Below are 72,089 nucleotides of genomic sequence, written 5' to 3'. Positions count from 1 at the left end.
ACTATCTTGGTATTGAGTCAGAAACTGCAGAAGTACTCTGTATTTGATAGTATATCTTAGTCCTACTTCTAATTGCCCATTGGTATTAAACAATATAATAATGTTTGTGTTGATATATTAATATATTTATGAATTATTACTTTATCATCTTTTGCCCTGACTACACTAACCTAATGTGTTTCAGAGCTTTCTTGGGCATGCTGTTTTAAACTTTCTTGCCATCAGATAAAGCCAGCTTCACTTTTTCCTTTTACTTATTTTCCTAGTTTACATTCCTAGACTACTTTATACTCACCAATGTAACTGTCCACAGAAATCAAGGCAGGAGTTCCCCTGTCTCATTCTTCACCTTACGGGTAGAGCACCGAGACTCCCACTGTTGGGATACTATCCCAGGAGATTGTGTGGATACCTTTCGTCAAGGTAACGGCATTTCTGTTCATTCCCATTCCATAAAAAGACAAAAGTCATGTTGTCTGAGGGTGAACTCAGTGGTAGGGAAACTGAGTAGAATAGATGGGTTTTGGGTTCACCTAGTTTGTCATCTGGGCTAGTTTGGGACAGTGGCTAAGAGAAACAAAGAAGACTCCGTAGAGGTGGTTACAGCTCCTCATGTGGAATATAATCAGGTCACAGAAGTCTCACCAATAAGATAACAGGACTGAAACCCAGAAGATGCAGAGAAGGTGGAAGAAGAAAAATCACATTAAAAATGTCCTCTGCACCAAAATGTGGAGAGATGAGATGACATTTTCACTGACTTGGGAAATAAGGTCAGCACCATTCACATCAAATTCCAGATATCACCTATGCATTGCAGAAAAACCAATGGGCAGTGAAATATGAATATTAAACCACAGAAAAAGTAGTCAGAATAAAAAAAAAATGTGACCTAAGTTTCAATCACATGAAGAAAGCACATGAGAGATACCTGTCCCTACATGTAGCACACAGCTGTGCATCCCTAAGAATTTGCTGCCATCAAGGTGGGTAAGAAGCCCTTCACAACACAGCACTCCGTGCTAGCAGGAGGACTCCTACTCCATCCAGCCTTCTTCACCTTCTGTATGAATAGCATCTCCTGCTATGTGTGTGGCCTTCCATGCATGCCTATAATGCACATCCTGATGCCCCCTTCCCTCCGGCCACAAGTCTGAGAGGTGGAGAAGGGGAGGATGTCCACAGAAAGCTTTGGTCTGGTTTAGGAATCTACATACCGCTAAAGGAAAAGATAGCTCTCGTCGCAAAGGAAATAAGAAGTTGTTTATTCTGAGCCAAAGATGAGTCACCATGGCCCTGGAACATGGATTGGAGTTGCTCAGAATAACATGTCCCAACATGGAATTGGTTGCACAACTTTTTATAGACACAGAAGAAAAGAAAGTCATAAATGAGGCCATTTCCCAAATAACTTGTGGTGTATTGGAGCAAAGCAGAGAAGATTGTTACAGGTTTGGATGTTATGTGATGACATTCCCAAATTTTAGGTTAGGAGAGGTTGCCTTGTTGACGCATTTCAAAGGTTTTTACATGATAGTTGAAAGGTAAGATTTGAGCAATGAATGGCTAGCGAAGAAGCCAAAGATAGTCAAGACAATTTGTCTCTGTACCTGCAATATTCCAACTCTGCATTATCACAGTGTTCTAATTGGTCAATCAACCACATGGAATATTTAACATAGGTAGGTCTGTGGCTTTTTTTTCTAAGAAGTGCAGTTCTCACAACCTGAAAGTTGGTTTTGGTTTTCAAGCAAAAAGTCCCAGGAGCTTTTAGGAATCTAACTTCTTCATAAGACAAAGTATCTGTGCATAAAAGAAGATAAAATATGGAAAATGTAGAGTTTAGTAGAAAGTCCATAACTAACTAGTATTGTCAGAATATGACAGTACTGGTCATATACTCCAGGTGACACCCAGTAACTGGAGATGACACACTGGGGAACCTGTATTTTTCCTGGGTGCTTAAGGTAGCATTTTTACATTCTACCATGTGTTACGCATGAAAGATGACAAAGTCCTCTTTAGAATATTAGAGATGACCCCCTAGCTCAGCACAGTACACATAGCATCAGGCTAGTTACAACTAGCAGTTCTTCTAATGGAGAAAATTAACATAGCCCAGTTCCTATCAAGCTGTAGGTTAATGATTGTTTTCCATTTTATTTTTACAGGTGTATGTGCTAGTTTGATGTCAAATGCACTTTCTGTTATATATTTTATTTGAAAGTTGAAAAAAATATCTTATAGAAGCTTTCTTAAAGGGAGTGTCCTATATGTCACTTGCTTTGGAGATCCACATTCCCTGACTTGTTCTGGCTTTTGTCCAAGGCTGAGTCCTGGACTACTACTCAACCAGTGAAGGAAACAGGAATGAGAATACAGAGAGGCTAACCGATGGTCACTTAAACAATGAACTTGGGAGGTTAAAATAAGTGGTTGTTTGGGGTGACAGATTTCTTAATAGAGGGGTACTGTTGAATAAGTAAAGATAACCAAAGAAGGAGAACTCCAGACCAGGCAGTAGGACTTCCCACAGGCAAGGGGAAAGAGCAGATTGTAAAAGGTACTGACTTCTCATTGATTATCCATCGTTTATCCACTATTCTGCTAGCTTCCTCTAGATCAGCAGGTCTCAACCTGTGGGGTATAGCCCCTTTGGGGGGGGTCACATATCAGATATCCGGCATATCAGAAATTTCTATTACAATTCATAACAGTAGCAAAAATACAGTTATGAAGGAGCAGTGGAGTAATTTTGTGGTTGGGGGTCACCAAAGCACAAGAAACTATGAAAGGTTGCAGCATTAGGAAGGCTGAGAAGCAATGATCTAGATGCATTTATATCCTTACTCTCCAATAATCTTATGATCTTATGGCACATGCCAACTGCAGGCTTGGGTGTCTCCTAGCAAAATATCCTGTGACAACTGAGGTTCACAGACTAAGTACTCACTCTTAGGATCATAAGTATCACTTATGTGATATGCCCCAAGGACCCCTCTCTGTAATAGTCAATCACTGTGTAACACCAGGTATTTTATTTATAATAATATTTGTATTATTATACAAATATATTTATAGTATATACAAATATAATTGTATTATTTTTTAATAATAAAATAAACTGAAGGACAAAACATTGAAATAACTCACCCCAGACTGTGGAGGGTCTGGAGGGAAGAGATGGGACACATAGCCAGACATCTATCTCTAGCCTTTATGCTTTTGACTACCAAGTGCCCAACCCCACAAAGCAGGAAGTGGAAAGTAAATTGTCATCTGGAAGGTGAGTAGAGATGTCTTAGTAGAAAACCCACAAAGATGCAGAAAAGAATAAAACAAAACGATAACGAAATATAACATTTGAATAGTGTAAATGACTTTTGAAAATTTTCCTTGGCAACAGATAATAGTTCCACAAACAAGTATCTTACAAATGGGCATAGAGTTCAAAGAAGTTTTATAAATACCTTCATAAGCATTTAAAAAAAAAACTTCATGGAAATAAAAGTTCTGTCTCTCCTCAAAGCTTAGAAATAAAAAAAAGAAAGAAAACTAATAGGAAAGAGAAGGCACAGAATTCAAAAGAATTCTTGCAAAGATCATCAAAAGCTAGCATGAATAGGAACAGAAAAAGAAACCCCGACTCCTTAAAAGACCCGACTGGTGCTTAGTTGGAGTGACCTGTTTCCAGAACACTTGGGACTTTCTTCACTCTGACCCTTTGCCAGTCTCTTAAGGCAAGTAACGATTATGGAAAATGTGTATCAGTCAGGGGCAAGTTGTGGATCTCATGGATTTTATTTCTTTGGCACAATCTTGGAAAGAGAAGAGGGCCAATAAACATTCGCCTGGGCTGGGATCACAGACATTCACTTCTGCAGCTGCCTTGATGGCTAGGCATGGCTATCTTCTTTCTGAAGTATGAGAGAAAGTGTGTGCTGTCCTCAACTGTGTGGTGCTGTTGGCTCTGACTTCATGGCCATGAGCCTAACCCCCAGGCTTGACCCAGTGCCCAGACCACCTTCATTCATTTCAGAGATCTACTGGGTTATTGTCTCAGGGAGAAATCAGATACAGGCTGGGGTAGTGCAGCTGAACTGAGAAGTACTTCTCTAGCACAGACATGGGGTTGGTCCCCAGAATCAAAACCAATAAACAAGCAATTCAGCTGAGCAAACAATGGGACAGCTGAGTTGTTATTAAAAATAATGAAAGAAATTGGTAAAATAATTGGAATGTGAAAAAAGTTAACTCGGGGTTGAAGAGATGACTCCAGTGTGATAACTCTTACAGAGGACCAGGTTCTTTTCCCGGCCCACGTAGTATCCTACAACTGTCTGTAACAGTTCCAGGAAATCCAATGTATTCTTCTAGCCTCTGCAAGTACCAGTCATACATGTAGTCCACACACTTACATTCAAGCAAACATTCATAAACACATAAAATCAAATTATAGATTTTTCTGGTGGATTCATGCAAAGGGATTTGTTTTTTTTTTTTTTTAATTTTTTTTTGTTTTTTTTTTTTTTTTTTTAATTTTCTTCTACAATATATTCTGGTGCTTTCCCATCTCCCAACTTCTTCCAGTTTGTTTGTTTTTAAATATAGGGTTTTTTTTTTTTTAAGAAGACAACTGGTAGTGATTAACTACTGGATTAATACACATAACAAAGACATGGAAAACAAAATTGCCATTTACCTGCTTGGCCTGGGATTGGGCACTAAAAATGCTTTTATAGCCAAGCCTGCAGAAGGAATTTTAGGTTAGCCTAAAATAATTACCCAACTTAATAACTTTTTGTGCTTCATTTTCCAACTACTTTGTAACCTTTGCCTAATTAATTCTCACAAAACCTCTGCAAGGTATTAAACACCCATTTTGCAAATGGGGAAAAAAACAAGTGCAGAAGGTTAAGTGACTTACCTAGTGACAAGAGGGGCTGGTATACGAATCACAGTGAAGCCCATCTGTTTCCCAAGACCATGCCAACCCATCACCATGCCAACCCATCACCATGCCAACCCATCACCACCTTACTCAACGGCTGTGCTTGCAACCCCAAAAACTCTTCTGGGGTGCCACCAAGGATGCATTCTTGCAGTGGTGAAGTTAGCATATTTCTGGCCTTCATTCAAGTGACAAAAAGAAGGACATCTGAGTCCAGGAGGTGAAATGGTCTCAGAAAGAAGTGTGTGGTCAGAAGAACAGAGCTTGCTTTCACTGACTGTCTTTGTCTAGCCTGGTGAATCACAAGACTTGGTCTTCCTTGGGCCTCTAAGAAAAGCTTGACCAAGTTTTCCAGATCCAGAAAAACATCAGCGCACATTCTCTGTCATCTGAGGCTCTCGGATCCTGATCTAAGTGTAGTCCTCATCCCTGGTCAAGGAAACTTCTCTTTGCAACAAATACCATTGCACGAAACAATACCAGTCAAACCACAGAGCCGTGGGGCCTGGCTCTGATGGCTTCGTCTACAAAAACACTCCCACATTTCGGGGAGCAGGAAGGGAAGGACTGGCTGTAAGAGCCATGGGATTGGGAAGTTTTGCTCCCAGGAATATCAGAGGCTGTACCCATAAAGCCTAGGAGCAGCATCAGACAGCCTAAACAGGAGCCAAACAAGGACTATGCCAATGAGCCGGCACCAAAGTGGATTCAAAAAGCTTGTGAGATCTCAACACTACACAAAAACCATAAAGGCGACTGAGGAATTCTGAGAGTGAGAGAAACTCTGCTGTGGTACAAGGACATGAACTGGTTACCCAACACCAAAGGGTCAGCCTCGAATCTATATACACTAGTAACACAACACAGACTGAGTGGGTTATATTTAGGAATATATATGTACGTGCACATATGCATGTAACCACAATTAGTGTAAAAGAGGCCATGGATTTGTATGAGCAAGGAGGATATACTAGAGGTTTTCAAGGGAGGGAGGGAGAGTTGGTATCATTATATTACCTAAAAATAAAAGGGAAATGAATAAAATGAATAAGAAACTTTTAGGGCCTGAGCAAGGCTATGGGTGGGAAGCACCTAAACAGTCTTCCTAACCTAACTCTATCCTCCCTCCACTGGGGAAACTGAGGCCCTGTAACCCACCAGTCTTGAAGGGCTGATATCCAGCTCACCTGGCTTCCCTCGTGGCTCTGACATGCCCTAACACAGCCAGAAATCTGTCTTGAACTCCAGTGACAAACATGCATCACATCTCTGGAAAGTTCTTAGTACCAGAGCATCAAATCTCTGCTTCTGCCTCATCTCTGCTCATTTGAGAAGCTTTGGGCTTTTACTCCCTGTGAGGTCTGCCTGCCTAACAGCATCCCCTAGGAAATAAGCCATGTTTAGGTGATACTGTAATCTGAAGAACTTGCTAATCAGCCTGTCTAGTAACAGCTCAAGAATTTTCATTTAGGAGAAGATAAGGGGTAGCAATCTAGTTAGAGGAGGAAGCCAGGGGATTTAACTGCAAGTAGCATCACTGAGTGAGACCAGTTTTATTAATGCAATGCATACTGTAGAAACAGGATGCTTCTTAAGGTTTGTCGAGCCAGGGCTGACTGCATTTCTCCTAGTCTCCCCTTAACTCCTTACTGTACCAGCATAGGTAATTAAGTCTCTAGGCTCAGACATGAAAGATTCATAGGATGCAAGGGAAGGCAGGTGTCAGGCTTCTCCCTGTATATAACATGACTATTTGGGGCGGTTTCGTTTTCTTTTGTTTTGTTTTTGAACTAGGGTCTCACTATGTAGACTTTGCTCCCCTGGAACTCACTATGTGGACTTGGCTGGCCTCGAACTCGTAGTGGTCACCTGCCTCTGCCTTCCTAGTACTAAGGTTAAAGACATGCACCATCACGCCCAACTACCAGTGTGACTTTGTCTAGCCCAGCTAGGATTGAGGAGACAGCAGCACTATTCAGACGCCACTGCACATATTTTCCACCTTGGCAGAGGGAATGCTTTGGCACCAATGGCTCTGACATTGCAGACTCCAGCAGGAGTGAGACCCACCCAAGCAGGCTTCCTCTGCAGATCAGGACATTTAAGGCAGCCACTTTACCCATCCTACACTCCCACCACACCAGACAGGCTCTGCTCGCTGTCAACATTACTGATTCACCACCACCTTCAGCTGATTGCCGTCTTCCGTCTTCTGCAATGTGATCTTTAAATGTGTTATGTATTTCATTTGTGTGATGCCCTGGATCCTGGATTGGAACACAATGGCAGTAGATTACACTCTTTATTTTACATACTTGAAGATAGAGCCTCTTGAACTCAGTATGCAAATGCCTGTGAATAATATGCAAATTTGTGTTTTCTGCCAAGAAGTTGGCATTTTTCTTCTGATGGGACTGCAAATCCAATTCAAGAAGGAAGAACATCTTCCATGCATCGGCGCCTCCTTCCCCTTCTATGAAGGTCCTGACCAGCGTTAATGTTGCTAAGCCCTGGGAAATTGTAGGTACCAGTGGATTACATTTAAGCCTATAATGCCCATTTGGAAGCAGTACTTGGTGCTTCTCAATGAGTGTGTTACAGATGAAATGGGGCTTCTGCGATGTCCCGGCCAATCTGGAATTTTATTCTTAACCTCGTAGAAGTTGATAGTCTCCTCAACAGTTCTAAATTTAAATGTTCTCGCCTACCATCCTGATGAACCCCATGGCCTTCTAAAGAAATAAACTACATAAATAGATAAAAAACAGTTTACAGTGCTTTCTAAGGCGAGATGTATAATGGTGCTGGTACAATGGTCTCAGACTGGCAATTCTAAAGTTGTGTTCTCAGTTTAGCCTCAGAGAGTGAACTGCATATGCCGTACAGGAAGCTCCACTCACTGCCGTCCTCAGCACCAAAGAGGTACACAAACCTAAGGGAAGCTGTTGAAGGAACTGACCTAACCAATACTTATTTCTCTAGTGAACACAGGACCCCCTCTAAATCATCATCAATATAAATGCTAAGAGTCACCTCATCCTTTGGAAGTCAAGACGAAAATGACAATGAAATGTCCTCCTAGAAGCTTGAGTAGGTCTTACCATCTTCCCAACAACCACTTTCTTTTAACCCAACAGCTTAAAAAAAAAAACATCTCTTTTTAAATGAGCTTCAACTTGGCTCCTAAAGAACATTGAAGATAACTAATAGTCACACTTATTTTATATCAGGCACAGCATCAGCTTGTCCTTTGTGCCTCGGGATAACAAGCCTTGGCCAAGTTCTTATAGTTAATAAATGACAGAGGCTAGATCCGAATCACAGAAACTGTCCCATGACTTTGCATTCAGAAGTGGGGATAAATGGAACTGATCCCATAGGCTAACACAAGTGTCCCCCAGAACAGAGCTCAGCTCCTCAAATTAACTCTCAGAAATGCTTTTCACTTCCCCAGAGTTATGACAGAGGGAAAGGAAGAATTCACGAGCTCTTGCTCCCAGTGGTCCCATTCTAATTTGTATTTTATGCTTTTATATCGAATTCAACAAGCTTTCCACACCGTTCTCTGCCCCCTGCTCTCTTTGTAAAGACCTATTATGTTTAACACTAACTCAAGCTCTTATGATGAAATGGCGCACTGCATAGACTTATCTTCCCTTTGTGGGTGAATTCCCTAATTGGCCCAGGAGGCTGGGGGTGAATAGATTCCCAGGCACCCGGATCTGAAGCAGTGCACACAATAACGCTGAACCTCTCAGTTGCCTCCATTTCCAGTGATTAACTTCCTCCTCTTCGATACTCAGAAGTGACAGAGGTAAGTCAGAGATTGACACCCTGGATAAAAACAGTTCTATCCATAAATTCCAACCATTCCCCAAAGCCCAACATTGTCAAGGTCCGAGCTTCTAAAAGGAGTCCCAAGGGTCACCTATGGCCTATATGAGTCAACTTTTGAAGACTTTCAGGGAGTGGAAGTATTCAGCTAGCCCCAAAAAAATTGTGAAATGACAGGCATTGTGGAGAAGGAGCCTTCAAACTTGCTATAAATGAATAGGCACTTGACCTCCTGCAGATACACTTTCATTGAGGAAACTAGAGGATTCAAAGCTCAGAGCAGGAAGGAAGACAGGGGCAGACTGAGTTTCTGACCAAGAACATCTTTGTTATCCTTGAGAACTTTCTGTTGGCTCTGAGCTTTGTTCAATATTCAAATTGGCTTAATCAACATTGATCAATGGCCCACACTTGGCCCGTAGCTAAGAATGTCTGCACAAATAAATTTGATTAAGTCATTCTGAACAGCTTTTGAATTGCATCTAAACAGTCATACTTTAAAGCATCAAACAGTATTTCATCAATATTATCAATAAAATATTCATAGGACCTGTGCACACACTGATTTCTAATTGCAGGGCTGCCTGCTGAGGCCATATAAGTTCCTGCAATTCCTGTGCCAACAGAGAGTCATGCAGGGGACAGATGGTGGGAAGCAAAGGGCCCATGGAGCCATTAACAAGGATATTTCTAGAAAGATTTTAGTGACAGGAAAATCTTCAAACTGTGACTTCAAGTGGAAGACAGACCATTAATCACTGTTGTTCAAATGAACTAATCTATTGGAGAAAAGTAGGAAGAAAGAGATCAAAATAATTAGATATTAATAATGCAACAAATTCTCTGATCAACACTGACTAATTCCAAACTACAAAGATGTGATAAAATTGGGGATATCTGTGAAATTTTGCATGATGCTATATATCATATTACTATACATCTGAAAAATCACACATCAAACTCAATTCGATAAATTAATCTCTGGATATTTCAAAATCATATATTCAGGATTATATTATGAAAGCTTATATTTAGAACTAGATTTCATAAAAATAATGATCCATTAAAAAAACTCCATCAAGAACAACAATAAATCTATGTGTGCATATACATGTGTGCATGTATGTGTATGTGTTTGTATGTATTCATATATATGCATATATGTATTCACATGTATATATAAGTATATATACACACACTATATATATGTATAGACATATAGATATGTATGAATATGTGTAGCTAGATCGATAAATAGATAGATTAGATAGACGAGCAGGCATATGTGTGTGTGTATAATAGCACACACAGAGATCACAGAACAACCTGCAAAAGTCAGTTCTCTCTTTCTATCTTGTGGGTCTTTCCATCATGTGAGTCTTGGGAATAGAATTCATGCTTTCAAGCTTGGTAGCAAGAACATTTCCGTTTTGTGGTAGTTTCTTTGAATTGTCAACTTAACCCAATCTAGAATCACCTTGGAAGGTAGTGTCAATGAGCATTGTATATACCAGACTGGCCTGTGGGCCTGCTTGTCTATAGGAGACAACATTGATTGTGTTAATTAAGGTGAAAGAACCCACTGTGGGAGGCACCATTCCTTAGGCAAAATTTTCTGAACTGTTTAAGAGTGGAGAAAACAAGCATACACGCCTTCCTTGCTCTCAGATTCTTGACCATGAGTGTAATGTGCCCAGCTGTCCTAAGTGCCTCTCTATGTCACCTTCCACAATAATGTGGTATAACCAGGAACTGGGAGCCAGAATAAACCCTTTCTCCTCTAAGTTACTTTTGTTGGGGTATTTTACCACAGCAACGAGTAACAAAACTCAAATATCCATTAAGTCATCTCAGAAGCCAAAACCCAACATTTTTAAGAGAAAAGGGGAGTTTGTATTTACCTTATTACAAACTGATGGCATATAATTATGCTTACCAATATGCCAAGTAATTTAAAATTCATATCAAATGAGAACAGAACTATCGTAATAGAAATTATAATGAACATACAGAGAAAAGCATTAAACAAATCAGGTAGAGAAATAAAAATTAACCCAGCATTAAAGTGTAATTTTTACCTAACTATCCTAAGGATGACTTACTTTTAAAGAGCAATAGACAAGGGTAGGACAAAACACGGCACATTCACAAGGGAACACAGACGAGCAGAAAGCATTTTGGAAAATCCAATTGATTCTGTGGATCAAGAAGCCTTGAAAATGTTCACACCTCTGACCCTGTAATTCAATTTCTGGGAATTTCTGCTAAGGATATAATGCAAAATACAGACAGAAAAGCTTTATATACCAATGTCTTCACTGCAGCATCGTTTATAATGGTGAAAAATTGGAAGTAATTAAATGGCTGACACTAAGAAGGTGGTTAAGTAAATTATACTATAGCGCTATGACAGAATGCTAAATAGCCTAAAAAATTATGTTTACCAAGAGTTTTTAATAACACAGGATAATCCTTTTGCTTATGCTGTGAAGTTAAATCAAAAACAGAAGCAGAAGAAACGCCATGGTTTCATCTCTTTAAAATTGCATTCAAAGAGTGCTGGAAGGAGCTATCAATCCTCTCTGTCAGAATGTGAGTGATTTGTATTCATTCTATCAACATTTCTGGTTTTATTCTCCCTAAAATATCCCACAATGAGCATATGTTACCTTCATAATCAGAAGACATGCTGGTTATATGCCATGTGTATCTCAAGGATGTGGAGAAGGCATTTAGTAGGAAAAGATAGAGGATAGAGAAGGGTGAACTGAAATGAAGCAAAGTATCAGATGAATGAAGACTCCTGTCCCCCTTCCAGGAAGGCTACTAAATTTTTAAGACTATGTTGTGATTAGCAATTACAAGCATGTGAAATATCTACCTCATTATCTGGGCGAAATTAAGTTAAGTTCATCCGTCTGTCTTGAGTCTCCTATTTCCTACTCGTGACTTAAAGGAGTCATGTAATGGATCGTGTTGGCAAGAAGCATCTTGGCAGAGTGAGAGTCATGATCCAATTTTATTCAGTTTATCTAAAGAGTTTCAGACTCTTGCATGTGCATATGAAGATTATTTTGTGTAAGTGTGATGAGTATGTAAAGCTGACATGTGATCAAGAATATTAGAACTGAGTAGTACTGGTTGATTTAGTAGAACACCCCCACCCACCTCATGGTGTTTGAATATAGACGGGCCCCATGGACTCATATATTTGAATGTTTGGTCATTAGGGAGAACTAGGCAGGGATTAGAAGGTGAGACCTTGCTTGATGGAGTGTGTCATTGGGGATGTGCTATGGGGTCTCAACTGCTCAAGCCTAGCCCAACGTCTCTTCCTGCTGCCTTTGGTGCAGAGGTAGAGCTCTTCAGTTCCATGTCTGCCTGCACCCTGCCATGCTCCCCACCATGAGGATAATGGACTGAACCTCTGAAACTGTCAGTCCCAATTAAATGCTTTCTTGCTATGGGCATGGCTTCTCTTCACAGCAATCTATTTTTATAGTCTAAAATTGACTAAGAGGCCTCCCTCTCTCATCCTATGAAGAAACTGAGGCCCAGTGGAGTCACATAATTCAGAACTTCCTCAAGCTCCCTCACCCATCTTGGGACAGGGACACTTTGTAGGTGTTCCAGTGATCGGGATCATTGAATTTACAGCTGACTTCTGTAACTGAGAGAAAGTGGGAAGCTGAAGTGACATCTCCACCATGCTCAGCTCTTCATTCACACCGCTTCACTGACATCCTGGATGTCCCTTGACTAAAGGAACTTGACCAGCTGCTCTGTGACTGAGCTTGAAACTGTCATCAGTGACCTCAATCAGCAGCAAAGGCAGATTGAAAAACAGAGTCTGAAGCAATGCCTCCTTCCCCGGTGCTCCCAGGCAAGAGCAGATCTTTTGAGAATTTGCAAGGCCAGAATTTCAGAAGCTCTTAAGAAACGAGAGAAAAACAGGTTCCGTAAACCCAACGCTAGCCAAGTGTTGGTCTGCTTTCTAAGTACAGCTTGTTGCAGCTAGCAGAATGACTGGGTAAGCTTTTAATCTGAAGCCTTCAGAGAGAGGTTTTGAGGGATGGGGATACAGTTCAGTTGAGAGTGCTTGCTTAGTTTACATGGATTTGATTCCAGCACCACACAAAACTGTGGTCCACACCTCCATATAGAATTGTGGTGGAGGCAGGAAGATCAGAAGTTTGAGGTCATCCTTTATTATATAGTGAGTTTGAGGCCCATTAGAATATGAAAAACCTGCCTCCCAAAAAAGAAAAAGAGAAAAAAAAAGAAAGGAATAAAAGAAAAGAAGAGAGGGAGGGAGGGGGGAGAAAAGAAGAAAAAGGCAAAGGGAGGAAGAGAAAGAGAGAATGAGGGAGGAAGGAAGTTTTAAATATAAAACTTTAAGTCTCCCTTTCTTTCTAAGATAGTTCCTCTAACTTTGAGGCCTAGGAGGTATCTGTCAACATAAAGTCTTTGTGGGTATATTATTGTCTATAGCATAAGTTAACTAAACCATTACTCAAAGCCCACTGGCACAATACTTAAACATCCTTTATATCTAATGGACACCAACACAGACATGTGTATTTCATTCTTAATTATATTATATACTACTTAAGAAAATTTCATAAACAATTATTTTCTACATGCAGAAAAACTCAAACAGATACACAGTAACTAAGAAATATAACTAGCCCATGTGTGCATCAACAGATGATAAAACTATGATACATTTATACAGTGGAATTTTTTGCCATAAATAGAAGGAAATCATAGCATCTATCAGCAGATGAGTAGACGAGGAAACTATGATACATTTATACGGTGGAATTTTTCAGCCATAAATAAAAGGGCACTATGGCATTTACAGGAAAATGGATGGAACTGGAAATCATGTGGAATGCAATAAGCCAGACTCAGGGGAAATACTACATGTATTCTCTCACATGTGGAATCTACTTGTATGTGTAAATGTATGTGTGTATACACATGTGTATGTGTACATGTATGTAGATACATGTGTATACATGTATATGTGTGCGTGTGTGTGCATGTATCTGTGTATACACACATGTGTATTGTGTGAGTAAATGCATGTGTATATATGTATGTGAGTATGTATGTGTGTGTATGTGTGTGTGTGTGTGTGTGAGAGAGAGAGAGAGAGAGAGAGAGAGAGAGAGAGAGAGAGAGAGAGAGAGAGAGGAAAGTAGAAAGGAGATCTAAGAGAGAAGGAAAAAAGGTGGAAGGAAATGTAACAGAATACATGTGTCATGCAAACAAACAGGAGAACTATTTAGTGGAGGAAAAACGGCAACCATAATAGGATAGGAAAGTGAGAAAGCACCGGCTAGAACAAAAAAACAGCCACAGGTGTATGAAAATGCTGTAACAGAACCCACCACTTTCTATGTTAATTTTTTACACTAATAAGAAACAAACTTTAACGTAAGGGTAGAATTTTAAAAACGAAGTGCACACATGGAGGATGATACTGTGATATGAAAGGAGGGGCTGAGGGTGGGTGGCACAAGCAATAAGGACACTCCTTTAACTGGCAATAGGCTCAGAGCTGAGAACAGCAAGGTACTGCCCAGGCACTGAGTGATGGGGAACAGGGAGTCTGTTGCAGAGCTGAGGATGCTAAAGGGCAGGATGCGCTTGGCTGTGGCAAGCCCATGGAGGACTGTAATTAAAGATCAAGGCAGATAACTGGAACAGCATCAAGATGAGGATAGGGTGTCCAACAAAAAGAACCAATGTCTGCAGCATCGCCATGGTGCGTGAGGCATAGAAACCATCTCTCCAGACACAGTTATGGACATGGGGGCAATCTAAGGATGTGATGATTAAAGCCACAGCCGCGTTCAGAGCATCTAAAATACATCTCCAGGATGACTATAACGTGGACTACATGGTAAAGAGCTTCCGTGCGTCATGCTAAAAAAATAATTGCTGCTTCTTTATTCCCACAGTATGGTGATCTCACGGCTCTGTAGACAGATGGTGTCCTCAGCAGAGTTCAGAATATAAAATGCACCAGAGAGGCTGGACCTTTGATCTTTAAATATAAGATAATCCACACTTCTCTAGCAAGTTAATTTCTCTCTCTCTCTCATTGTCTACCAAGGCTTTAATGGAGAGCATCAGTGTAACCTTGAGAAGATGTTAAATGTCTTGGACCACAGTTCTGTCTGCTGTAAAATATCTACCCTGCAGAATCCTTGTGAAAATTGAATATGGCGGATGTAAATATGGCCCGAGCATCCGGCTCCTGACAGATACTAGTTATTACCACAGTTATGGTGAAGAAGATGGCTTAACTACTGGTTTCATTGCTTCTCTCCACATGCTTTTCCATTCTTCTAAAAGACACGGCTGCTCTGCTCTCCCGTCTTCCTCCCTCCAATTCCAATTCCAAGAAATAGACAAGAGCTGGAGAAAATCCTGGCAGCTTAGGAAAACCTCTCAGTAGTCTCGTCAGCACACCTTACTGCAGTGAGGCCCAGGCAGGCTTCTCACACGCAGGGTCACCAGGGGACAAGTACAGTTGGAGCCAGCACACCTCACTGCAGTGGGTCCCAGGCAGGCCTTCACACTCGGGGTCACTAGGGGACAAGTATACCTGGAGCTCCTTGCAGAATCTGTCCACATAGCTTGCCTGCCCTGTAAGCATCTCCCAAATAAAATGTTCTCAGCCTTACTCCCCATTGCACTGCAAAGCTAAAAGTTACTGAGGAAACGCACAAAACAGAAACACCTGGATAAAGGGAGCTCAAGATGGTCCGCCAGGAGAGTCCCAAATACTTAACCTGTGAAAGTAGCAAAAACGAAAACATTAACATCCTCTCCTGACGTTTCCCAAGAAAGTTCTCCGGAGCACTCAAACATGGAAAAGACAGGCTCTCCATCTGAGCTCGGGGACCTTTGGAGATCATTAACTTTGGGATCTTGGGCAAGATGCTTTTCTCTCATGATGCTGTGTAAGGAAGTCTCGAAAGTTGCTGCCAGAAATAATAGTCTAGAGGTATTTAAAGAGTATTTAATATATACACCTCTACGTTAAGAAACTGCAAAGATATCGTTGGTAGAAACGAGTATTTAAATGAGCTGCAGCTCAGATAAGTGAGGAGAGCATGACTTCATTGAAAGGGGTAGAGTAAAGGAGCATCACCCAGTTCACTGGTTCAGCTGGGGGATTGGGCTCCAGGGATTATCTTAGCAGCTCCATCCTCATCTTCTTCTGCTTCAATCCCACCACCATATTGTAACAAAAGGCTACCTAAGTTTGAATTGAATGCACCAACAAGGGTTGACTTTACTGATGAGGAAGGTAGGGAGAATGAGAGGTGTGGGAAGGAGGAAGGGAGGGAAAAAATGAGGCAAATGGAGGAGGGAGGGAGGGAGGCAGGGAGGGAAGAAATGAGGCAAATGGAGGAGGGAGGGAGGGAGGGAGGAAGTGCGGGGAGGGAGGAAAGGAAAAAGAACACTGACAACAAATGCCCATGGGTTAAATGTTTTTCTCTCCATTCCTTTTGAGCTAATCAAACCCACAATCAACAGATGGGACACATGCGTATCTGATACTAGAAGGTATCATTTTCTACTTCATTCTTCTTAGCTGGAGCCTAATATTTGAAATAGAACTAGAGAAAATAATGTAAGTTACTGAATAAGTATATACCAGCCACTATGGCGGGTCATATATAGATGATAGATGATAGATAGATAGATAGATAGATAGAGAGAGAGAGAGAGAGAGAGAGAGAGAGAGAGAGAGAGAGAGATACAGTTGCTAATCAAAACTTATTAGAGATAAGGCAAGCTTTTTGTCAAGCACCATATCACTCATTCAGGGCAAAGTGGGGATTTGAACCCAGGACTACCCAGTTCTGAGCATGGGATTTTTAACAGATGTATAGCTATTCTCTTGGTTTCCATAGCAGCCAGAGCCCTCTGCTTATAGACACAAGGAGAACACAGGAAGCAAAATATAGGGATTGGAGAGATGGCTGAGTGGTTAAGAGCTGCGAGGATCCCAGCCCTCATGCAGCGAACTGGACATTCTGAAAACTCCTGTAACCCTGCCCTGAGGCAGACATGGGCATGAGGGTCACCGGGGCTCGCTAGCTCTTCAGCCTAGCCAAGAAAATTTGAGCCTCAGCCTCAAGAAAAGAGTTTGCCCCAAAGACTAGACAGAGAATGGTAAAAGATACCCAGAATCCTTCTGGGCTTCTGCACATGTGCACACATGTGCTCACTCACATAGATGCACACATACACCTAAATGGATGGATACAACCAAGAGGTCCCTTCCTTGGCTCCCATTCATGCTTTCTGACACATTCCTTAACACACATAAAAATGATAACAATAACTGCCTAATATGAATATTGCTATTGTTGCCACCACATCTGCTGAGTGGGAGCTGCGTTCTGTCGGACCGAACTGAGTTTATGTAAGAGACACATTTCCCATTTAAAAAAAAAAAAAAAAAAAAAACCTTAAAATTCAGAATGGCTTGCCTCAAGACATTCTAGTTTATAGGGTGAAGACAAGTCTAGAGGCCAATGAAGTCCAAATGCATTATAAACTCAAAAATACATCAGAAAAGATCTGAATGCTAGAATGAAAACCACATTAATGAAATTGGCATAGGAGGCCAACTTAAACAGCTCACCTACTTTTTCAAAGCCAAAAAGAAAAGTCACTCTTCTAAATTGGTATCAATAAATAAATAAATAAATAAATATTAAGCCCTCATGGAAAAGGACGATGTACTGTTCAACAGAAATAAGATAAGACATGAGGATTTGGCAAAGATAAGTGGGTCGGCGCCAAGCTGAGGATGAAGACTTTCATCGCAGGATGATCCGGAAGGTGCTTTACATAAGCTCTGTCCAATCCAAATGAAAATAAAAATGGGCAGGACCGTCCTAAAGCGTGTGTCTCTTTTCTGCCCTGGGCACTTTGAAGGCAGACAGCGTAGTGGTTACAAGTGCCAGACACACATTAAGGAATCTATAAATATTAGATTTAATTATTTTATATGTCAAAATGATAAGTTAAACCAAATGATTCATCTGGAATCAAATAAGTCAGAGAGGGGGAAATTTCCAACTGTCAGCTTCCTGTTGGGTCACATAAGCAAAGACAAGCATGCTTGCTATGATGTTGAAAACTTTGTCTTATTCTGTCCAATCTAAAGTCCTACAGAGCTGTAGCCATGTTCTCTTCCAAGACATCGCAGGTGTGCTTGGTAGACAACAACACCCACAGAGTTTGTTTCATGCTTCATGTCTATGTGTGTGTGCATGTGTGCACATGCGTATATATGCGTGTGTGTTCATGCATGTGTGTGTATGTACACGTTTGTGTATGTGCATGTGTGTGTATGTGAGTGTGTGCGGGTGTGTGATCCATCTCTCCAGAGAAAGGGCTCTTCTGTTTGTTTTAATCAAGGGATAATTAAAACAACCTTCATGCCTTTCTTCAAGACAACACATGATGTACACACTAGCTTGTCTGGCAGCAAACCATATTTCTGGCCAACTCCTCCAGAGAGTGCCTTCATGCTATACTAGGTCCCAAACGAATATATCTTAACACTTAAAGCCTCTCTTTTAACTCTCCAGGTATTATAACTAAATTTCCTTCCTTTCTTCATATTGTTCTCTTTATTTATTCTTCTCTCATGCACTACCTCCCAACCTCAGCCTCCTCTCCCCTCTTCCTCTCAGCTCCCCGCCCCCTGCACACATACCTCTCCTCATCCCAGATCCACTGTTGCTTTGTTTCCCTTCACAAAAGAGCAGGCTTCCGGGTGACAGCAACTGAGCATAGTGTAATGAGATGTGTTGAGACTAGGAACAATCCCTCGCAGTGGTCTTAGCTGAAAGGCTAAGAGACGATTCATATGTTCCCAGGTTGCATGCCACTATTTTCTTCATGGCCTTACATGAATGGAAACACACCGCATGGATTTACTTCACCGCTCAGCTTCTCTTACTCTACACTGTGTTTCCGAGAGGCGGCCACATAGCAGTTTGTCTGCCTTAGTTACTAAATTCTGTCCTATTCTAAGGTTGTGCTTTATATTAGGATGCAGATGAGGCCTTTGGACAGATTCCCCACTGTAGGTAATTCTATCATCTGAACTGCTTATGCAAGAACATTCAGACAGTAGCACATGGGGGCCCCTGATATGGCCAATTATACCTGCAAAAGCAACATAGATGTATTCTTCTAAGTCTATTTTCCACCAGTGTAGAAATAGAACATATTCAGTACAATCTCTTAACTTCGAGTTGTCAATTTAAAAAAAAAAAGAATTATGGGCTGGAGAGATACTGTTCTTCAGAAGACTTGAATTCAGTTCTAAGCACCCACATTGGGAAGCCCCAACCACCTGTTAATGCAGTTCCCGAGGATCTGTAATTATCATAACTTCTTAAGTAAACTGGCCTAAATTAGGAGCACCCTCACAAATATACATATATATTTGCTTATAAAATCCCAACCATGTTATTCAACATGGCAGCCAGTGAAGCCCCTAAAATGTGGTTAATAAAAATAAAAGACAGTTTCTTTAAACTAAATCATCTTTATCTAAATTTATGTAGATACATGTGACAACTGGCTATCACAATGAATAGTATAATATTAATTCTGTCAATTGTCTTAAAAACCTGTTTTCCTTTTCTATGTCCATCTTTCGGTTATCTTTATTGAATAATTTGACAAATGAACTCTGTTAGTCACACTTTTTAACCACTGTGGCCAAATATCCGATGAAACAAAATACAGGGTGAAGGGTTTATTGGGAGATCCTAATTTCAGAGTTTCTAGTCTATGGTTGTTTGACGCATGAGCTTGGACTGAATTTTATGGTGGTAGTAGTGCACAATACAGAACAATGATCTCTTAAAAATGACTGGGAAAGAGAAATGGAGAGAGGAGGGATGGAGGAAGGAGGAGAGTGGGAGGGGAGGAGGACAGGGAGAGCACAACCCTGTGCTGAAAGCTGCCTCTTTTTTCTCTTGCATTCCATCAGAGCCCTCAGCACTGAGATAGTACTGTCCACATTCATGGGGCCTCTTCCCTTTCAGCTAGTCCTCTCTGGAAAGAAACTCATGAGCACTCAAAATGTGTGCTTTCTAAGTCTCCTTGGCTCTTCTCAAACCCATCAAATTGGCAAGCAGAAGGAAGCATCGTCCGTTGTCCATTTGACATCCAGATGCAGAGGTTTAAGTTAGAACACTCCCTCTCTGGCCCCCATAAGGATCATGTCCATCTCACTCTGCAGTGTGCACTCAACTCCGCTCCTCCAGTCCCTATCGGTTTAACTGTTCCAATCAAAGTGCCAGTTTAAAGACTCCGTGGGACTGTTGGCTCTGATCCTTTATAAAATCAAGAACGAGTTACATACTCCAAGGATACAAAGGCACTAAGTAGATAATTCTATTGCCAAAGAGAAACAGAAAAGAAGGGCTAGATGAAAGCAAGATGCAGGGCCAGTAGAGTAAACATTGAATTTTCTAGATTCACATCAAACACAAGGCAGGGCATTTGGGGGCTTAATGTGACTTATGAAGGGCTTGCTGTTGTGTGACAACTCTTCCTGGAGAGAAGCAATATATACGTCTACCACAGCCCCCACATAGGCATCACATAACAGACAAAAGTATAGATACCACCAAAGTCCAATTTAATGGACCATTGAAATTTTATTGGGGTTACTTTTAAGAGTACAGGTGAGGGATTACTTTCAGGAGCAGAAATAACTCTGACAGTTGCATTACCAAGGCCCACCCCAGCACTGGTAACAGAGTGCACAAAGATGGGAAACCTGGAGCACAATGCACACAGGCAGCTCAACAGGTTGGAGAGTGTCCTTTCCAAGGGACCCTGGTGTAAACCTCTTTAAGGCAGCTCACTCATTTCTGCTTTTATACAGGCAGCTGGTCTGGTTCTAGAGTCTTTGCAACTTGAGTGAGTCTGATAGAAACTCTCAGCTGCCATCACGTCCTCTAGAAAGGAGGGGCCTAGTGAGTCTTCTAAGTTTCAGGAACTTCCTGGAGTTGTTTTGAGTTGCTTGTCTCCCTGCTCTGTAGAAAACTGTTTAACAAGATCTGGGAGGCCCTGCTTTATATGCCATGTCATTTAGAAATGCTATAGCTTTCTTGGACTCTGTCTGCTTTGCTCCCTGATGCCTTCCTTGGCAAGACTGTCCTAATTCAAGAGCAAAACAAAGTCTTCTAGACATGACAGGACCTCTGCACTCACAAATTTAAGCATATCCATCGTTGCCTGCACAATACCTGAACAATATCATGTTGATAACATTTGTCATTGGGTGGCAAGGAAGTTATGAGCCCTCATACCTAACTGATCTGTTATGGACAGGTGATGGCATTGGGGGAACAAGGAGAAAGATCAGTTTTCTTTAATGATGGTTGGTTTACCAGACCCTACAAATAGAAGTGTATGAACAGCACAGATTAGAGTTGATGGATATTTACTGGTTTGTTTTGTTTTGTTTTGTTTGTTTTACAAAAAAAGATTAAATGAAGGGGCTGTTAAGGTGAGAGTAAATCTGGAAATAGTTAACAAGAGAAGCTGCTGACGGTGAACACAATAAATGTACATTGCATAAAATTCTCAACTAATAAAAATACTTATTTAAAAAAAGAATTTCCAAAAAATTAAGGGGTCTATAACATTTAACCTCACCACTACAAAGTGTCAAGACACAAACAGAATATAGACAAGCTCTTTGCAGGAATGAAACACAAATAGCTGCCACTCCTACTCCCAGGACAGTCCTTGCTTCTGTCTGAAGCGGATCAACACAGTTCTGACTGTCCATATCCCTATCCTGCTGACATTCTGAACTTCCTGACTTCCCATTGGATTGTCCCATTTGTCTGTCTTAGTTTGGCATTCCAGTGTCTCTGTAATCTACCAAGTTTCTCCGACTTCCTCCTAAACTCAATTCCAAAGGCTCAGAGGCTACATATAGGTCTAGTTATAGCATCTGCTCCACAGCTCCAGTACCCATTCAGGTGTATGTGTCGGTCACTTTGCCACTGTGACAAAACATCCAATACCAGGTCTCAGTACAGATTCAGTTTTGAGTTCTGTGCACACAAGGCCCAGTGAGCTTTGGCAGAGCACCTTGGCACTGCCATTATGTGGGAGAGAATTTCTCCACCTCATCATAAGGGAAGCACGCAGAGAGAAAACACCTGCAACCTGGGTTCAGTTCCCAGCACCCACATGGCAGCTCACAACCATCTCTGACTCCAGTCCTAAAGGATCTGTCTCCCTCTTCTGGTCTCTGTGAGCACTACACATATGTGACACACATGCCTGACAAACACCTAGACACATAAAATAAAAACAATAAATAAAAGCATACCAAAAAAGGAATATGTTACTCATGAATAGATTTTTAATGTTTCCCAATGTACTCATGTACCTACTGAAATAATATAATTTTGTCTTTTAAACTTTTAATGTGATGTAATATACTACCTGAATTTTTAAATATTTTCAGCTTTGCACTCCTGGAGAAATGCTTTGTCATGATAAGTAAGTAATTTCAAATATTTTGGATTTCATTTGCTATGATACTTTCCTAAGAACTCTCCTGTTTATATTTATGGGTATAATTAACCTATAATTTTTCTTTCTCATATGCTCTTGCTGAGTTTTAATATTGAGATTACATGAACATTCTGGAGAGAGAAAATAAAACAACAAAACACTTGAAACTCATCTCTTCTCTTTTTATTATCTTGATGAGTCTGTATAAAAATTAATGAGACCTTCTTTTCACATTAGACCACTTTTGCCAATGAAGCCATCCTGCCTGCCTTGGTTTTTAAAGGGAAATTTCTTTTGTTAGCAATTAAAGGTTTTTTTTATGATAATGTTTATGTTTCCTATTTATTTGTGAAGCAGTGTTGGCAACGTATATCTTCCGGTTTTGGGGGTGTTAGTGTGTGTGTGAGTGTGTGTGTGTGTGTGTGTGTGTGTCTGTGAATGTGTGTGAGTATATGTGAGTGTGTGTGTGTGAGTGTGTGTGTGAGTGTGTGTGTCTGTGAGTGTGTGTGAGTTTATGTGAGTATGTGAGCGTGTGTGTGTGAGTGTGTATGTGTGTGTGAGTTTATGTGAATATGTGTATGAGTGCATATGTGAGTGTGTGTGTGTGAGTGCATGTTTGTGAGTGTGTGTGTGTGGGTGTGTTATCATTTCAGCTTCTTTAAACTTACCAACATAAACATTTACAATAATCTTTTAAACATGTACAATAATCTTCTATCTTTTTATGAGAATACTCCCTTTGCTTTTTCGAGTATAGGTGCTTCATATTACTTTCTGCCAACCTGCCTGGTAAGTAAACACATTTCTTTTCCTAAAAGTATTTACTTTATTGTCTATCAACAACTTAATATTTACTCTATTTCCTTTTGTATTTTGAGATTATTTTGATTTTCTTTAACTTCATGAGGTAGGTAATTTTTAGTCAGTTTTTTTTTAAAATATAAGTTATATTAGGAATAAAGTTCATTGATTAGACATGTATTTTCCATTTTGCTATTAGAATTATATACTCTTTCTAGAAAACAGAAAACATTGATCAATTGAAGTGACTCATCTGTCTAAATTATATTTCGTCTGCTGTTAGTGTAGCCATATCAACATCGTTTGATTAACATTTTAATGACACGTCTTCCCATACATTGGTGCTCATTCCTTTAAACTATACATGTGGTAGATGTGCAGCATACTGCTTGGTTTTTCTCATAAATTCAGCCTGCTATTTACTTTTTAAATGTGAGCAGTTTCAGTCATTGAGACTATAGTATAGTATCCTGTGACTATATCTCTATTTCCTTTATCTGATACCTTCTCTCTGAGCCCTTGCCCCTCTTTCTTTTATCCTGTATTTTTTGTGCTCCTTGCAGTGATTGTTTTTTTATCATTTTTAATTTCCTATCTGCTACATTATGTCAGATAATTGGTTTCTATGGTTTTGGGGATTATCCAGTGAATTAAAACATGTCTGTTTAATTCATCAAATCTTAAAGTGACTAAATACCGTTCACCTTCTCTCAGGAACTCAGTATCAGAGGGCACTTTAAGCCCGTGGACTTCTTTGTCTAAGTTAAACATACACCTCATGCATTTCTCAGCGTGTTATTTTTGTTGGGACTGAATACAATTAACACTTGTTTTAAGTTCACTCACACACCTGTCTACCCATTCTTCTCTCCTTCTTGTATCTCACACAGTGTAGCTTGGGCTTGGGTTCCTTCTGCCTATGTCAGACTAATAGCAAGTGCTTTGGTGAAAGCATGGTTGATGAAGAGTCTGCTTCTCCCTTTTCTGAAAAGTTTTAAGCTTTAATTCATTCTTAGCAAATACATCTACTGGTAATGAATTCTACAATACCAGATATTTGTCTCACATGGTTTCTGGCCTGTTTCTATGGAGATGTCAGAAGTCATCCTCCCCACCATTTCATTATAATATTATTTCTCTACATTCTTTTAAGAGATTGCCTATCTAGTTGATATTCGAACATCGAATTATATAGCATGATATAATTTTAAGCTAAAAACCATTTTGAGGCAGAATATTTAAATTGGTTTCTTTGTAATCCTTGGACCTTTTGAATCTGTAGATTTCATTTTTTGAAAGTATGTTTATTCATAAATACAATTATACAGCCACGGATAGATATAGGTAATGTTTTGATGCCAAGCATTTAAGCACATGCAGATTCAAAAATTGTCATGTATTTCTGGAAAATTAAACTACTTACAGTCATGGTTAGCCAAGGACATTTCTATGGTATTATTTCTCCAAGTGCATTCATTCTTGCCTAGTTTCTGGTATAATGTGTAGAATTCTATGAGCCTGGAAGAACTGGGGAAAGGCCTCCCTCTCCTTCCTTCTGGACAGTTCTTCAGACCAATATTCTAGTTTACTAATTCTCTCTTCAACTATAGACACACTAGACACATAACTCTTTTCCAGCATGACTTTTATCTTCATTTTTGCTATGGTTCTTTTAAAAGCCTTCAAGAATAGTTTTGCATCTTCCTTTAAATATGCTCTTTATTTTTCTCTTAATGTGGTATCTTCCTGATGACTCTAACACCCAGAGAACTGGCTGTTCTATCAGAACCTGCCTTCTCATGTGGTGCCTGTTGGTTTTGTTAAGTGATAATTGTGACTGGTTGACTTCAAACTACCCTTGAAATGAGGAAGTGAAGAGGTGACTGGCCCTCAGCTCTTCAGGATCAAAGTGTCACCTTCCAACAACCAATAATGCTTCTGGTGGGTATTTGGGATTACTGATTTGATTTAAAATCATCTCAAACTAAACTACCCACTTGAAAGGCATACGTTGCAAATATGCCTTTCAAGTATTCTGATAACTAAGAAGCCAGCTAGGATTATAGTTCCTTAGGGATGGTTCTTGCCTTTCCCCTTTTCCTGGTGCTTTTCTGTTTAGCCTCAGGCACTTATCCATTGAGTTGCCTGGTGGTTTGACTACAGGTCTCCTCTGGCTCTGATTATAATTTGATATAAAGGGTTCCTCTGGGCTCTCAACTTGGGTTGAGTCTCAAGCTTTATTTCTGATCTCATTGGCCAGGACAGGAAACTGCAATTGACCTTCTAGCATGAGCAAAGCCCACTAGAGCAGCGAGGCTCGCCAAGCTTTGATCTGCACGTGAATATCAGCCTTGTGCCACCTTCATATCCTATGGAAATTAGATGTTTTTCAGGGGAAATCTTTTTATCCAGCATTTTCATTTATTTTTATAGAAATATTACACTGAATAGCTGTGTTGCTGTGTTTCCAAAAGTGAACTGGCCTTCTTTTTCTACTTCTGCCATTTAATTTACCTCCTTTTGTGCCTGGAAAATGTCCACATATTCACAAGCAGTCATAGTTGTCTTTCCACTGTCAAATGGGGCACTGACAACAAGGCCGCCCTCCATATCCTCCCCGCTTCTGGCAATGGTTAGTCAATCACAAGAGCAATTTTTAAATTCCAGGAGCAATGGGCTTTAGAAAGACAACTGCCTGTCCAGCAACGTAGACATGACCGGCTGCATCCAACCAGAGGCTGGTTTTCATGTGGTCTATTATAGGTAGTTCATGTTGGTCTGTGGTGTGTGTGTGTGTGTGTGTGTGTGTGTGTGTGTATGTGAATTTCATTTTTTGGACTCATATGAATGAGCACTGTGACACTGCATTCCATAGCTAGACAATCCTAAAGATGTTATTGTCAAAAAATGTGTGTTTTCTACCAAAAGTGAATGGAATTAACCTGTGTTGTATCATAGCGATCTATGATTTTACATAATTCACTTTCTGGGTTTGATTTGGATGCCAGGTGCATGACTCTCCTGAGGGTAATGTTTGCAGCCCATCTACCATGCCCCTCACCCACCAGTTAGCTGTGAAAGTTGAGCAACACCCAGACACTTCATTCGTGAGTCCAAAGGTGCAGACACAGAGCCGTGAGGTCTTCTCTAAGCCTCTCTACCAGGAACTTTCCTGTCCTCAAACTAATATCCTCTACAGAATGGCATTTAGAAAGAAGCTCTTGCATAAATCAGTTATATAAACAACCAGAAAGAGCATTACAGGTAATACACCAAACAAATGCCTTCAGATACAGGGTTACTGATGCCTGGTTCCTTTTATGTGAAGCTTAAGAACACAAAGAAGTTATCTAAGGCTGACAGAAGTCTGCATGGAGGCTGTGTCAGGATGAGCAAAGGCATGGGCTGTACAGAGGAGCTACACTCTGGGGTTATTGGGAAAGTTTCTATCACTGCTTCTGTGGTTAGGTGGGAATGCATGTGCACACATGCACTTGTGTGTGTGTCTGTGTGTACACTCACTTATCCCTGATCCCATTATTTTGAAACCATGGTGTCTGACCCAACACACCTTCCTTCCCTATCTGAGCTCCGTTAGAGTGTGTCTTCCCCTGTGGAGCGGCATGAGTGTGCTCTGTGTGACACACTCAGCAAACACTTCCGAGCATCACTGGAGAGTGACAATGTCCTGGGATTCTATGTACACACTCTGTCATCACACATAGCCACCCATCCACACTCTGTCACTGAAGCAAATTCCAGAAACTGATGTAAACGTATTCACTTCTTTCATCTGCCTTCCTCACACCGGTCTAAGGCCCTGATCCTTCGACAGCACAGAAATACCACGGTTAAAATATCCACTTATATCCATGAAAACACTGACGTGGCAAACAGAGGGCAGAGGCCATTTTCTTGTTCTATTCCAGAAGAGGGTTCACCGTGTTTAAAGGTATAGCAAACTGAGATTTTCTTAGAAGATTTAAACGTAGCGAAGTCAGTTCCCAAGCTGGTCACCCCTTATTGACAGCTATCATGGCAGCCCTGGGGGTCAGATCGCATTACTCTTAAATGCTTACTAAGTGTTCCTGGAATGCTAAGAACAGCACACATTGCAGATGGACCAGCACACTGCACTCCCTCCTCTGAAGATCTTACAGCCTGTAAAGCTCACAGGACGCACACATCAAACCTTCCTGTTCCTTCCAGAGAACATGTATAAGGACCCATGTCTTAATAATGTGTTGGTGTTGTGCTGGGTTGGAGATTGAACCAATCTGTGTAAAATTTAAGAAAGCATTTGGCTTGGAGTGATAAGTCAGCAGTTAAGAGCACCGGCTGCTCTTCCAGAGGACCCAGGTTCAATTCCCAGCACCTGCATGGTAGCTCACAACCATCTACAAGTCTGGTCCCAAGGTATCTGTCACCCTCTGCTGGCCTTCATGAAGACTGCATGCACGTGGTACATATACATGTGGGCAAACACCCAAACACATAAAATAAAGCCACAAAATTAAAGTTATTTTAGACTAATAATAATTTGTGAAAACATATGGGCCTGGCTGTAATTATTCTTTGCTAATGGCAGCCTCTGCCTCCCAGAACCTTGTAGCCACCTCACCTAAAAGTGCTTCTTCATGCAGGTCCTCCCTCTCTTCTCTGTCACTGTGCTGGCTCGACTTTTGCCTCTTCTGCTTGTATTACTAGGGGACCTCTGAAGGAACTCTGTGACCAACTTTCAACAGTTTTGGTGACCCTCCTGCACACACCTCAAGGACAATTTTTCTCTTATGCATTTCCCCAGGAAATTCGATGCTGTTCACGAGATTGTTCTTTGAGATAGTATCTTTCTATATAGTCCAGGCTGGTCCAGAACTCAGGTTGCTCTGGGCTTCAGTGCTGGGCATCTCGGGCATGAACTACCATGCCAAGTCCAAGGATACTTTTATTTAAATAAAATGTACATCTCATTTTGTCACTTCTCTACCCAAACTTCCCCAATGATTCTCACAGCTCTCTCACGGTTGAGATCAATGCCTTGGTCACACACACACACACACACACACACACACACATACACACACACACAGAGGGGGGCAGAGGGGAAGAGGGCCAGTGAATAATTGTTTGGGCTTATTATATCAAAGGTCTTTCTTTGTTCCTGGAGCTGACTGCAAGCCTCTCTGTGTCTTCATGACACCCGGTAGACATGTCTACCATAACACTTAAATCTGTAGTGAATCTTGTCCCTTCTGGGAAACAATTGTACCCATTTGGTTTTGCATTCCTGATATTTGGCACAGAATGCATAAGAAAAAAAAAACAATGAGTAGAGAGAAGAATAAGATATTTTTTTTAATTAAAGAATCCACACTTGGATGATCCTTCCAGGTGTTTAGCCAAAAGAGACCGCTGAGGGTACATGTCAGAGCCTGGGGCGCAAGGCCTTGTGGGGGGATTGAGAGATGGACCCTGAGGAAGTCCGTAGCCAGGAACACATGAGCCCAGAAGATGCTCTGATCCCCCAACCATTGTGCAGAGTGTGTCAGCATTATGTGACCCATAGTTCTCCATGGCTTCCTGCTCTCACCAGGCAATTGATCGAAATGCCACCTCCTTCCTTTCCACACATTTGAACAGAAGGCAGTTTCTCCTTGTCCTGTTTGTCATGAATCCCCATCTAGACCTCTGGATGTCCCTCCACCCCAGTCTACACACAGGCCCCTCAGAATGAAAGTATAGAGTTAGAGATCTCCTGCATGTCACTGCCTGTCAGTCACAGAGGTTAGTCCACTGCAGAAAGTGATGAGGTCACAGATGCCCCTGGGAAGATATGCAAGAACCCCCATCTTATCATGTTCTCTCTATCTTCTCCCATACTTCTTTTTCCATCTCCTCGCCCTATTTCTTCCATGAAAACAAAACCATTTTTAGCTAGAAATCAGCAGGCTTGACTGCCCAAGCTCTGCCACACTGGCTGGTGCAGGGAGACAGAGATGAGGCAGAAAGACCGGGATGGATTTAATCCAGCCTCCTATGACCTACTCTCCACAGGTTAGGATGGAGCTGATGCTGCAGAGAGTGGAATGCTGACATTCACTGTGCTACAACTCATCATCCGCATGCAGTGAATGATAACCAAGAGGGACTGTCGGCACGCAGAGAAACAGGATCAACAGCAAAGCTAAAGAAAGGGAAGGCAGGGTGAAGTTAAAGAAGAACCGGGGGAACGAGGGGGAGATACGTGAAATGAGGAGCAACGTGAATCACTTGTCAAATGTTGAGCATTTAGAAGAAACAATGCATGAACAACACTCTAAGGAATTAGTATTCCCACCAGAGCTACGGATTTAATATCACTGTCAAAGACACCATTGAGCCTACCCGGGCTATGAGTGTCACCGATGCCCCATTTCCTGTCCGAAGCTCTGTACTCTTGACACATAGTAAGGACGTGGCCTGGATCTGTCTGAACTCCAAGTGGCCTCTGCAATAGCCAAAGCATATGCAGGACAGAAGGAGCGTGGCCTTGGGACTGAGAGGTTCTGCGTTCCAACAGCAGGTTCCGATCGCAGCCTGGGGAGCTGCAGCCAGTCCCCAGCCTTCCTGGAGTTCCTGACATGGTTTCTGCTCACCTTGTGCATTATATGAAAATGCCGTCTTTCACCTTTCTGGAGGGTCCCTTGTTCCTTACCTCTTTAATCTTTATGAATAACCTAATAGGCAGCGATGTCTTCAATATCTGTCTGTCTGTCTGTCTGCCTGCCTGCCTGCCTGCCTCCCTCCCTGCCTGCCTGCCTACCCAACAGTCTGTTGGTGACAGAGTCTCACTGTACAGCCCAGGATGGCCCATACAGCTCTGTCTGGCCTTGAACTCCAGATCCACCAGCCTCAGATTCTCCGGTGCTGAGATCACAGGCATGAGTCACCACATCCAATCCATTTATTATGCATTTCTATAGGTATTACAGTACTATAGATACATGGGTTCCCCACCCAAAAAACAGAGGTGAATGTAATAACCTTTAAAAATTTGTTCGGGGAGATGCTACCGTTTGTGCAAATGTTGAACTACAATTGTCAGTTTTTGGTGCTTCTCGGCCTAGTGAAACAAGGGGCCGAGTGGGGGATGGAAAGACGGATCAGTCAATAACACGCAGTCACACAAGCATAAGGACCTGAGTTTGAATCTCAGGCACTCATATAAAATTCAGTCAGGGCGGTATGCATCTATTACCCCAATAATAAGATCGTAGAGATGGGTGGATTGGTGGAGCTCATTAGCCAGCACACCAGCCAACCTCCATGTTCAGTGGAAGATGCTGTCTCAAAAATCAATATGCAGAGTAGTCCACTGGCCACCACATGGACATATGTATGTACACATGCATATACACTATGCATGCATGTACTTATATGAACATGCACAGTATACACAAGAAAAGAGGTAGAAGAGATGGAGTGTCCGGGATGTGCATTACATATTTCTGGGGTCACTCGGCGACTCTGTACAGAACAGCAGGTGAGCAGACAAGGGGGTGAATAGACTGATCATTATTCTGACTAGACTTGAAGCTCTGTACCCTGGTGGGTTGGTCATATCCCACTCCCCACAGAAAGGCACAAGAGCTCTCTGTCTGCATATAGAGCCCAGTGGCCCTGGGAAACTGACCCCATGTAAAAAGGACACATGCTTCCTGTGTCTTCGCTGCTTTGAGTCACCTTTACCACATTTGTCTTTCTTGGAACAATAAAAAGCTTATGCAAGAATGAGGTGGCATAGGCATTAGATCCATAGCCAGAGTCCATGTACACCAGCTCACCCTAGCATTCCGGGGGTGATTGGGAGGATTTCCAATGAGGTTGAGGTAAGCCTGGACTACACGGTAAACTATATAGGTCATCTGGAAGTGTAGTGTGATTCCCTATCTCAAAGTAAACATGAACAACAAAAGCCTAATTGCAGAGACTATACTGGAAATCCCAACGCCTTCCCTGTATCAACCCCACATACAGCCCAACGCACCCAGAAAATGGAGAATGGGTAAAGTGAGTGACATACAAAAGTGTTTCTGAATGGTGCCCCCTTCAAGCAGCAGCTACTCCAAGGAGGGGCTCCGGCTGCCATGCTGGAATCACTAATCGTGACAGGTTAGGGCTGTTGTCTGAGAGAATGGGGTGAGTCATTCCATCCCTTCAGCCTCCAGTCCAACATCTTAAATTTGAAGATTTGCAAACTCTCTGCTAGTCTGCAGTACATCACTTGCAAGTGGACTTTTTTGCTGATGTTTGGAGTGAATCTAGAAGAGAAGAATGGAACATCTGCCTCTGTTTTCTGGGGCATAACATTCAGGGGCATCACACATCTGCATCATCAACCTTGATCCAAGACCAGCTGAGATAAACATCTCAGGGACCACTCCATGTACTGCGGAAACGCAGAGAACTCGTCTCTCCAAACACGGTCCTTGCCTATAAACTAGGATTACAGGCAGGATGCTGTGGTGTCCACCTTCGATTCCAGGACTTGAGATTCTGAAGCAGGAGGAGTTCAAAGCCAGCCAGAGCTTCACCGAGAATTTCTGGCCAGCCCAGGCTGCTGAGTGAGACACTGACTCAGACGTCAAAGATGGGGGTCTGCTTCATTCCTAGGTCAGTCATGAGGTGGAGATGAAGTCACTGAGTTAAGACACTCAGGAAATTACTGGATACACAGCAGGCACAACCACCGCTCACATCTCTACCTCTGGTTCCTGATGCCCATTCTCCTCACAAAGTCTCCTGCTGAAGCACTCTTTCCTGACCCATCAGCAATTGACAAGTCCTAAGAAAGTTGCTGAACACCATCCAGAGCCTACAAAAATGTAGCTATCACCTTGGAACTAGTACCCTGCACCCACCTGCCCCTCCACAACCTTATCCTCCTTAAACAAGCACTTAAAATAAGGGCCCAAGTCCCTGTGTGGCCTTGTACATGGTACTTGATGGCTCGCCTATCTATGCTAATTGTCAGTGTCCTAGTGGATGGCTCACACTCATGCTCATGTGAAAGCTCAACCCAGGGGCTTATTGATGACAATGTAAATGTAAAAGAAGACACAGAGTTATGAAGAATTCTGTGTAGGGAGCACAAGTAGACACTGGAGAGAAGTGCAGGATGTGTGTGATCAAAATACATTGTAGAAATGTATGAAATTTTCAAAGGATAAATAAAAATATTATTTTTGAAAGCCATGCCTTACCGTCTTGCAGGATAATAGAGGCCAATGTAACCTGTACTGTTCCTGGCATTTGTTTGTAGCACAGCAATTCATTAAATTCTAATTTGAGTCCAAGCTACTTCGTGTCCTCTGTCTCTACTGGGTTTCAGGACTGCTAGTTATACCCAGGGGTATCACCCACTCCTGGCCACAGGCAGACCAAAACTATCTGCTGATCCTCTTCTCTATTTTAAGATGCACCTCCGGGGCCCGCTTCTGGCCATTCTGGGAAAGTCAGGCATCTTCGTTAAAGATGCCACACTGAGGCTTCCAGTAGTCAGGCACAGAGAGTCCAGCGAGGGTTTCGTCAGTGATGGGACCTTTATCTGCTCTGCCCAGTAAAGGAGCCACATGTGGCCACCAAGCACTTGAGTAGCAGTTCAGTGACTTGGAATCAGAATGTCTATTATTTCATTTAATTTTTATTTCATTTGATTTTAATCCACTTAAATGTAAAACAGCCATCTCTGGCCAATGGTGAGTGCATGATACAGCAAAGGCAGAGATACCTCCAGTTAGAGCCACAGTGTAGGCGATGCAACACACCCCAAGTAATGCACCTGAACCTTTCGACTGTGTATGGTATCTCAACTTGACCTTTGCATACCTATCAAGACTACCTGTTAGCATGTGTGTACACGCTCATGCGCACAGAGAGAGCAAATTTATTCAGTGGCTATTTCCAACCACTGAGCAACTAGAAAACTCATTAAAATGCAAGGGAGTAGAGAAATAGATCAGTGTGTGTAATGGTTTATATATGCTTGGCCCAGAGAGTCCCTGTTAGGAGATGTGGCCTTGTTGGAGTAGGTGTGCCACTGGGAGCATGGGCTTAAGAAAGACCCTCAGCCTAGCTGCCTAGAAGTCAGTCTTACATTATCAGCCTTCAGATGATGATGTAGAACTCTCAGCTCTTCCCGTACCATGCCTGCTGGTATGCTGTCATACTTCTACCTTGATGATAATAGACTGAACCTCTGAATCTGTTAGCCAGCCCCAATTAAATGTTATACTTTAAAAAACTTGTATTGGTCATGGTGTCTGTTCACAGCAGTAAAACCCTAATTAAGATAAGAGTATTTACTATGCAAACATGAAGATGTAGCCTTGGATTCCTAGTGCTCACATTAAAAACCTGGGCATGACTGTGCACATACCTACAACACCACTTCATGGAGAAGGGATAGAAACAGGAAGATCATATAGGCTTGCTAACTGCCAGCTTAGCTTCAGCTTTAATAAGAGACATTGTCTCAAGAAGATAAAGTGGGTAATATTAGAGTAGCAAGCCCAATGTCTTCCTTGGGCCTCCACAGGTATGTGTACACACACACACACACACACACATACACACACACACACACACATACACACACACATACACACACACACACATGCATGCATATGAACACACAGCAGACAGAGTCAGAGCTTGTCCTCTTGAGGAATGTTCATAAATTGGAAATATCTCTTCATCAGCTCCAGAGGGTTTTATATATTAGTGTTATTATGAAAGATACTTTGGCAAACAACAGAGAGCTTAGGCTGTCAGCTAAAATTTTTATGCACTGACCCAAGATGAAGGCCGAGGAGCCATCTCTTAAAATTATATATTTGCTGCTTCCATCTCTCTGAGTCAAGGATTCTACAAGAATTATCTCACTTCACAATACTTTTATCTTAATCGTGCCAAGATAAGATTCCAAGAAGCAATAAAGAATATTAAGTTAGCATTCATTTTAAATCAGTAAGATTTTTGGGTTTGAAACCATAAATAAATTATCATGTTTGCCTAGCTGAGAGTGGCCCTAGAAGAGAGAGGGTCATCCTATAAAGATGAAAAGAGATCCTTCCTGTCGTTTTTTGACTTGCATTTCGAGGTGTGAGAAGTGTTTCATGGATTATTCTCAACAAGTTGTTCCAGACAAGACAAAACAAGAAATCTAGGTATAAGTAGGGAAAATCTGGGACAGAAGAACAAAGTCACCTGCTGTCTTCATTGCTTTCTTATTGCTGTGACGGAGCACCATGACCAAGGCAAATTACAAAAGCAAGTCTTCAGTTTGGGGCTCACAGTTCCAGAGGGTTAGAGTCTATGACCATTTTATCAGGGAGCATGGTAGGCAGGTAGGCATCCTTCTGAAGCAGTAACTGAGATCTTCCATCTTGAACCACAGTCAGAGAGTAAAGAGAGCTAACTGGGAATGCCATGGATTTTTGAAACCTTTTAACCCACCCCTAATGACACAACTGCTCAAATAAAAGCCACAACTCCTAATCTTCCTAAAACAGTTCCACCAACTAGGAACCACTCATACAAACATATGAGCCTATGAGGAGAGGGCATTATCATTCAAATTACCACAGTCATATACAAAATCTTGACTGCATGTCAGCTTGGCACAGAGAACAATGGTGCACCCATGAATTCTGGGAAAATTTTGTAATAACCATCATATCTAAGTTATATTAGACACAAAAGATGCTTGGAACCACACACAAAAAGGAGCAACACCTGCCACCAGGAAGGTCAAGAAGTGTCATGTGTGGTCCTTTGGTTTGCATGGGCCCTGGAACCATGTAGGGAAGCATCGTGACAAAAGCTGTAGTCTTGATGTCAGACATACATCAGATCTAGCTTTCAATATCTGCTCAGACTTTTTCTCCTTGTGTGCATTTTGTCAAAGACAAGTTTCTTTACATTCTGGACCTCACACCCATAACCCCAGCACACTGGAGTCTGAGATATGATTACCATGAGTTCAAGGCCTCAAAAACAAAATGTAAAAAAAAAAAAAGAAAAGAAAATGAAAATGAAAAAGACAGAAAGAGAACAAGAAGAAAGGAAGGGATGGGTGAAGGAGAGAAAGTGAGAAAAAGAGGAAGGAAGGGAGGAAAGGAGGAAGGGAGGAAGGAAGGGAGGGAGGGAGGGAGGGAAGGGGAGGAGTGTCAAGAAGGACAGAGGTATATAATAAGTAGAAACCTTGACAAGGAATATATCAAGCAAGGAAGGAAACAAGTGCATCCAGAAAGAACATGGGAAGAGGGTGAAAGGAAAGAAGAGGGGTGTGTCTTCTACAACAGAGAAAGAATAGGCACACTGGCTCTGTCTCATTTTGGAACATCTTGATGTTCTCAGACCTGCTTGACCCCCTTGGTCCTCTTCCAAATGCATGCCAGCACTCCAAACATACAGTGGCACTGTGGCCACACTCCATCATGACTTTCCATAAGCTATAAACTGAAACCCACAAATAAAACCTAACGATCTCACTTCAAAAAGGTCTCGGCAAACCCACTACAGACTCCCGTCCTGTGGTTGTAAGGCACCTGCTATCACTCAGTGCCAGTTGAAAGTGTTAGATGATTGGTGTGGGATAGCCCCATGGTGTGGTCTGCCTGTGTGGCCACACGTTGTAGTATTTAAGAGAGACTAATAAGATAATAAGAGACACTAAATTACAGTTAATTTAATGAGAAGAATGTCTGAAGGCTAAAAATGACCCTAAAATACTGAATGACACAGAAGAAAACAGAGACTGTGAGGACCGAAGTAAGTATGTAAATATTTGTGAGTCAATCCTGCCTTTAGGTTTAGAAATATTGGCCGTCTGAACTGTGCTTTATTAAAAAAAAAAAAAAAAGTTTAGGAAGGACTGCTTACTCCAAGGTGCCGAAAGAATAACCACTCATAGGCAATGGATTAAATTATTATGTTCAAAACTATCATAATTTCTGGATAATAACATTTGTCAAGCTATGTCATCCCATGTGACAGTTTTAAAATATCCAAAGCACCTTTCTGCTTCCTCATTATTCCACGTGCTAGAAAAATAATCAGACCTTTTTTTTTTTTTCCTCTCTCTAGGTTTTATCCCCCTGGCCTCTGATAAATTAGGTCACCTCACCGGGAATTTTGGAAATGCTGGGTAGATTTTCTCAAATAAAGATGTCACCGCGGCCAGTTGGCAATATCAGTGATAGAACTGAGGTCCCCAGAAGCAAGAGCCACGTAGGGAGGCAGCGCAACAAAAGCGGCAGGCTCGATGTCACACACGCATCAGATCGAGCTTTCAGTATCTGCTCTGCCCTTTTCTCCTGTGTGAGTGTCCTTTTTAAAGACATGTTTCTTTACACCCCGTGCCTCAGTTTCCCAAACGGTCAAAGAGAAATAGTAACGCCTCCTGGGATTTCTATAAAGCGTGTGGAAAATAGCACTCACGACTTTGCTTCAGGAGCTGAGGAAGACGGCTCAGCCAGGATAGCGCCTACTGCACCTTCCTGGGGGATTCCCCAGAATCCACAGACATGGGGCTGGTGAGATGGCTTAGCCAATAAAGGAGTTCCCAAGGTCCCACATGGTAAAAGGGAAGTCCCAACCCCCACAGGCTGTCCTCCACACAGGCACCACAACATGAGTGCTTGTAGCCTTCCAACACACACAATAAATAAGCCCTGTTAAATGGATCTCATTTTAACTACATTTGATAAGTAATGCCCTGCACTTATTCATTAGAAGGTGCCTCATGCTCTAAGCTCCGCTTGTGCTGAACGTCACACACAGTTGAGAAAAGTCCTCAGTCTGATTATCTATTCACCACCCGCCGGTTCTCTTTCCTTTTCTGTGTATTTGCTGTGCTCCAGGAAATATAAAGGTCTAATCATTTGCTTTCTCCCCTAAAACCTTGTGAAGAACTGCTCATAGCATGTTTCTTGTGAACTCGTGGTCTCCTCTTTAACTATGAGTCTCAAATAAATGTGTTTGTCAAGACAGCTTTGGGAAAGGACTCTTTTGCCCTTCCTTCTCGGTGGCTAAACTGCTTTTTGAGCCACTCGCCAATGCCAAGGCTTCCACACTTTCTCACTGTTACCTGTCTGTCATCACACAAAGACCAAGCCTTCCCTTAAATACAAATGTTCACCTGGTTTTTGTTGCTCTTTATTTTCTGGGTCAAATTGCAGCAGTTCAAATTTTGCCACTTATTGGTGTTTTTAAGGCTAGTTTAGAGTTTATGGGTCTAAGAGTCTCCATATATAACCTATGTAAGGGGGAACTAAGGTAAAGAAAAGTCTTAAGAACTCCTGTGTTTTGGGGATTCTATTCTAAGAAACACCCCACATAAATTAAACACCCACTTGTTTGTCTCACGAGCTTCCTAAAGATTCTTTTTATTCCAAGCCACCATTCCTTAATATACATTTTTGGATGGCTCCAGCCTTTGAAAGAAATGTCCCTATCTGATGTGAAAGATCCCAGGCAGAAGCACATGGAATTTTTTTTATATGTTCATATCTTACAGGCTTAATAGCAACTTTAAAAATAAGGAAAAGCTTGTGCACATTATGAAAGACAGTCTATCAATCTAAGCTTACTTGTTGGGTCTGCTAGTGAAAAAAAAAAAAAAAATGATGGCACTGGCCGGGAATTGAGAGACAATTAACAGCTGATGGCTTCTATAGAGAAAAATTTATTTTCTTTTAAGGGTATGGCCCATGATGGGTTGACTATTCCCCAGTGGATGGCCCCACACTCATGAGTATATAGCAGGATGAGAAATTGGTGAGTTATCATCATCATCATCATCATTATTATCATCATCATAATTATTAATGTTATTCTTATCATTATTATTATTTAGACAACAACATGGAGAGATGGGGAATAGATCTGGGAGGAGCTGAAGGAAGAATTCGGATTGAGTGTGGTCAAAATACAGTGTAAGAGATCCAGATAATTAATAAAATATTAGTGTTTTTAAAAGAACTAATCTTTGAAGAAGCCCCTATGGTAAGAAGCCCCCAAAGAAATTCCTAGACTGGGACTGAGGTCCTTCTCTTTGAGATAGGGGACTAGAGGGCCAATAAGAGGGAGAGGAGAATAGGGAACCCAGGAAGAAGAACCCACAGACAACACAATTTCCCCAGTTCTATTAGAATTTCCCCAACCCAAGCATCAGTCCTTGGAACTCTTTACCTTGCCAAAGAGTATTGTAGAGACAAGACAGAGGTAAGACCAAAAAGAAAAAAAACGTATCCCAGGCCAAGCCAAAGAATTCCTTTGTAAGTGTAGAGAACATTGTTTTTCAATATTTATCACCAAACTCACCTCTCTTGGTCATCTGTTGTATGTTAAGTTCATTAGCTTAGAAAGCTCCTCCTATATACCTTTACAGTAGGTTAGGGACTAGATTCCACCAGTGTGGGAGACCTGAATTAGGCATGAAAAGCAAAGGAGAAAGTTGCTACTATGTCCCAGATTGCACATGACAAAGACGGTGAGTTTGCCAGTGACTCGTGCATTTCCCCCAAAGTCACACACCAGATTCACAGATGTCCTTCACATACCACTTCCTGAACAAGGCTGTTCTTTCTTCACCCCTCCCTAGACTTCTGTGGGTGTCTTAGTCAGGGTTTCTATTCCTGTCCAAACATCATGACCAAGAAGCAAATGGAGGAGGAAAGGGTTTATTCAGCTTACACTTCCATATTGCTGTTCATGACCAGAGGAAGTCAAGACTGGAACTCAAGCAGGTCAGGAAGCAGGAGCTGATGCAAAGGTCATGGAGGGATGTTACTTACTGGCTTGCTTCCCCTGGCTTGCTCAGATTTCTTTCTTACAGACCCAGGTCTACCAGCCCAGGAATGGCACCACCCAAAATGGGCTGGGCCCTCCCATTGATCACTAGTTGAGAAAATACCTTACAGCTGGATCTCATGGAGGCATTTCCTCAACCGAGGCTCCTTTCTCTGTGGTAACTCCATTTTGTGACAAGTTGACACAAAACCAGCCAGTACAAGGGGTTTCCAAGACTCAGATCCCTAGTAAACTACAACCTGTTAAAAACACCTATGACAGCTTCTGTCAGTCTGAACATATTCACCTATTCCGTGCCCCTCAAGGGCACCAGAGATATTCAAAATCATAAATACTTTATGGTACATGTTTTTGGGACATTCTCCTTAACAATGTATACTTTCAGAAATTTAGTTTAATATTTAAGTAATCATTAAAATGAGAAGACGTGAAAGGAGGACTTATTGGGAAGAGAAGGGCTTCAGTAGGAAGGACTGGGGAATTGCTGAAATTTATTATATTCACACAACAAACTTCTGAAAGATATGATGACTTTATGAGAGAATGGGCACTTTAAATCAACGTATGGGCTAAAATACACATATTTTATACAAAATGCATAAGGCTACTTTACATCACATTCTTGGCAACGAAGGAGATGCCAGTACCCACCTCTGTGCCTTGGTGAATGGGTCAGAGGTACACTACAGGCCTTTATGTCACTGTATCTGTGTAGTCAAGTTTCTCCTGTGCCCCTCTTCCAGAAGAGATTTTACTCAATTCACATTCTTTCAGACAAACTCAAAAGCACAAGAGATTTTAGGTGGCATAGCAACATCCAACAGGTTGGGAGTCAGTACATTCTCTAGTGATGGTGGAGGTAGGGCTTAATTAAATGAGCATTTCTATGTGCATTGTCTTTGATCTGGAAGAATGCTGAATCCTCCCTGGCAGGGAAGATACCAAGCCAGTCACTTAGGTACGCTATCCTCTACCCTGCATGCTTACAAGAATGTCTGGCCCATAGTAAATTACACACACACACACACACACAGACACACACACACACACACACACACACATACACACATATACATACTTACATACATACATACATACATACATACATACATACATACATACATACATAACTCGGGAAGTCAGTGGGTAGCTGGGTAGTTGAAGTCAAGAGCACAGGAAATACATAACTCAGTGTAAAAGACAGATGTCATTTTACAGAGGTTGCTGACATACAGATACATGTAGACCAGTACTTAAAGCATATGAAATACATACATATGTTAAGTGTGTGAATTTGGCCAAGTCACTTTATCTCTAATTCCTTAGGTTCCATCAGATAATTGAGAACAATAATTAGACTTGTTTTGTAGGGGTTTTAGGACTAGGGGGTAAAAAAAGATCAGGATCACACATTGGAAGGCCGAGCACTCAACAAGGTGCCCGGCACAGGGCAAGCTCCCCATAAATATTGTTTATTATCATTGCTTGTGCTCAGTAGATATGAATAGTCTAAAATATGCTCAGGCTATGCAACTAGATGGAGTGTAATTCAATCTCTCCTGAATGGTTCAGAGAACACTAAAGTACTTTGGCAGGGTCATTTACTGTAGAAATTGCATCTCCAGTTCATTAGTCAGAATGGCGGGTAACAGGGTGCCCCTGCTTGTCCTAATACAGGCCCTCGCTGACATGGGGGAGCTGGCTAGAAAAAAACAAGGTTTGGGCCACATGGCAGCCTTCCAACCAGAGTTGATATCTGGGTTAGGATTACAAGATTAGTACAAGGAGCACAGAGCCAGTGGAATAATGCATTCTGATTATTAAAAAAAGAAAGGAAAGAAGGAAGGAAGGAAGGAAGGAAGGAAGGAAGGAAGAAAGAAAGAAAGAAAGAAAGAAAGAAAGAAAGAAAGAAAGAAAGAAACTGGCACCATAGCCCATGAAATTTTACCCTTCACATGAAGTGGAAACTGGTGTGAGCATGAAGCACCTCGCAGAGGCTAAAAGCCAATGGAAGGCAAATGACAGTTATTAGTGTTGATGTATGGAGGCAGAGGAGTGCCTGGTGGGAAGCCCGTGGCACCCATGGTAAGCCCTGTTTTATTTAACATCTTAGCTAATGACCTGGAAGAGGGAAAAAGAGAAGACTGGAGCCAGATGCTGAAAAGGATATCTAGGAGCTTTGCGTACTAAGCATCACAGCTCCTGTGGGTGTCCAGTTGCACTTGGGCACATGAGTCTTCCACGGTGGATAAAAATCTACATAGAACTGTCACACAAGGTGTCAGATTCTCATTTCTTTGCAGAGGATGACAAAGTGACACATGCTGGCCCCAAAAAGTTACTCTAGCCCAGGAATATGGATCACAAGCCCGCATTCACTAAGAGTATTCCCACACATCAGCCTTAAACCAGTTTTATTTTTGAAAAGTCATGAAAAAACTATTTTGTTTGGCAAGCAATAAATGCAGGAATAAATAAATGCCAACTCTAATACAGCCTTAACTTTTAAACCCATGTAAGTACATTTAGGTAAGCCTAAGAAATCCTGAGACCACTCTTCAGACTTTAAAATTAAAGTGTACTGATTTGAATAAAAGTGACCCCCTCCATGGGCCCATAGAGAGTGGCACTTTTAGGAGGTCTGGCCTCGCTGGAGAAGGTGAGATCTTGTTGGAGGAAGTGTGTTACTAGGGACGGGCCTTGAGGTTTCAGATGCTTATAACATGTGTCTCAAGCTCTCTTACTATTGTCTGTCAGATCAGAGGTAGAGCGTTCAGCCACCTCTCCAGCGCCATGTCTGCTACATACTGTCACGTTCCCCACCATGCCGACAATGGACTAATCTTCGGAATAGTAAGCCATCCCCACCGAAATGTTTTCCTTTACTAGAGTTGCTGTGGTCATGGTGTCTCTTCACAGCAATGAAAAAACATAACTAAGATATAGAGAAAATGCTATATATAAAGAAAAGTATATTTTTAAAAAATAGCATTTAGATTCAATTTGAAAAACATTGATATGGGCACTTTCAGGGTGTATGTGGCAGGAATAAGGATTTCTCATAGTTACACAATAGAATTGATGTCAAAAAGTCAGAGAATCCAGAATGGGATTGCAATGAGCTAAGACACCTTTTTTAAGCACTGTATTGTTAATGTTTTTGGCAGAGTCTCACTGTATTGTTCACACACCCCTCGCCCCACTCCTTGGATCAGCTTCCTAATAGGATGGGACTATAGGTGCATGTTCATTTAAAGGACCTTCAAGAGCTATTCAACTTCTCTGTTACATAAAGTATAACACATTAGACATCGACAAGAGGCATGGGTTTAAGTGAGCTCTACAGTACATGGCCTGAGTTATAAGCCACATGTTTTCTTTAAAGTAAAAGTCACAAGAGTCCAGTGGAGTCCAGAGAAATGTACTGAAGATGAGCCAGGTTATCCAAGGAGATGGAATAAATGCTTGAAACACACTAGTCTTGATTCCAGTAGCCCTGCACTCTTGGGAGGAACATAGGTGAGGTGGTGAAGACTAGCCTTGAGGGCTGAAGATAGCTAAACCTCAGATCCTCCAGGTTAAAAGAAAACAGGAAGATTGAAGTGGAGGCCAACTTCCACTCAGCCCAATGGAGTGTTGTCACTGAACAGATGTTCATTCTCTGGGACAACTTACCTCCTCTATTTTGGGAGCCATGGGGAGAAAACTACTTTCCAACCATGACAATGGTCATTCTCTTTCAGGAAGAATTTTAGAAAAAACTTTTTTCTCAGTATTGGATGGAATAAATATCTAGTTCCTAGTTTCTTGGTAACAGAACCCTACCCCTGCTCACTCACAATTGATCTAAATATACAGTACCCATGGGGGAAGGAGCCTGTGTCACAGAATGGCTACTGCTTTGGAAAGAGCTGAAGAATCCATCTGTTGCACACTGTTTGGAGAAGGGATGAACAGCAATAGATACATCACATACTAAAAGAGATACCTAGAACCCTACTGATCATGCTCTAACAGAAACAAGCTGGCAGCTACCACTGGAGATATCGAGAGCTTAATGAACAGATTGTCTCAATGGACGGAAGCGATCTGGGTGAAACCAACAGGGAGACATGAAACACAGTATGAGCCAAAGTCAGAGCTCCTATGTTAAAGACTTCTCGGTGCGCTATGATCAAATACCTGACAGAGGAAAGTTAAGGAGGAAAGCTTTACTCTTGGATCACGGTTTAAAGGAATACAGTTATTCACAGTCAGGAGGCTGAGACAGCTGGTTGCATTGGGCCCCCAGTGGAGAAGCAGAGGGAAATTAACGCATACGTTCAGGATTCCTTTTGCTTCGGTCTGGGACCCAAGCCCAGAGCCTCATGCTCCTCGCTTGGCGAGAGTCTTTCTTGTTCATTTAAACCTTCTAGAAACACACTCATAAAGATACCCAGCCATGCATGGTGATTTTAAATCCTGAAGGTTGACAATCACAATCAGCCCTTACAATGTCCCAAAGGAGGAAAGGTGAAGGGGCTGAAAGGGTCAGATCTGAGAGAGGATTTAAGCTGAACAGTCCCGTGACTGTTGGGAGGCAAAGTTAGACATTCACTAACTTGGTATAGAGACGCAAGGAACTGGGGGAATGGACCTGCAACCTTGTCTGCCTGACTGCTCTGTGCAGCCAGGCATTCCTCTGGCTAGTCCTAGCCACATGACTCGGGAGTGTGCTGACATAAACTGGAGAGTTGGAGACAACCTGGAAAAAATGGGAGAGAGAGCTGACTCTGTATTCGCATCTCTCATGGCACAGCCAATCCTCAGTCTTCCAAAGTCCAGGGGACTGAGCTCAGTTTGGTTTTGAGTTTTGGGTGCCCGGGCGGGGTTGAACGTAGCGCTGCCCTCATGCTAGGCAAGTGCATGGCCACTAAGCTTTATCTCCAGGTCTTTTAAAAACAAACTTTAAGTAAGACTCTGGTCTTTCTGTGTTTCCCAGGCAGGCCTTGAACTTGTGGTCTTCCTGCCTCAGCCTTCCTCCGGGGTAGCTGAAGACTTGGATGATGCTCTTCTAAACATTCATTTCTGAGTTAAGATCTGTCACCTCACTAAGCACTGGGCTACATTTTCCTTGATTTTTTACGATTATACAACTAGGGTGCCTTGTTCAAAAAGTGGTAGTGTCCTGTTTCCCACCATTGACTTACCAGTCATGGTAAGCAATATGGAGCAAACCTTCCTAAGGATGTAATCATAAAAATGGGAAGGGTGCTGACTTCCCTCAAATAGATCAAAGGACAGAGGAAGTTTGTGTCATAGAGAGTGCTGGGTAGAACAACGGAAGACTCCCTTAAGCATAAACTTGCTGGGGGCAGGAGGGAAACTTGCCCCTATACCTAGAAGAGTTTTTTTAGTGGCTGAAACAGTAGGGGTACTTTTGATTCAGGGACTGACCTCCACTTTGCCTGGCTCCACCTTGGGGCCAGCTCTTAGCACCTCTGGGTCTCTGACTAAACCCAGGGCCTCCTCTAGAAGCTTGACCTGTAGAAGGACTCTGGTTTCCACAAAGTCCTGTTATATAGAGCAGGACAGAGCAACGAGAACATCAAGAAACCAGAGAGCCATTTAGGACTTGGAAGAGGCTCTAACAAATCCGAGCTGTTATGTCATGAAAGAAACACAGACGAAAGTAGGTCAGCTGTCAGAAACCCAAGATGTTTGCTGACAGCACCTTCAAAGGCTGGCTCCCTCTGATTTCCACCATTTTGAAAAGGACCATGTGTCTGGCTCAGCAGGTCGGACCCCTCCTCCCTCTACTGTGTCTTTGGCTGATGGTGTCACCCAGAGATGCCAAGACGTCCCCCTTTCCCACATTAGCCTCACACTGACAGGAGGGACCACTAACATTCTGCAGGTCCCTTTCAGCCCGAAAACCAACTCAGCCCACTAATCTTGTGGCACCTTTTATTCCTGACCACTAAAGAGCAAGCACTCTGAAACAATCTTCAAAGCCCTTAAAGCTATTAATAATGAGATTCTGATGAGCTGGTTCAAAGTCAGCACTAATGACCTGTTGATGATCTTAATGACTCTTACAATGCACACTGTGAATGACCTATTGTGGGCATGGGGAGTGACTGGTTTTTTGCACTAATCCATTAACTCTTCTCTTCTCCTCATTCTTCTTAGACCAAAATATTTTCTTCCTTTCCATTTGAAAAGTTAATGGGTAAAGATGAGAGAGGTGCAAAAAAGAATCCATCTGGGTGACTGACAGCTGGAAGAGGCAAAGGAAAAAAGGCAAGAAGGCACAGGAGACAAAGGCTAAGGCCCGCTTATAGAATGTTATGATTTAGGTGGTAAATCCCACAGGAACATACAGGGAGGCTGGACGGGGATGGGGAAAGCAGGCCAGGGAACTTCTGGGGCTCTCACCATGGACGAGACATTCTTAGAGCATCAATACATATTCAGCCTCTTTTTAGATGCAACATCCAAGCCTTATTGGTGCACATCACCTCCAAGTTCATCTTTCTGTGCATATTGCTTAATCCTGGCGCAATGGACCCTTATCTATTTGCTGCGCCTTTCCTCGGCTGTCAACAAGCACACAGTGAATTCCTTTCCTCTAGGGGGACAAAACCTGTTACCCTCTTGGCTAGGTGATTCCTCTCCATCCCTCATTCAGAGACCACCTGGGAAAAGATATATCCTGCTCCATCTTCCAGATACTAACTACCCTGCCCCATAGGCAGCAGCTATATCAGAGTGGAGTAAGAGGCTCAGCATTTAACAGTAGAAAGACAAAGTCTATAAGTCAACAGTCAAAGTCTCTGCATCCTATGTGACTGCCTGTATTGGGTTTTCTATTTATTTGAGTGTATGTATGGATTCACATGCATGTATATATGCATGTGAAACCCAGAGAGGCCAACAGCCTTAAGCATTGTTCCTCAGACGTCATTCACCTTGAACTTTACAGACAAGTGTCAAATAGTAAATATTTTACACTTCTGAGCTAAATATTTTACATATCTGAGCATGTGGTCCATGCCTCGATATCAGATATCAAAAGCAGCCATAGACAAGAAGCCAATGGATGAATGTTGTTGTATACCAATAAAACTTTATATGCAAAAATAAACATCAAACAATTCTGCCTGAAAGTTACAGTTGGCCAACTCCTGCCCGAGAGAGTAAGGATATTCCTATGATCCAACAGCCACACCTTACTATGGTTTATACTAAGAAAGCAGATTCTGCGGTATTAAAAAAAATGTAATTCAGTAAGGAAAAATCTGAATATAATAAAAAGTTAGCAGAAATGAATTTGAGTCTATGAATACTTCTAAGAAGGCAATGTAAACCAGGCAAGAAGGTACATTTTTGTGACCCCTGCATTAGGATGGCTGAGGTAGGAGGATCCTAAGTTTGAGGCCAGCCTGAGCTATGTAAAAACAAACCTTTATCAAAACTACAAAGGCAGTGGTATTCAAAAGAGGGCCTCTATTTTAGGCGATTGTATTCTGGTTGTAATATAAGATCTGTGATTGAGTCAGATTATGTAAGAAAATATACTGAAGATAAAGTTGCAACTGTAATACATAAAAGCAGGACAGTTATAAAAATATAGGGACAAACTTATCCAGAGAGTAACCAGAGCTTGGGGGAAATAGTTAAAAATAAAAAAAAAATTGTTCAGGGGATGTTCAAAGGAAAATGACCCAGGAAGTAATAAAACCAGCTTGTGTGGTGACATAAACGAAAGCTGACAGGGAAGACAGGCAGCCTTGGCTTTCATCTGCCCCTTCATCTCCTTCACCAAAGAGGCTGATCTGCAGACAGCAGGGGAAGGGAGACAGGGCTATGACGACATCGAAATCTTCTATGGGAAATGACCAGTGAAGATGCAGTCACCTCTACAATTAACTGTACTGTCCCAAAACAGTGATCGCCACAGGCCACAGGGACAGCTGTTTGCTGGGAACGTCAAGTGAACCAGGCAGTGTGATTAAAACCCTCAATAAGCATGAACCAGGTGAGTCCTCAGAGCAACACAGCACATGGAATCATTTGCATTTTCTTGTTTCATGAAGAGACAAAGAGTTAAAATCTTGTGGAAGTTCTCAGTTTGTAAGGATAAAGTTCAGCCTTGAACTCAAAGATATAAAGTTCAAACATCTTTGTGTGTGTGTGTGTGTGTGTGTGTGTGTGTGTGTGTGTGAACGATATGCATGCTTAAACATATAGGAATGTGCGTGTTAGTACTTGTGTGGGTGCACATATGTGTGAACATATGATAAGGCCAAGGACAACCTTAAGTATCATCCAGGCACTATATACCTGACTTGTGTGTGTGTGTGTGTGTGTGAGAGAGAGAGAGAGAGAGAGAGAGAGAGACAGAGAGACAGAGAGACAGAGACAGACAGAGAGAGAGACAGAGAGAGACAGAGAGAGGTGGGCTTTCATTAGCTTTGAAGCTACAAAGTAGTCTAGGCTAGCTGCCACTGAACCCCAGGGATCTGCCTGCATCCACCACCCCAGCATTGGATTATAAGTTTACACGAGCAAGCCTGGCTTCTTCGTGTGAGTGATGGGGATTGAACTCAGGTCTTCATGTTTTCAAGGTGAGGATTTTACTGGCTAAGCCACCTTCCCAGGCTCCAAGTCTGACTTTTAGACATATTAATATAATAGCACTCTCAAGACTGAGGCAAGTAGATTGTAAGTTTGAATCCAGCCTCAGTCACCTGTCTGTGAATATATATGTTTGCATATTAATGCATATAATCTAAAAAATTGTCAAAGATTCACAATTAACACTTAAGAAATCAAATTGAATTTAAAGTGAACTAAATGAACTAGCATATGCTGTCATTTTTTTAAAAAAATAGCAAAGCAAAAAATAAGTTTAAAATTAAATTTTAAATAAATGTTTAAATTAAATTTATAAATTTTATAAATTAAAATTTATACAAAATGTTAGTTTGTATAGATTCACAGGAACTCTCTAAGAAGTGGTTGGTTGTGGCTATTTTTTTTTTTTAAATATAGAAAGATGTGACTAACAGGAATCACCACAGATTCTCCATTAGTGATTTCTGCCTTCACGAAACCTAATGGCCAGTAATCACAGTGTCCTAACAATGTAGTCTCAGCCAGTGCCACCTTTGCATCTGAAACCGCCAGGCTCATGACAGTTGAAGTGTTTTCCAGTAGTGGAAGATACCTGGATCTGGTCCCCTGACATGTTCTCCATGCTACCTCTGCTGTGTTCGAATGAAGCCCAGGTTGTCCCTACCACAAGAGTTTAAAGTGCCACCCATCTCTGAGCTGCTTGCCTGAAAACGACAGGCTGCTTCAACATCCTGAGTCCCAGAGCCAAGCTCCCACACGTGCTCTGAATGTAACTTGTACCGTGCATATGCAGTTAAGAAACCTAGGGCAAGCCTCTTAACTTCAGAGACCCATCTTCTCGGCTGCCCGGTGAAGCAGCCCTGAAGAGTGTGGAGAAGCTGAGTCCATGGCTGGTGGTTAGGAGCACTGTGGCTCTTGTGCAGGACCTGAGTTCAGTTACAAGCACTCTTGTTGGGTAGCTCGATCACAGCTCCATCATAACTCGATCACAGCTCGATCATAACTCCAGCTCCAGGATATCCTATACCACCCTCTTCTGGGCTCTGTGGGTACTGCAGTCATATATACATACATACATACATACATACACACACACACACACACACACACACACACACACACACACACATTTAGAATAAATTATTTTTTTAAACAGCACACTGGGGTATTACGATGGTTAAGAAAAAAGGATGGGCCTTTGGAATCAACGTAAACAGAACAATGAGCTGAGCAAATATTAACTTTTAACCAGACTTGTTTGTGTGCCTTCACAGTGAGGCATCTGCCAAGGTTCCCCAGGGATTCCTCTGGGTGTGGTGGGCAGAATAATTGTGCAAGAAGAGACACATGGATAAATCTAAAGGACCAACCAATGCAGCTGAGACTCAGCCTTCCACAAAATGTTATAGGCAGACTTTGAGCCAGTTTTGCAACAAGCCCATCAGCCTTTCTGTGCCTTCCCATTGTTGAGTAGAAACCCATTTACACACACATGTATCATAACTTATAATTTATGCCCGCCCACTTTCACAGAATATGTGAAGCAGTTAATTAGTATATTAATGACTTAGATGAAGGAGGCATGTCATGCTTATAACAATGACATCAATCCCAGAATGACAGAGTATGGACCAAAACTAGACCTCAATAAGCAGAGTCAAAGATGACATCATTAGGTCCAAACTAGACAGATCACCCATCTCTACAACAGGATACAAAGGGGTTGAGATAGCCCGCTCTGTAAGGATTTGGGGCTTGTGGGTGATGACCATATCAATCAGAAAAGGAAGTGTCTTAGGTGCCCATGATAGACATTTGGTCTTAGAATGAAGAGATTCATTTTTCTGGTGCACTCCAAATGACACAGATCGCACATGGAGCATCGTGCTCAGCTCTACGAAACATCTAGAAGCACGGGCAGTCATTCAGAAGTGGTTTGTCAAATAAAGGAAAAATACTGAAAAGTTTAGGGTGAGAATTGTCGCCCAGTGTGGCAGGACTTGCATAGCAGGTGTGGGGTCTCAGGTTCAATCATCAGCATTACAAACATTGATGAAATTAGGCCCTGAACACTGTTGTCGTGGACACAAAGGAAGGTGAGAGCAGCACCCATCTGCTAATACCTATAGACCACCTTCTCCTCACCACCCCCTTCCGTGTTCTTCTAGAATCATTCTTCAAAGGTCACCAAGGATTCTAGATCACAAAGCTGGTCAGTCATGGGGCCATTCCACCCTCCTCTACCACCTACAGAGCCTCTGTAGCCTTACTTGTAAGTTTCATGGTTAGTTCCAACAATACCACCGTGTCCTGGCTTCTTTGTTCGGCCGTCGTTCCGTCTGTCTCGCCTCCCCCTCCTAACTCCTTGCAATGGGGTCCCCCATGACCCCCCAGGTGAATAATTTGCATAGCTTTTCCACACCTGAAATGATCACATTCAGATGGACCACGAAATTCCATCTTAGCGATGGCTCTCTTACGTAGACCTGTCGTCCCAGAAGTCTCCATCAGATAGCTACACAAATGTCGTCTCCTCCCAGAGACCATCCTGGACAACTTCACCTGGAAGGACTCCCTCTTTTATTTCATTTCTGTTAATTTCTGTCAGATCTGTAGCGCATGGCTCTTGTCTGTTTTCCACCCCACTGAGCAGCAGTAAACGTCTGCTTAATGTGCAGTGGGGAATCACCCAACCCGCAGATTCAAAGATCAAATTCATTTATCTGATCCCATCCTAGCATTTCCCAAAGCTAAACGCTGTGGCAATTGCTTCATTATTGGGTTTTCTACTCTCTAAAATCCTCTTGGGAATCTTTGTCATTATGCTTATTCTAGAACACGGCCTATCTTCCAACAGCCGTTCGGTGTTTATTGAAGGGAACTGAGTTTGGAAAGAAGCCTATCCGGGCTCCATCTAAAAAAGAACTCTCGGTTAGCGCTACTGCTTTGATAGCAATCTTGCCATTTCTGAGAGTATCCAAGTGGAGAGAGAATGGTAAGTGAGAAGGGGTGCAAGCTACAGGCCCGTGTGTCGGAGGGAAGAGACTGGATAGTGACACTCAGGATGTCACCCCTTCATCCTCTGTAGGACACAGTGAGGTAGCAGAGAATATGGGAACTGTAGTCGATGGTGGTTATCAGATGAGTGAGCGCTGACTAATATATGTAGGGATTCACTGATGAAAGAGTATGAAGAAGGAAGACAGTACGTTACAAGGGAAAGATAGGCTCGGAGGGGCTTTGGAAGTTAGTTAAGCACATTCAGAAGCAGCCAAAGAGAGAGGCTGGAGGAAAGAGCAAAGTACGAAGTGGAAAAGTGTACCTAAGGAACTCGGACTAAGGACTGCGGCTGCTCATGTGTCACTCGCACAGGCCATTGGCCAGGCTCCAAGACAGAATCTGTTAAAATACGGTAGATAAGGAAGAGATGGGATGTGACAGTCATCATTCTCTATGAAAGCTTTGTTCGTTTGTTGTTCTAACTCTATTTAATAGCACTTTCTCATTTTGATGTAATATTTTTGTTTTTGTTGTAGTTGTTGTTGTCTGTTTATGGTGGGCACCTGGCAGAGTCTCCAAGGGAGAGAAGGGGCTCCCTTTCTAGGTTGCATGCCCGAAGTTTTTTCTAGAAAGAGTTAAAATACTTCGGGGAATTTTCTAGAGCTAGGAAGGAGTCCTAGATAACACGGAGTTAAAAACCAAAAGCATAGGTAATTCTGGTGTTAGACCCAGCGGGAAAACTCCGGACAGGGTAGGATGTGACCTCCCCTGGGACCACAAGAGCCTATCTTCTTGGCTTCACATCTCAACAAGACAGTGGCATAGATACCTCCCTGGAAGCTGCTGGCCTCTATCTGTGGGTGTTAAATGGTGTCAGACATGGAGCTGGTGCTGGGAAAGGCTTTGGGGAAAAGGAAGCTGGCTAAGGTTCCAACTCGGAAGCAATTGCTCCATGCCTGCAGCCCTCTCCAGGCTTATGGGACATGCTGTCACCTCTCCATGCAGAGGTGATAAGGGCTCCCAGAGGCTGACACCCATTGGTGTACTATATAGTCAGCCCCACATGTCTGTAAATGGTATTCTCATGAGCCCCTCCTCCACCGGGCTCTTGTGAGTTATGTCCTTGTCAGGCCCTGGCTACAACATTAATAAAGACTTGGAAAATGAATCCCCTGGGGCAGAACTGCCCATCATCCACATCTGAATGGGACTATTATATGCCTCTCTTATCGGTCATTCCCTGAACATCAGAACCCACAGATTAGAACCAACAAAGCGATTTTGTTTCTGACAACCGATCTCTTGAGTCACCGATGACACACTAGATGTCGACTGGATATAGTCTCCCCAGAATGTCCTTATGCTTACAGTCCTAACTCAGCTCCACTTCTGGCCTGTCTTCCCCAAGGCAATCAGCATCTGCCCCCTGGCATGGGTCACGTGCTGCTGGGATCTCTAAAGGAAAGCTACCAAATACTGGGCAAGGCAGCTAAGACTCACTGGTTTCTGACTTGGGGGTTGGGGGGGGATTTGCAACGCAAATCAAGAAAGTCAAATTGAGTTCTGTGGTGGAAACTCATTATAGGAACTGAAAGCAAAGCTACAGATAGATAACCCAAGTCTACAGCTTGCCAGACCCCACTGTGGAACAGCCTCCCTGTGCTATGCCCTCTAGCTTAGACAGGACAGGGCTACTTGCTGTGGTAAAGTGTGGCTTTCAAAAGAAACAGATCTTAATTGTTTCTTGGGTTAATCCACCCACGAGCGCAGAACCTGACTCCCCTCCTTAAACGTCCCAGCCAGACCCTACCTTCTACTCTCTCCCAGATGGGGTTTAAATTTCACCATGCATTTTAGAGGGGTCAAACACACAGCACAATGGTCCTGTGCCCTTTCTCCGCCAGTGTCTGAATCTCCACCAGCCACCCCTTTCTATCCGTTCTTTTCCCAAATCCAGAAGCCACACTCTAATTAAATGGTCGGAAATAATGCTTTATTGATCAGTTTACTCCCATTAAACTATCTGAAACAAGATTAGGTAATCTACTTTTCCTGTGTATTATTGCATTCTCAAACAGTCTGTAAGATTGGATTGTCCCCATTTTAGAATTAATGAAATCAAGGCTCAGAAAGGTTAAGTATTTAACGCGGGATTATAGGACATTTTAACTCAGCTTAGAACCTGTGTGTGTTTATCTGCTGCTCCATGGCCTTTCTTCATGGATGCATCTCTTCCTTTGTGCCCAGATTAACAATCTTGTCCCTAGGACACCAACTCTAGGACTTCTGCTTGCTGATTCACACACAGGAGCAAGACAGGCTGACCCCATCCACGGAAATCACATGCCTTTGGATCTCACAGCCAGAACAGTATGTGCTCTGGAATTCCACTCTCTGTCTCAAGAGTTAAACAAACAAGCACCAGCCAGGGGCTGATGCTCAGCTTCTGCTCACGTTGTCTGAGAGGGGGGGGGTGGAGAGATCTAAGAATGAAGAGGCAGGAAGTTCTAGCCCTTATAGACAGAGATGACAAAAGAAACAGGAAAAAGAAATCTAGGTGGAAGATGGAAAATGAGCTAAAGTTGGAGTTTAAAGGGTTATGTCTGGTTGCCCAAGCTTAGGCAACCTCTGCCATCCAAAGCACTAGCACCAGTGGGGGCTTCGATCAGATACATCCTGAATATAAATAACTATTGTTATTATACTAAGACAGAACTCACTCAGCATATTTGATTTCACATCAGCCACAGAACATAAGATGAATGCATCTTTCGAAGGTCCCACATCAATAAGCATTTGTGGGACACTTTATCTCTTCTAGAAAAGCATCCTATCTGTGGCAAACATGACATTGAAGGCTGTTCACAGAGCACCAGCTACCAGCAAGGCATGGAAGACTCTTGAGACAAATTGCTGTATTTGAGTTCAGTCTCTAATATTTGTTTGCTGAATTTTTAGTCATTGGGTTAGTAATATAGAACAACTATTTCCCAACTTATGATAGCTATCTGATTTATTTCATGGTATTGTGAGAGTTTGAAAATACTATTCACTAAGTCAAGAGAAAAACACTCTGGGGGCTGGAGCTATGGTTCAGTGGTTAAGAGGACTTACTGCTCTCCCAAAGGACCTGGGCTCAGTTCCCAGCACCCACATGGCAGTCCACAACTGTTTGTTCCTCCAGTTCCAGGGGATCTGACAGCCTCGCACAGACATACAAGCAGGTAGGATACCAATGTACATAAAATAGAAATAAATAAACAATCTGAGGGAAAAAAAAACTTGCACAAGTATTACTAAACACAAGGCGGGTGAGAGCAGAGTGCCTACTTCCTGCCGGGATAGGATGGCTACTTCCATACCAGCCCTTCTATTAGAAGCAAATGTAAAACAGAACAAACTATGTCAAGGAACCATCACCGGACAGCAAACAACTCATACCATAAGACTTTGAGTCCTGAGAAAATCGAAACTCATGAGCTAAGTCTCTGACCACTCTGGCCCAATGCCTAAACACAGGTTTTTTTGGGCTGGAATACAGTAAGCCAGAGTCCAGCACAGTAGCCCCACTATGCTAAGGAAGAAGAGGTCAGAGTTCCTGACATCTAAGGAGGATAAGACCTAAGAAATACAAATGGTAAATAAATATTTGAAAAGCGTTCTACATCCTTACTTAGTCGGGAAGTGCACATAAAATTGGTTGAGATTCTATCTCACCCCAGATAGAAGAGCTACCACCAAGAAAACCAGTAGCAGCAAATGCTGCATATTGAGGTGGAGAAAGAGGAGCCTTACAGACTACTGATGTGAATGTGGACTAGTGATTCACCAAAGAAGCTGGAGTGGAGGGTGCTCATAAAACCAAAAGCCAAACTCCCAAGTAATCTGGCTCTACCACACCTAGGGACACACCCAAGGGACTTCAAGTCAACACACCACAGAGAAACTTACTCCCCCACGTCTACTGGCGCACTGTTCATAATAGCTAAGCCCAGACTAGGTGTCCATCTGCTGATGAATAAGCAAAGCACAGAACATACGCACAATAAAGAACTTTTCAGCCACAGAGAAAAAATTAAAATCATGTGAGATGAATAGAGCTGGGAGTCAAAGTGTTCGGTGAAACAACTCTAGTTCAGAAAAGCCAACAAACAGCATGTGTTTGCTTTCAGACGAAGAATCTACATTTACGTGTGACGGAGGATCGCAGAAAGGAGACAGGATGCGTAAGAATGGGGAGATCTTAAAGTGGGGGGAGGAGGGGAATACATGTGACATGGATGCCAAAGCAAAACCGTTTCCATGGAGAAAGGGGATCAGCAAGAAGAGGGTTGGGAAATGGAAGGAACAGTGGGAGAGGGGTGGGCAAAGGCAGGGTACAATGACATATGCGTATAAAAACATCTTGGAGGAGCCCGTCACTTTGTGTACTGGATTAAACATTGAAATTTTAAAAACTAAAGAAAATTAAATAATAATAATAATAATAATAAAAACTGCTGCTGCAGTACCTGAGGGATGTGCATGAAGAAGAGGTACCTTAGTCTGAGATGAGTTCTGACAATGGCCAGTCTATCCCTGAAGGTAAAGGATAGCTATTTCCTATTGGATTTCCAGCCCACCCAGAGTTGATTGGTCTTCATTCACATCCTGCTGATGTCTTTAACATTGGTCTTAGTTTCTAGAAAGGCTAACCCTTAGGACTAAGAATTATACCCAAAAGGAAGATCTACTCCAGTTTAAACCCTAAGAAACACAAAATCCAAAGTCTGATACAAGCCACGGGTATTTGTCCAGTATGTATGAAACTCCGGGATCCTTCCCAGCATCACACAAAGCAGGCGGTGTGTATCTGTAATCCTGGCTATGAGAGGAAGAGGCAGGAGAATCAGAAATTCAAGGTCAGCTACTTAAGTTAAAGGTCAGCCAGGGCTATATGTGACCCTGTCTCAGCCATGGAAGTCAGAGATTGGAGATTTGAGTCCACAAAGTTAGAGATAATCATGGTTTGTATTTTCCATGGGAAATAATGAAGAATAAAACTATGCCCAAACAAGTTCAAGATGATTATACATCATTTAAACTGTAAGATAAATTATAAATAAGTATTGTCCATGGGAAACAACAGAGTCCAGATTCTCCACATTTTATCCACTTTCCCAGCATTCAGTTGAAAAGTAACTTGCAAAGAAAATGAAATCCACGTTTGTACCTCATCTATGAAGACTAAGAAACTATGAGAAGCCATCACAGACAAGGTCCTGAAATAGAGGAAAATGTGACCTTAATGAGTGAGCAAAGGAAAAGTCCAAGAAGATGAGAAGGCAGTTTTAGACGTTTATAAAAGGTACGAGAAATGCAAATTTTAAAAAACACCCTGTAAGCTTAGCAGCAAATTGGAGACGACAGAGTTGGTGAACTCGAGATTAATAATATCATTGATCTATCCTCTCGTGTTGTTTGCCTTGGCGCTCTGCCTAGAGAATTTCTTGACTGCAGTAAAAAAAAAAAAAAAAAAAAAAAAAAAAAAAAACCTGGTGCTCAAGCACAGGATAGAAGTGGAATGGGGGGTGGGAGGGGAATGGAAGCACTACATACTTATAATAGGTGTCCCAAAAATGGAGGATGATTAAGGCAAAAAGAGACACATGAAGAACTGACAACCCAGAGTGTCTCAAATGCAGTGGCAAACAGAGACGTAAAGGTCCGAGGAGCTTACATCCTAAAGTCTGATTAACCTGAGACTCAGAGAGGCAGCCAGCTTAGACCTGAGGACGCAGTAAGGGTCTAGCTCAGGGCAAAGCACTTACATAATATTTGCCCAGCATAACGAGGAAAATCAGATCCAGGGAACCAAAGACTCAATAAGGACATGGGATGTAGAGATGGTTGGGGGAGGGGGAAAAGCATCTGTCAGGAGCATAAAGTCCTGAGTTCAAGACTGACCCATGCCCTACATATAAGCTGGGTGTGGTGAAGCCATCTGGATTGCCAGCACCTCTACAGGGAGTATGGACACAGAAACAGGACAAAGCTCAGTACTCACAGGCCAGCTGTTCACTGGACCAACAAGAGAGTGTCTCAACTGAGGTACAAGGTGAGGACCTTGAGGCTCTGCTCTGACGAGTGTCCATGAACATCTGCACTCAGACAAACGCACATGAATAATACACACATGCACATACCACCAAGACAAAATGAAAATGGATGCTGACCAACGACAGTGTAAAAAAATGAAAACTAAGATGAATAAAAGTTTAGTGAAAGAATGGCCTTCTGGATGACGTAAACAATGCCGCACGATGTCTAAACCAGAAAAAACGGAAGGGCACGGAAGTGGAAAATGAAGGCGTGGCAAGGCTCTTGCCGTCGTTCTCTTCATGATTTAGACAGGACGATGTACAAGGAGAAGTTTAGGGCATTTGTCACTGTAAACCGGCCAACAGTCGTGCAAAGAACTAAATGCTCAGCTCAGTGCGATCGATTGCGCTGATAGGTCAATACTACATTTGTAAAGAAGACACCAGAAACAGGAAGTAAAAATTAGGAAGAGACCAGAAGTCAAAAGTGGGACACAAAAACTAGAGTCATAAATAAAACACAACAGACAAAATACTAAGTCTAAAGGTATTACCCTAATTATGAAAGCATACCTTAAGACCCTCCAAAAAGTACCTTTAACACACAAAAAAAAAAGAAAGAAAAATAGCAGAAGGCCAAAGTTAGAAGAAATGAAATAGAAATAGTATAAATAACACTTTAGAATAAAAATTATATTTTATTAACTTAAAAGATTAAAAACAAAAGAAGCAACAAAGAGAAATCATTGTAAGCATCTCCTGAGGTTCCCACCCTGGTGAAGAGGTACAATCAATTAATGGATACTAAGAGGCAGAGTCTGTCTTCCCAGGATGAGTGCCTTGATTGGTTATCCCTAAGAGGCAGAGTCTGTCTTCCCAGGATAAGCGCCCTGATTGGCTATCCCATACCAAGTGGTCAACCCTAAACACATAGGAGCACCTAAATGGACTCAGCCTGTTGTCTTTACATATTTATAAGTACATATATCTATAATAACTTAAAGGTTCGTGCATTTGAGAGAAATCTGGGAAGGGAAGACAGGAGAGACTTTGGAAGGAGGAGGGAAAGATGGAAAATGGATTAATACAGGACCATATATAAAATCCTCAAGAAGTAAATAAAGTTATACTTAAAAAACATGAGACAAATAAAATCCACATAAGACAAAAGGCATCAAACCAAATATATGAGAAGTTAAACTATAATATACCAACCTTCCAATTGTGGAACGGATGTCCTGTAGACAAAAAGAAACTATACTCTATTTATCAGGAAAATATTTAAAATACAAAGGAGTGAATAGGTTAAAGTTTTTAAAAATGGAAGCTCCACCATACAGCTGTATAAACCAGCAATTCTAGACATTCCAGAAAAATATCTGAAGGTAAAGTAGCATATAAAATGAACTATTTGTAGCATATAAAACTAGAAACAATTCATCTGTCATAAGCAGGTCAGTGGACACGGGCATTGTGGTATATTGATAAAGTCAATATTCAGGGACAAACACCACACTTGAATGCATGCAGCAAAATGGACACATCGTATAAACATTTTCCTTAGGGAGACATAAACCTAGACTTAAAAGTTATGTTCTGTGATTTGATTTATATGAAATTCTAGAATTATCAGGACTGTGAAGATGCTGAACTGGCTGATACAGGGATACAGGGGTCTGCTTTGAAATGATGCAGAGGGCGTGAACTACTCTAAGAGTATATCCCCTGAGGGAGGGGACAATTTGATTAGAACGGTGGTCACAGGGGTTACCTCTCAAAAGCCACTGACCGGTACTCAAAAAAAAAAAAAAAAAAAAAAAAAAAAAGTCATAGTAAAAACATGTGACTTTCATTCTACATAAATTTTACTTCAGCAAAGATTATTTAATTTTTCTTAAACAAAAAAGCAATTAAACTTTTTTGGCCCCACATCAAACATATTCAACTCTTGGCCACTTGGGAAAGAAGGAATTGAATAACCTGCCGTAGGAGAACATTCAAATGACAGGGGCACTTCAGCAGAATATAACTTCCCAGCCCCCATCTCCTCAGAAGGCATTCTTTAATTACCAGCCAACTCCACTCTTGCTACTTTTCTACTTTATCAGTCATCAATGGAGTTTAATTACCTAACAGTCTCGTTTCTAGAATTTTCTCGTAGGCCCGGAGAAGCTCAAGAGCTCATGGTGTGTTCTTAATCCCCCACAGGCAGATACACAAAATATGACCATGGGGAGGGTCTGCTGACCTGGCCACAGCCTCGATGTGGAAACTGAGAAGCTACCCTTTGGGTAGGAAACTCTCAAGTTGAGGTTCACCGTCCATCACAACCTTCATGTCAGGCTCAGTCTTTGGTGAAAAAGTCTATACAGTCTAGATGCAAATTTCCGCAGACATATTTGCAGTCTCCTCATTACAAATGAACCCCGGTCGTTAAGAGTCAGCCATTCGGAGCGGCTCACCTCTTCAAAAACTGGATGGCATCTTACCCACAGAATCCTTGGGGACAGTGGCAGAGCCATGCAACCAGATGTCATGGGGTTTACCTCAGATCACTGTGATTTACAGAAGCCAATGGGAAATTTTCTTCAGCTTTAAACAGCTCTCTTGACACGAACCGATGTGTGAATCAGATTTCCCTAGCCTTCTCATTTACCCTCTAGCCCATCCCTTACACACACACACACACACACACACACACACACACACACACACACACACACACACGGCACAGCCATCATAATCTCTCTGCAGCCTCTATCCCCTGACTGGAATGAAATGACTATCTCCATACCTGGCAGAGCTTCCAGACCACGTCACATCATTCTCTCGCTCCTAGCCACCTACCACATCATTAACCTCTCACCTTCTACTGGTCCTGCATCCTGCCCACCATCTCTCTCAGTTTCCCTCTACTTCTCATGTTTTCTTGAACTACCCATTCAGTTTTTAAAGATGCCTTACTGTGGGCGGGACTGTCCCCAGGGAGAACAGACACACACACACACACACACCAAAGTGGGCAAGCAGGGAAATGCCACCCTCGGTGACTCTTGGGTTAAGTTCAGCAGTTAACAAGAGTGATCCACACAGTGTTTCTAGACAGGTGGCGTTCTCGTATGTCAAGTGCCTCCCCTTGTACTGGTGGCTTTTGACTTACTGCTTCTCTATATTTGGACCTGGTCAAAAGCTAAAACTGCCTGCAACCAGTATGGTGTCTTGAGAGGATCCATTACAGGTCAGGGCAGGCTGCTCAACCTGCGTAAGAATCTGGGTGTGAACTTTATTTTCTTTAAGACGTTGTCTCTCTACAGAGTCCTAGGCTGCCATGGAACACACTATGTGGACCAGACTGGCCTCAAAATCGCAAAGATCCCCCTGTCTCTGCTACCTGAGTGCCTCCAAGTGTACATGGAAGCTTCTGGTGTTTGATCACCTGAATTGGTTCTTGGAATCAAACCCTGTCCTCTGGAAGAACAGTTCATGCTCTTTACCACTGAACTATCTCCCCAGCCCAGGTACGCACTGCTGTTTCTAAGTCTGAGATATAACTCTCTACAGGAGGCTGGAGAATATTAGCCCTTGGGGACAAGGTTTTTTTTTTTTCTTTTGGCTACTAAAGGTAGGATGGTTGCTAAGATAGAGAGGCACAATCCATCCTTACAGTTGCCCACCAGGAGACAGTCATCACAGCCCAGCATACAGTAAGCAGAGCAATAGGAACTGGGAAGAAGAAGCTTGCCGCAGATGTCCAGCCATAAGACGCTGTGAGTCAAGGAAAAGCACCTCTTTTAAGGCTTCTGTGCAGACTGCAAGCGCTGAGGATTGAACTAAACCCGACATGGAATGCTGACCAGGTGAGATGTGAGGCCAGCTGTGACTAATTCCCTGCCAGCTCATCCAGTACAGCCTCTGGTAAGGGCGAGTCTCGAAGCTTAAACACTAGCATATTACTGCCCTCTCCTGGGCGAGAGGTCAAATCTATTCAGATGTGTGAGTCATAACTGAATCAAGTTCGTGAGCCCCAAGGTGGTCAGTCTTTAATCCAATCTTCTATAAACCTTTGTGGGGGAGAACAGCCTCCCCCATCTTCTCCTTGCAAGCTTTCTCCCTACCTACCCCCACGTTAGCTCTCCCACTGGCTTCTGCCTTCATAGTCTTTCCTGATGGGCATAAGCGGATGAGGAAAGACCCTGCAACTTACTACTGATGGGATGGATGTCGGAACTATAGTCCCAAACATCAAAGCATCCTACAACATAACCTTTCCTTGTTTCTCAGCGTATAACAGCTCACATGTGTCTCCAAAGAAAAGTTCCGATCTGCATCCACAGTAGAAAACAAAGCTTGCAGCCATAGGCCCATGCACTTGATTCTTGAAAACAACTACTACAACTAATTGTACAGAACTAAATTTAAGTTGTTTGTTTTGTTGGCTGTTCTTTTATTTAAGAGCTAGACCATCCTGTCAAAATCGGTGCAAACTCGATCCGATGGCAAGTAATTATCTTATGACTTACAATGTCTATACCAGAAGCACTTGACACGGAGACACATGAGAATATTAAGCAAAGAAAAATAAAGCAAATTAATTAACAGCACCCTTATATGCCTAAGTTAGTTTCTTCTCATTCTTCCCTTCACTTAAAGTATAAAGACCAGGAAAAATTTTACATAAATTAAAGAAAAGTGGTGGGGATGTATAACACAAGGCCTTTCATAAAGACAATAAGCACTTGAAAAGATTTCCATCCACAACAAATATTTATCCAGTGCCAGTCCAGTATAGGGCACTAACCCTCACAACAGAATACAGTTCCATTGTATGTCTCCCTATGGGGCTGAATCACAAAGCATCCTAGAAGCCAATGACAGAGTCACCTTGCTTGAACCACACTATTAACATCACACTCCTGACTACTCTGATCATTACAGAGATCATCCCATCACGTTTCATAGAAAAGAGTCCCCCTTAGTAACAGGTAGTGTTATGTGGAAAGAGACATGCTGGGGAAGGGACCTAAGTTCTCATCACTCTCACTATGACAGAGCAGGGGCCACCAGCACTTTGTGAATGAATATTCATTTTAACCTGATTAGTGCCCACAGGGCAATTTTTCACTTGATACTTGTCCTAAGTAAGGGTTGTATTGCTATGATGAAACACCATGACCAACAGCAAGTTGTAAAGAAAAGGGTTTATCTGGTTTACACTTCTACATAGTAGTCCATTGCTGAAGAAAGTCAGGACAAAACTCAAGCAGGGCAGGGACCTGGAGTTAGCAGCTGAAGGAATGGAGGAGTGTTGCTTACTGGCTTGCTCCTCCTCAATTGCTCATCCTGCTTTCTTATAGATCCCAGGACCACCAGTCCAGGGATGACATCACCCACCATGGGCTTGGACATCCCACATCAATCAGTAATTAAGCCTTCCAGCTGGATCTACAGAGGCATTCTCTCAACTGAGGCTCCCTTCATTCAGATAGCTCTAGCTTGTGTCAACTTGACATAAAACAAGCCAATACAATACTTTGTTTTATTTATGTGTACCTAGTTATTTATTTATCTGGGGTTTCTTTATCTTTGAGAAAGGATCTTATTAGCTAGCTATCCTCAGTGACTTTCAGGTCAGTATGCAGCTCGTGGTTACGAGGCCTCCACCTGCCAATTTGTAAGGTTATATAAGTAGGCAATTCCATGTCCAGTTTGGGTACCTCTTATCACTCCAACTCTTTGGAATATGGGGAAAGAGAAGGGCTCAAAATGTAAGTGTTTCACCCAAAGTTGTAAAGGGCAAAGATGTGAGATAGGCTTCAGATGCTTGTCAGTGGGGCTCTAAGGCTAGGCTGTTATCTGCTGAGCCTTTCTCCTTTGGTCATTCTTCAAATTAGAATCAACCAGTCAGATGCAAATCAGATGGATATGAAAACAAAAGCCATCTAGAGGAAGATTGATTATATAAAAGATCACCAAGTCAGACTATACTATACCCCTATTCAAAATCCCAAGTTCAAAACCCCACAAAGTTCTCCATGTGCTAGTCTGACCTCCTCTACCCCATTCCTGGTTCCATCAACATCCTCTGAACACAACCTCCATTTTTTTTTGTCCAGGTATCTTTAACTGGGTTGTTTCCTTGTTTGGGTCACACATGCCCACTACCAACGTGAAACTCCTCATCACATCCCCATTCCCCTCTGATCAATGGAAACAGACTTTCCTGACATGTCTATCTAAGCCTGACTCTTTCAGCCCTGTCTTACCCTCTGAGTCAGGTGTACTCACAGTATCACTAGCTTATTCTTTGCCATCTCTCCTATAGAGGTGAAAGCTACAGAATGGCCATGCCTGACCTTACCTCATCCTACAACAGTGAATGGCCATAGTAAACCTCAACTGATAGCTGCTGAATTATGAATGAGTGGAGGGAGTATCCACACTGCCCACTTCTCTGTAACTTTCATCTGCAAAACAAATCTGTGAAGGAAAACCTTGTGTGCAAGCAAGCCGACTCCTTGACCATCTTACTCAATGTCTCCACACACATTGATGCCCTCTGTCATTCTCCAAAACCTGAACTCTCTGTCCAAACTCACACGTACCATAAGCACCTTCACGGATTCCCTAAATCCCTTCCCCACATCGGAGTGCTGAGGGGAGGTGGTTACTTCAAGGTCATTGTCTTAGTCACAGAAACCACCATTTCACTGGATTAACCAAAGGGGCGGTATTGCATTGTTACAAATGGGACTCTTGCCCTTTCCCCAAGTCAGCCCGACAGGCTTCTCATGGAGGACATTTTTCCTCTTATTTTCACTGGATTCCACCATGGCTCTGTTATAGGGAGACACTAAAATTTCCTTAAGAGGAAGGGAAACAACAGCACCCGGTCCTGAGCTTTGTCCATTACACACCTGTCTCCCTTAGTCCTCCCAACTGCAAAGAGTGGCTTTGATACTCCTCACTCTACAGATGGTAGCACTTGAGTCTCGGAAATCTTAAGCACCACCATATCCCATAGGGGCAGTGAAGTGAAATCGCATCTAACTTGAATCCAAGGAAGAAACGTTTCTTATAATCTTAGGTAAATGTCAAGTCTTTCTTCTAATCAAACTGGGTTTGTTTGGTTTTTTGTTTGGTTTTTTTTTTTTTTATTCCCCCCATGAACTAACCATTAGCCCAAGAACATGACATGTATTGTAGTTTGGTTTTTTTCTTGCTGTGATAAATGCCACAAACAAAGCACCTTGCTGCCTGTGTGCTGGGGAGCCATAGTTTATTTCATCTTATAATTCTGGGGTCACATTCTGTCACTCAGGGAAATTGGGGCAGAAACTCAAAGCAGGAACCTGGAGGCAGAAAATGAAGCAGAAGCCATGGGGGAAAGCGGCTTACTGGCTTGCTCTCCCTGGCTTGCTCTTCTTCCTTTCTTTCTTTCTTTCTTTCTTTCTTTCTTTCTTTCTTTCTTTCTTTCTTTTTTCTTTCTTTCCTTCTTTCTTTTTTCTTTCTTTCTTTCTTTCTCTTTCTTCCTTTCTTTCTTTTTCTTTCTTTCTTTCTTTTTTCTTTCTTTCTTTCTTATACAACCCAAAAATACATGCCCAGGAGTGGTATCACCCCTCAGTGGGCTGAATCCTCCTACATCAACCATTAATCAAAAGAATGCCCTATAGACTTGGCTACAAGCCAATCTGATGAAAATATTTTCCCAACTTAAGTTCCACTTCCCAGATGACTCTATCTTGTGGTGAGTTAATAAAAACAAAACAAAAGAGAAATCAACCATAACAGCATGCAGTCTAGGGTACAAGACAGATGTAGGAGAAGGAGAGCTCTCAGCATTAGGTTTTCCAGAATTCCTGGTCAGACATTCATATGGTACCTGTAACCCACCAAGTTCTTTGTCAGCATTCCCTTCACTGAGCAGATAGCAGCTGCACAAGAAGACTGCTTTTTAGGGTGTGTGTTTGATAAAGAATAAAATTATTCAGTTTGGTCTCCCATTTCAAATACAGTGATAATAATTGACTGGAAATCCAAGGTCTTAAACAAATAGAGGTAAGACAGAAGTCTAACAAGAAAATAAAGTAAATCCACAGGGTTTACTAAGTAAGCACCTGCTACTCCCCGTGTTCAAGATGCTCCATCCATTGAGTATGCCGTTTCTATGACAGTGGGGAGGGACAGGGAAAGTGATGGGTAGTAAGCATCCTTAGGAGCGGTTACAATAACTTAACTGACCTACACCCCTTTCTTACAGCTGGTTCCGGTATCACTGCAGGTTCCGGTTACACCCCTGTATGTGGCTGCTGGAGTCTGGCTCTGCCCAGGTGACCCTGGCAGAGCTTCATTAGGAGCCGACATCACCTGCCACTGCTAGCATCTGTACCAAATCTGCTAGAGCAAAGTAGGGTCCTGTGAACACACAGGCAACAGATTTTGCTCTACACACTGCCTGCTTTTCTCTCACACAAATTAGCCCCTTTACTGAGCCCAGAAGACACACTGGGACCTGGGTGCCTACCCCACGGTGACATGTTTTGACCAGGAACCATCAGAGCTATTCTTTCTAGCAGTAGAAACAGGACAGTTACTACCACTGAAGCCACAGATGTGGTGGACCAGAAGCCATTTTTCAGAAACATGGAATGGTCCAAACATATTTGGATATCAACCATCTATCATTACACTTAATTCTAAGGAATAACTGTATAGTCACCAGGCAGGGCAGCCTAGGACAGCAAACAATGTATTGTAATAGTGCAGCAGTCCAAAGGAAGTAATGTCCTGCCTAATTTCTGGATGAGGACAGTGGCGCTGTGGGACATTCCAAAGGATGCTTCAGACCACGCCATAAAGACATTGAGTTCAAAATACTGGTCAGTCAAAAGAATCAAGAAAAGGTGGTGGGGACGTTACTTTAGGCCAGGCATGGTAGGTCGAGCTTTTAATCAGGAGGCAGAGGCAGACAGATATCTTCCAGTTCAAGGCCAACCAGGGCTACCAGGAGAGATCCAGGACAACAAAAACTACATAGAGAGCTCAAAAACAAATACCTTCCTACATGTGCAGGAGTACCTTAGAAAAATAATTTCAACACTTCCCCAACTATGTCCACTCAGCTCCCAATCTTTTTCAATCAGCAGTTCTGAGCTCTTCTTTTTAGCTCAAAAGTTACCACATAGGAAGCAAGGTAGAAGCCAAGAGGCTGGGGCAGGGGAATTGTTGAACTTGGAGCCAGGTTGGGCTACATAATGAATATCAGACTCTCCTGAGGTATCAAGTAAGACCTCATCTCAATTTTATTTTCAATCAATGGCCATTGGTCCAATAGTCACCCATCTGACAACCTGCATTTCCTACTCACAGACTAAACCTGTTGGTGACACCAAACATGTCACCATGGCAACCATCATTACCATACCAAGAGTTTCCATAAGCAAGAGTTCTCCAAATCAACTCCATAATACTAAAGCCATGGCATCTACCTTCCCTGGACTGTAAAGTCTGTTCCAATAGGGAAGGAAGCTGAAAGTCTCTTTTTCACTCTCTTCTGAGTATCCCACAGAGAAAACTGGGCCTGGTGGTATTGCTTAGAACCTATGGACCCTGAAAGCATATCCTCTCCATGAATTCAAAAGTCAAGTATTGTTGTAGTAAGGCTAGGGAGAGGGCTCAGTCAGTAAAATGATTGCTATATCAGTGTGAGGCCCTGAGTTCAGTACCCCAGAATCCACACAATAAAAATGAGGTCATACCTATGACCTCAACACTGGGGAGGTGGAGATGGGTGGATCCCTGGGACTCTGCAGCCAGCCTGTCTACCCCGATTGCTGAGTTCCAGCTTCAATGAGAGATACTGCCTCAGAAAATAAGGTAGAGGGTGATTAATACCAGATGTTAACTAACCTCTGGCTTCTGCACACCACAAGCACACATGTACACAAGTATAGTATGTACACATACATGCCACGTGAATGTCATTTAACTGTAGAAAAACCGTCTGGGCTTTCATGGAAGTGTAATCACAGGAGCCCTAGCTGTCTATTCTCACTAATTGATGACTATTGGGTCTCCTTGGAGACAGCAAAACCATCTCCTCAGAGGAGAAAGAGAGGGAGTGGGAGAGAAGCTTAGGAAGAGTGACTGGGAGGAACGGAACTGCAATCAGGATGAAAACTGAATTAATTAATTAACGAATAAAGATGAAGGAAGGAAGAGAAAAAGAAGAAGAAGGAAAGAGGGAGGGAGAGGAGGGAAGGAATGAGGTAGGAAGGAAGAAAGACAGACAAGAAGGAAGGAAGGAAGGAAGGAAGGAAGGAAGGGAAGGAGGGAGGGAAGGAGGGAGGGAGGGAGGGAGGAAGGAAGGAAGGAAGGTAGGAAGGAAGAAAACTGCATTATCAAATTAGCCTCAAAGGCAAAATCCCTGGAGACCTGTGCCTACTGGGTCAGAAGTGCACAGAGAAAAGACTTTTAGGTGATGGGCTCGCCTAAACTTGCCATCACCTGGAGAAGAGTGAATTTTAGTAAAGGTTGTAAGAACAGGTACATTCTATCTGCAGACACACACGTAACACACCGGCCAGCACTGCAATCACCCCTGCGATTCTCAAGCAGATGACATCCATCAGCACTGGGCTGAGGGTCAGGGCGGAGGTGGCTGTCACAGGCTGTTGAGTAAAAGGATTTAGTAAATTGATTTATTTAAGCACTATTAGAGAAAGCTATGGTTTTTTTTTTTTTTTTAACTAGCACATAGCACACACTCAATACCCAATGCCATATAGCTGTTGAAGAGACATTGCCAAAAGAAAAAAAATGTTCTGGGGCAAATATAACTGCATTGCCTCATAGAGAGGAAATTTTTAAAAACTAAAGAAAGTCTCTGCCAGGGGGATCCTTGGAGGTGAAGCATTCTCTTTTCATAAGGATCGGTCCAACCGTGCCCCACATGTTTAAATGTTGAACTCAAAAGCGCGCCTCCATGAAAGAACAGCAAAGCTTTGTCCACCCTCCAGGAGAATAAAGATGCTGCCGTGTGTGCCTTGCTGAGACAACACTGTAAATAGCAAAGGAGTCCTAGTTTTCTTTGTGTTCGAACAAAGCACAGCCCTGCCGTTCGGATCTTGGGGGAGACACAGATTCATTTTTGCCAGAGTCATCCGGTTCTGCTCTGATGCCAAAGATTTTTAACACCATTGGTGGCAGCAGAGCCAACACTGGTGACTTAACAAAGACCGTTCATTTCCAAAGCCACATCTCTGAAGGGACGAGACCTGGATTCGACAAGGAGAACCGCTCCTCTGGTCACAGCCTTTCTGAAAACCCACCCTGAGTGGAGGCTATACCATAACCGCATCAGAGATGCTGTGTTTAGATTTAGACTCAAAAGCAATGGTACCCGGGCATCTGGAGCACAAAAGAAGGCTGCTGGTGCGTAGCTGTAATTCTGCTGAGAGTCACCCACCCTTTGTTCCCTTTAAACTGATAGGGGGTGACTCAAGGAAGCCAGGACCACACAGCGACCAGAGCAGCATAGACCACAGTTTTCTTTGGAGGAACTAAGTACGTGCTCAGGAAAGGAGATGTTAGTGAACTCACTCCTTGGAGGGTACTTCCAGATTCCTGCTACCTTCTCTCTATCTCAAGCCCCCTCCCAGCCTGAGTTCGAATCTAGTCTTCACTATGTGCTGGTAATGTCTACATGGTACGGGGACTTGTCAGAGTCCTTACCTCAACCCTAAGAGCCTTCCGAGGTACAAATCAGGATTAGGTCCATTTACTAAAGAACCCAGGGTTTCTAAGGGATGGGCAGGAGACACTGGTTCATTTCATAACCTGGACAGCATGCAAACCTCAGCTAGCTAGGAAGAGTTAGCAGCAGAGATAGCTCTCAAGCACCTGTCGGCCGTGGAGAAATCTCTGCGTGTTCACAGTTGTCTGTAGCACCTTTTAAGTTCATCCCACTCTCCTAAGATGGATGGTAGAAACCTCTCACCCCTTTCCCTGCCCCCTTACCAGAGAAGCTGCTGGGTTCCGAGCCTCAGGGTGGGCTCAACAGGAAGCACAACAGGAACTCCTGATATCTTAGAGCTTCATGGACATTCTGCAATCGGGCTCTGATCAAAAACTCTAGACATGGGGTGCTTGGGATTTACAAGGGGCTCTGTGGTCTTAATCTTGCACATTAGCCTTGACATCTGGGGTGTCAGATATCCAGTAACTGACTCAAGACTAACAACATTGTATCTGCACGCACCTTCTACCTTTATGGAGTAAGAGCACAAAAAACCGGTTTCATCCAGCCCAGGGATTAGAGATTCTCACTGGAACAGGATACATACACACTGAAGGAAATCAACAAGAGAAGCTCATCAATGGCTGTTTCCAGGCTAAGCTGCTAGAGTACAAAAGCCTACAACAGCCCAAGCAATCAAACCCATATTTATTATGAACTCTCTACATGAAAAGCATATGATTATTATGATATTAATTGAGGAGAAACTCAAAAGACAGCAACAAAGGGCTCTAACTGGTAAGAAGTAGGCACTTGAATTATCTTTGATCATGACGCTGATTTCAAAACCCAAATGGAAAATTTGAAAAGCGCTGGAGAAAAAAAAAATAGGTGCGACCATCTTAAAGGAACACATTGATCGGTTTGTGATTTCTCATGAAGCTAAGGGGTGGTTTTCTGGGGCAGAAGAAAATATTAAAATCATGTATGAGCAGCAGATTGTACACAGAGCCTCACACACCAGAGGCAATTATTAATTGATGAGATTGTGGAGTGTCCCTGCATGTTCAAAATAATTATTGAAACGTACCAGGATTAAGTCAACCCATGAGTTTTTCCTAACGCCAGTCCAACCCCGACCCCTGTGCAATACAGGAAGGGCTGAAAGTAGGGGTGTTTGGTCAGACTGTTGTGGGATTAAAGTCCTAACTTCTCTATTGTAGACTGTGCACTGTAGGGCCCAGAATCTTGGCTCTTTCAGCTCATGTTTCCTCCAGGAAAACAAAGATGATAACAGTAATTGCCTAATTTAATCAGTGTGGGGTTTAGCTGCAAACAGGTAAGCAGAGAATCAACCCCAGTGCTCTCCCTCTTAGGACCTGCCTCCCCAGAATCACTGTTACTGCTGTTACACGGGTTTGACTTCCTTTTCATTTAGAAGTTACTGTCCTGGAGACTCTGTTGCCAGACCACAGTCAATGGTGAAGAACTATATGGCTAGGAGCGCCAACATTCCAACACAACCAGGAACACCTTCGCTCCCGAAGCCATTCCTCAGCCAGCATTTCCCCTTAAAATGTATGGACAGAAAGAAGTGTTGGGTATAATATAACCTCAGGAAGACAGATCAACCAAAAGCCAGAGGTTTAATGTTGTCATCTATTAGTCCCAGAAATTAGCATGGCACAGTGGCTATGACTGACAGGTCTCATGAGATGGAGGAGGCGGGGTGGCAGCGGGGAGGCAGTGCTAAGCTTGACCAGAAAAGAGGAAAAAAATGAAGGGCAGGATCTCTACTTCAGAAGTAATTCTAGAAACAATAATTTCACTTTCCACTCCATGCCAACATCGAAAGAAGACTGAAGCCAAGGCAGTAGGGGGTCTGCCAAGTAAAAATATAGGACTGCAGCTGGATTTTAAATTTCAGGGATAACAGCCAATGAGGACTTTCAGGGGAGCGAGCAAGCATTACCGGATCTGCAATGAAATTGTACCAAAGAAGTGTTATTAGAAATTTAATTTTAACTGAGTGTTTTAACTCACTAAGTCTGGTGACCTTACACGTGGTGTAGGTTACAACCTGAATGTTGGCTGATTAGAGTTGGCAATGAAACTGAAATATCAAGAGAGGGGAAAAAAACACAACCCAGGGTGGTCTCCAAAATATCTCTGCCTGGTAGTCAGGCTGTGAGAAGCCCGAAGCCTGAATAAGAAAATCCAATATGAAAACATATACCCTGACTATAAAAGGGTAAAGTCATCTCCTTGGGCAAATTAGTTTGTCTTGTTACCGCGATATTCAGGTCAAACAATCCAGTCTGTTTGTGGAAAGCTCACTATATTCAAAAGCAGAGCACATGCAATTCATGGTTGGTAGATTTCTATAATTGACCCCATTTGTCACAACTGTAGAAGACTTCATAGAAACTAAGTGCGCATACCACACGCTCCCCAGAACACTAACTACATCATCACAGCACACAGCACCCAAGATACAATAAGAATGTGTCTCTCTGGCTTTCTAAACTTAGAGCTGCTCAAGAAGAGGAGCAGGGTCTCACTTGTCAGTGAGACTCCAGGCCCAACCATGTCTTGTTACAACACAATTCAGAAGTAAGCTGCCAAATGGACTTTACTGGGGAAAGGTCAGGAAAGAAAAAAGGTGTGTGTGTGTGTGTGTGTGTGTGTGTGTGTGTGTGTGTTTGTGTGTGTTACACCATATATATTATATATCATATATATGTGCTGAGATAATGAGTAAAACCTTAGGGATATGCTCACAAGTGTATGTCAGGTACACACATGAGACAGACTACAACTTCCTCTAACTAAATAAGAAATAAGAGGGGGGAAATTCAGCATCATTCCCTGCTAAGAATACACAGATCTCTGAGACACTCGGTCACAGAGCTAGCTTTCAATAACAGACCTGTGGTGCTAATAGAATTATAATACAACATCCCTACACGCTTGCCTTTATACTGTCCACCTGAAAGCTCTGAAAACTGGGATCCGGTCCTGGTTCCCATGGACAGCACCACTGAATAAAACCAACATGTTCTGGATGCCTGGTGTAGCCTTGGGAATGTCTCCCCTCTCCCTAAGGGCCCTTGCTCTACCTCACAGAACTTTTCATTATCTAACTTCACCCTCCCATCCTCAAAGCATCCTCTCACAAAGCACCTCCCCAGTGTGCCCTCTGCCAACATGCCCTTCTATCCTTCTTCCTGATAAAGTGCTAGAGCAACCATTGGCTGATTAACATGGTGTTAATGTTACAGCGTAGCCTTCACTGACCAAAAATTTAAGGTGCATAATGCATGCTTTCCAGTATGACTGGAGCTAGTCATGGGTGAAAGCAAATGAGAAAATCCTTTCACTTTTAATTTTAGCACAACTATTTTTGATATCTGTTTTATCTGTGCTTTTATAGTATGCACAACCTATTAGACAGTATATGTATATAATTAGGCATTGAACAAACATCCTGGTCATTGGGACTACAATTCTCTAAGGCTGCAGAAAAAAAAAAAACTTGAAACAGTGACATGAAATTCAAGACTCTTACACTCATAGATTCTGCAGGTTAGAATCTGAATAACAGAGCCAACGG

Source organism: Micromys minutus (genome assembly GCF_963924665.1).
Source record: "Micromys minutus genome assembly, chromosome: 3".
Taxonomy (NCBI): domain Eukaryota; kingdom Metazoa; phylum Chordata; class Mammalia; order Rodentia; family Muridae; genus Micromys; species Micromys minutus.
Note: the sequence above shows the minus strand (reverse complement) of the source record.